The 70,281-nt window shown below is 50.9% G+C and overlaps 1 protein-coding gene and 1 pseudogene across 4 annotated transcripts; both read left to right on the top strand.

Annotated features, from left to right (window-relative positions):
- The first annotated feature begins 21,479 nt into the window (after positions 1–21,479).
- ATOH8 (atonal bHLH transcription factor 8) lies at positions 21,480–63,388 on the top strand. 4 transcript variants are annotated; one of them, XR_004424830.1, is made up of 4 exons: positions 21,488–22,752; positions 30,096–30,287; positions 52,071–52,140; positions 63,250–63,388. XR_004424830.1 is itself a non-coding variant. In XM_033124910.1 (3 exons), the coding sequence occupies exons 1-3, from the start codon at positions 21,997–21,999 to the stop codon at positions 50,499–50,501; spliced, it is 1,095 nt and encodes a 364-aa protein (XP_032980801.1). In that variant the 5' UTR covers positions 21,483–21,996; the 3' UTR covers positions 50,502–50,516. The 4 variants fall into 4 exon arrangements, 3 of the variants coding, with proteins under 3 accessions (XP_032980800.1, XP_032980801.1, XP_032980799.1); XM_033124910.1 differs by lacking the exons at positions 52,071–52,140; positions 63,250–63,388 and adding an exon at positions 50,355–50,516 and having other exon boundaries at positions 21,483–22,752; XM_033124908.1 differs by lacking the exon at positions 63,250–63,388 and having other exon boundaries at positions 21,489–22,752; positions 52,071–53,137.
- Positions 46,137–46,611, top strand: LOC117033040 (ragulator complex protein LAMTOR3-like; annotated as a pseudogene).
- Positions 63,389–70,281: the final 6,893 nt, after the last annotated feature.

The raw sequence follows: 70,281 nt of genomic DNA, 5'->3' as shown, positions 1-70,281 counted from the left end.
TGCTGCCCCATGGCCACAGAATGCCGGTGTCACATGGGACACCCCTGCTTTGCCAATCTTTAATTTTATGCCCACGTAACTTCTCTCTGTGCAGGCTAATCCCAGATGGTGGTTATGGACAGCTGTCCTCAGCCCAGTCCAAGGCAATGGAGAGGGAGGGCACCCAGGCCTGGGTGCTCAGTGTGCAGTGGCCCCACCGCAAGCAAAACATTGTTTTGTACTTGGGTGCTTTTTCTTAAAAGCTCACGTGCATTTTGCCTCCTACTTTTTAGTATGTCCTGGCAAGTTCTAACATAAAAACAATGTTTTAAATGACTTACAGTTCCATTTAAAGTGAGTTCATTGGCTGGTTTGTTTTCCCAGTTCTAAGATTTTACATATATCTATCTCTATCTCTATCTCTATCTATATATCAAGGGGGCCAAAAAATGTATACAAGTGGACACTTTGGTCAGTGTTGCTCAAACAGTAGTTCGCCATAATCAGAAATGTCTGGATGCTGATGGTAACCACTTTGAGCACCTCTTGTAATTGCAGAAGTCAAACATGACTTGTATTCATCTTTTGTTATCAGTATATATTGAGTATTGCATTTTAATACAATTTTTTCCTTTCTTAAAACCTCCAAAAATATATACACATTTTAAGAAAGGAATAACAGTATTAAAATAGCAATACAATGAATGATGCTAGCATTCGTTTGATTAACATCGTCTTTTGAGCAAATGTCATACTACACATTGCTACCATAATTCAATTCAACTTCGAAAAGTAATACATAGATAACATTTCTTAAAATGTGTATATTTTTTGGCACCCCTGGTGTGCGTGTGCGTGTGTGTGTGTGTGTGTGTCTGTATTTTTTGAAGAGCAAGGAACATGGTCACATTAAACAAATACATCACTGCGTTCAGATTTTTAGAAATGCTAATATATGAAAAAATGTACATCTTAGAATTCGGGAAATTTTTGTTGGTAATTTTCAGCCTCCAAAAAAACTTCAGAGTAAAATTGTCTCTCCCAGAAGATGTGTGAAGCCCATGGCTTCATGTCCCCATGATGCAGCCCTGGGCAGCACAGGGCTAGGTCACGCTTATTGAGAGCTGGCCTCCGGGTTCTCCCAGAAAGAATTTTTTTTTGGTCACCCAGAATGTTTAGGGGCTGGAGTTCCAGTTAATCAAACCATTCTGGTTCATTAAGGGCCGTGCTCAATACATTAAAAATTTTAGACTCTTGGAGTTCGACATCGTTCTAATACATAATCTCACCAATAAGTGTTTAATGAATACCTAATATGGGCCTATCTTTCTTCCTTTATGTTGTCATCTCTAGAACACGAATGCATTTCCCACCATAACAGTTGATGATTTCACAGTCCTCAGGGCCTTTGTAACGGACACAATTAAAGAAGTGGGAGATGGGGCTGAATGAGAATTTACGCCATGGTCGTTTTATAGTTTTTGGCCAAGCACTTTGTCACATGTCATCTCATTTGTTTCTTGCGACAACACTGGGAATATTATTACCGTAGATATTCTCATTGGACCAAGGAAGAAATTGAAGCTCTGCCTGATTTAAGCTCCTTGCCAGGCACCGTGTAGCTAGTGAGTGGACAACAGGCCTCCACCGGGCTCCCTGGCCCTCCGTCCCCAGGCTTCCCTCTTCTTCGTGTGATTTCTGTGCTGTGGGAAACACTAGGGCGGCTTTGGTTTTGTTTGTTCCAGCAAAGTAAGATTTTTGTTTTAAATATCTTTTCCCCACCCTGAGGGGCAACCCCCAAATAATTCTAAGACTTTGGAGAGAGAGAGAGAGAGAGAGAGAAACAGAAAGAGAGAGAGAGAGAGAGAGAGAGAGAGACCTCTGGGTTGTGTGTGGGTCTATGACAAAGGCCTATTTAAATGCATTCAAAGTAACTATTTGTTTTGTTTGAGTCCCAGTTGTGTGCTCTGCAAGGGGCAAACAAGTCACCAAAGTGGGCTCCTCCAGCGGGTCCTCATGCCTGTGTATCAAGCCCCCAAGGGCAAGCCCTGGTGACCACGTGTCTATAAAAGACCACGTCACCCCTGAGCTCTGCCAGACTGCTTCCGCCTGCCCCTGAGGCATCCCTTGTCAGTGGGGAGATGGGGGTTATGCAGGGACCCCATCTGCTAACAGCAGTGTGAGCTCAGTTTGGGTAAAGAGCTGCCAGAGCTGAGGTAAGGGCTCTCCTGAATCTGCTGGTGGAGGAGGGGCAGAGGGTGGGGTCATTGGGGGGTGGGGAGATGTATCACTGAGGAGGTGACATTTGAACTGCCCTCTGAAGGATGAAAGAAATTCACCAAGTGGATGGAGGGCATTCTTGGCAAAGGAACAGCATGAGCAAAGCTCAAAGGCTTGGGACTACATAGCATTTAGATGGTATGGGTAGGAAAGTACGAGAGAGAGGGAGAGAGAGAGAGAGAGAGAGAGAAGCTCCTAGTAATGTTCTATCTTTCCTCAGTCTCTGGCTTCCCCCTCCAGACCCTGAACTCTACAGGCCTCTCCCTACTCCCCTCTGGGCTCAGAGCGTCTGCACTTCAGCCCCACAAGTGCTTCCCTGTTCCCTCAGCAGCTCCCTGCCCTGACTTGGTTCTTTCTAAGCCTGCCCTAAGCTTGGCTTCCAGAAGGACACTTGATCCCATCTCATGGCTGGCAGTGGGGCACGGCCCTTGGAGCAGCTGCAAGGATGGTGTTGACTCCAGATGGAAAGTGTTTCGAGAATTCTGATGTGACATCACCTCACCACGACATTGCAGTAACTGATCTGGGAGTGGCCAGGTGAAATCATTCCCAACTTTGCTTCTTGTCAAGGGCTGGCTCAGGTCCAGGAGCTCGGCTTGGTGGGTGGGAATCTAGAACCCAGAGAGAGAGGCCTTCTGGGTGTCCAGACCATTGCTGAGAGCAGCCTGGAGGCAAACGGATGCCCTTCATTAATCCTCTGTGACTTGAGGCCAGCGGAGGCCCTGCACTCATGTCACTGGCTGTGGGCAACGCTCAGTTTGGCTGCTTAGGGCTTTCCTACCACACCACCCTCCCCCCAAAACAAGGCCATCTTCTCACAGGCCAGGCCCCCCGATCCCAAAGGTCAGCTAAATCTCTGCATGTGGCCTCTTGCAGCTCAGCCCTCCCAGCCAGTGAAGAGCTAAGCCCTACTCAGCCAGTGAAGAGCTGGGGCTGCCCTAGCAGCATACCAGAGGATGAAAGGGGAGCGCCCTGTCACAGCTGACATCCGCACCCTGGGCCCAGACCCAGGACTTGTCTTCAAGGCACCATCTGTTGCCTGCGAGGGCTGATTAGGGACAGAAGGCTGGCACCGAGGCTCAGAGGGCAGGGCTGGGAGGGGGAAGTCACAGGAGCCTGCACAGTGGTTTTGAGGTCCTCCTGGTGAGAGCTCGCCCTTATTGCTCCCCCTTCCTTTGCCACTATCACCTACTTATGCAGAGTTTGGACCTGGGGCTGAAGAAGAAAAAAGAAGTGGGTATCCTCAAACTCAGGCTGGCCTGAGCTTCCCTGAGAGCTCTGTCTTCTGGGGAAGCCAAAGGGCACAGCCAGATGGTTTCCAGCCTTGGTGAGCGACCAGTTCCAGGCATCACAGGGTCACCATAGAATCATGACATAGGAGTCGGGCACTGGGCGTCAGGCCACAGGATAGGCTGCCTGGGGGGGCGCCCTGGCTGGCTTTCTGCCCCTCCCTGGAGCAGGCTATCTTCAGAGCACAGAGCTGGACATGGCCAGAGACTCCTCTGGGTGGGAAAAATACCCCACTGGTCAGGGCTCTCTGGACAGTCACACATTCACAGGGACTCGGGAGCAGGAGGGCTGTGGATACCTCCACTGTGTACTCCTGCCACCTGCTACTTTGGTAGGGGCCAGTGAGTTGGGGAGAAGAGAGAAGGGGAAGGTGAGTGGATTCAGAGATCAGGGGGGAAAGGGAGAAGGAAGAGAGAAACATGGGAGGGGAGAGGAGAAAGAAAAGGAGGAGAGGTGAGAGGAAGTGTTGGGCTACAGGTAACAGAGACCCCATAATAAGAGTGTCTTGAAGAAGTTGGCCGTTTCTCTTACATACAGCTCTACGTGGGTGGTCCAGGGCTAGTGTGGGAACCCAGGCTCCTCTTCCCACCATTCCTAACAATCCCAAGCCGCAGCATGGAAAAAGGGGTGGGGGAAGGGCACACCCCTCACTTTAGGGATGAGAGTGGGAGTTGCACTCATCACTTTCCCTGCCATCTCACCACCCAGAATGCAGTCACAAGAACTACATCTAGCTACAAGGGAGGCTGGGAAATGTAGTTTTTGTTCCGAGCATCTATGTGTCCTGAGTAAAAAGCTCAACAAGAAAGGAGACAATGGATATTGGGAAGAGGAAAATAAAGAGGAAGAGAAGCTCTCGGAAGGAGGAGGGAGGAAACAGGAAGGGAAGGAGGGAAAGATTCTTTGGAGCAGCTTGCACCCACAGTCAGACCTGATGTCCTAGCACACCTGGTCCCACCAGGGTGACCAGGTTTAGGGGTTTGTCAGAGGCAAGTTCCTTGGGGACCAGGAGCTCTTTCCCTCCCCAGAGACTGATTAATCTGCAACTGGGCCCAGATCTGAAGTGGGCTGTGGAGAAATGCTTGCGTCCAACAAAAGGAAAGAAGACAAAGTGCAGGGTTTGACTTTCCAACTCAGCCAAGAAGAGACTTCAGAGTGTATCTGGTGGTGTGAAAAAGGATGTAATAATTCATACTGAGTCATATTCTTTCAGATGTAAGGAAGGAACTCGTCCAGTTTTCTTCAAGATCTGTGAAGGTACATAAAACATGGGACCATTTCACATATCAATTAGGTCGTTTTGGGGCACGAGTAACAGAAAACCCAACCACAACGATCAAGAAGAGTATTTATTATCTCTCCGAACAAGAAGTTAGAGGAGGGCAGTTCCAGGATCAATTAATTCAATAGCTTCAAGATGCCTGGGCTCTGGTTCCATTTCCCAGAAATTCTCATAACTATTCTTTTTGGTTGTAAGATAGTAGCTGGACCTCCAAGCATTATGTTCTAAAATTGCTTGACGAAAGGAAGTCTTCTTCTCACCAATGTCATTTATCTGGGAGGAAAATCTTTCCCAGAATCTCTCCCAGAATTCCCCTTCTCTTGGTTGGACTGGGTTATATCTCTATCCCTCAATCAAGCACTGGCAAGGCGGAATGGGATCACCCTCTCTTATGGGATGGTTGGTTTAGGCCAATGATGATTCATCATCTGGGGACCACCTTCTCTGAGCTCATTGCAGCTGGATCCTGAACAAAGACAAATTCTGTTTTCAGAGAAATAGGGAGCCATGGCCTAAGGTTAGGCCTAAGGCAGACATTAATAATCAATTATAGCTCTCCTTCTCACAAGATCTTTACCAATCAAACAACACTGGCACAGGAGATAAAGCATATATCATCTCGGCCTTAGATAATGGGAAGTAAGGAAGTCATAAATCAGGGCATCTTTAGTGACCCAGTCACCTTGTCATTGCTTCACATGGTGCCTTTAAATAAATCTACAAATTCTTTGACATTCCTTCAAAGCACGGCAGCTAATTCCTCTCCCTTTGAGTGTGGTCTGGACCTAGTAATTCATTTCTAGCAAATAGAAAATAGCAGAAAAGCGATGGTGTGTGAATCTTGAGACTAGGTTATAAAAGGCGGTGTAGATTTTGCCTTGCTGTCTCTTGGATCACTTGCTTTGGGGGAGGCCAGCTACCATGCCATGAGGATGCTCCAGCGGACTTATGAAGAGGTCCATGTGGGGAGGAACTGAGACCTCCTGCCAATAGCCATGTGAGGGAGCCATTTTGGAAGCAGATCTTTCAGCCCCAGTCAAGCCTTCAGATGACTGCAGTCTTGGCCAACATCTTGACGGCCATCTCATGAGAGACCCCAAGCCAGAACCCGCCAGCAAGCCGCTTTCAAATTCCTGACTCACAGAAACCATGAGGTAATAAATGTTTACTGTTAGTAGCCACCAGTTTTGGGGTAATTTGTTATGCACCCAGGGCTGGGACTAAGGTGAAGCAAGAGAGGAACCTAGGGCACAAAATTTGAGGCCCGAACCTGAGAGTGAGCACATCCTTGAATTTTGTGCCCTAGGTTCCTCATTTGCCTCACCCTAGTCTCGACGCTGTGGCTAGTAGCACATATGAGTAAACCTCCATCCCCTTCCCATTTCCCAACACACTCTAGCGTGTACATGGAGACCCTTGGAGATCTGAAGAAGCTGGCTCCATCTCTGGTTCCAACGGTGGAACATGTGACTAAGCTTAGGTCACAGTGATGGGGTCAGTTATGGCATATGACCCAGTCCTGTCTAATCAGAGTAGATATCAAGCCATTTCCTAGGGATGCCGGGATAGATATGATTCCACTCTGATGATTGAACAAGGTAGGTGTAGCCGTGAGGCTTTCTGGCAGCCTTTTTGGGACCTCTGTGGAGAGCAAGTCTGGAGATAAATTTGCTAGCAGGATACAAAGAAACTGGGTCCTTGGTGATATTGTTCAGCTGCTAGATTAATGCGTACCTGCAGCCAGCCTCATCTCTGGACGTTTCAGCCTAGTGAGCTAAGAATTTCCCCTTTAAAAATTTAAACCAGTTTGAGTCGGTTTTCTGTTACTGGCAAAGGAAAGCACAACTGTAATGTTAAACACACAGAGGAGACCCCACTTTGCTTATTCACACAGATGCTACCAAGGATCCAGCTGCTTCACACTGTGCAGAGTGAGTATCCAGATGTTTCCATTAAAGTGTTCTTGTTTCAGCCAGATGTTGAGTATCTTGTAGATGGAAGGTTAACATGATTTAATCCTTAAAAACAAACATCCTTCCCTCTCCCTCCCACGCCCCCTATCTAGTGCTTGCCCACTCATAGTCCCTTCCAGGTGGCCATGTCCCACCCGAATCCTCAGGCAGGTGCCATATTTCATATCATGTGATACCCGCCACCACGCCTTGTCCCCTTCCTCTACTGTTTGGACCAGGGATTGGCATCTATCCCAGAGAGCCAGTCTAAAGATTGGGCAACAACCATGTGTGGCCTGGCACGAAGAGAGGAGCTGGGGCAAGCAGAGTCTTTCTTGGTCTCTCTGAACGAAGGCGTCCTGAAGGAAGCAGTTACAGGCCACAAAGCAGAGACAGGGCCATGGGAGAATGTTAAGCAAGCAAAAGTTATGTGGGAGCAGAAATGCGGAGCAGGTGAGGCTACAGGGAAAGAACTATCCTAGAGTCCATGGAAGGAATAAGCCCTTTGGTAGTGAGACGGATGGAGTCAATGCACAGAGAGAACAGGCTCCCGAGAGACGGGGAGGTACCACTGAGGAGGAGATGGAGAGCAATGAGTCAGGATGGGCTCGATTCTGCTGTAGAAACAAACAACCCCCAGCTCTCAGTTTCTGAACCCAACAAGAGTTTATTCTTGACCATACATGACCTGTCTATCACAGGTCAGCAAGAAACGTTCTGCACAGCCTGATAGCAGGAGAATTCAGGCCAACGGAGGCTCCACCTAGACATGTGCGTCCACGGTTGCGGAGGCAGGGAAAGGAAATTCAGCTAATCGCTCATCAGCTGTTAAGGCTTCTGCCCAGAGGTAACACGTGTCCCTTCTGCTTGCGATTCATTGGTGAAAGCAAGTATAATGGCGGTACCTCATTTTAAAGGTAGAAGAGTCATGCGATGCTACTGTGTGTATGGAAAGAGGAGAAGCAGGAATATTTGTGACTGGCCTGGTTGGTGTCCACAGAGAGGGGAGCTATTAATAGTACCTCAGATTCCACAGGTCCAGATTTTACGAGGCCCTGCCATTCTGTGGTCCTGGTTTGTACTCACACAAATTCTTCATCATTCTTACTGTCCCACGTCTGCCCTGCAATGCCCACCACCCTCCAAACACATTGACTTATTTCTTGCAGCTTAAGACATCCCTCTGGGAACTTCTTATTTCCTTTGAATGCTCCTTTCTCAATCTGGGACGCCCTCCCTCAAAAGCCTAAAGCCAGCACAAATCACCTTTGTGTCTGTTTTACAGCACGGTGGGGATCTACAGGCCTTCTTGTCTTGGGAATGTCAGAGAAGACTGCTGGAAGCTCTTTTTGCACAACCAAGACTTCATAGTTCCCCTGGCAGGTAATAATACAAATCTATAAAGATTTTTAGTGCTTACTGTTAGCCAAGCACTGTGCTAAGACCTTTGTCTGACTTCCCTTATTTAAAATACTTTCAGCCTCACTTTTCAGTTGAAGAAACTATGGCATAGAGAGGTAAGCAACTCCCTTGAGGTCTGACTTTGTATCTGTGCTCTCACATTACAGTATCACCCAGAGAGATTGTGAGGGGTTTTTAGGGCTGATGGGCCAGCCCTGGCAGACGGAGGTTAATCTTGGGGAGGGGAGAGGAAAGATGGAGGCTGCCTCAGGTGGATAGAGAGCTTACTTCCAAGGAGGAAATGGCCTGGGATCCAGGAGAAACACACTTAATGGGGCAGGCTATGGTAGCCTTCAGAGGCTCTTGGGCCCAAACTTAAGTCCTTCTTGGAGAACACTGAGAAATTGAAAGAAAATAAGCTGCCTTTGATTGAGCACATATAGTGACCAAACTGTGGTCTCTAAACTTCTTTGCCCACCAAAAGGAACCAAGGCTTCTTGGAGAATTGGTTGTTTCCAGGTCCGGAGCATGAATGTACAAGATGAACCCAGAACATCTTGTACCAGAAGGCAAGAAAGTTATCAAACTGGGGTCCTGTCAAGTGGACTCAAGTGCAAACTTGAAGGAGATTCTATTGGATAGAAGGGGATCATTTGTGCATCAAAAACAAAACAAAACTAAACAAACAAACAAACCAAAACCCTGTAATGAATTGAAAACACATAGGTTCAAAATGATAGTAATAAAAAAAGATATTTGGAGGATGTTGAGAGAAAACTATTCTGAGAACTAATAAACAGAAAGAAGTTTTTTAAAAACTAACTTTGGGGTCTCCCGATGACACAGTGAATTTGAGGGCTAGTTGGAAGGCTTCCCATGTACTCCCCAAATTCCCCCTCTGGCTTTCTTCAGGCCTGAATTTCTATCAGAGACTCTTTTTCTTTGGATTAAGGAATGTCCTGAATCAAAGCAAAAGTGTCCTTGGAAAAGATTTGTTAACTACTTTCCTCACAGATTATGATAGAGGAAAAGTGGAAAGTCCTATGGTTCCTGGGGTCTGGACAGAAAGGGGTATAGCCAGAGGATGGGCTGGGAGGGACAAAGAGCTTGGCAACATCACAGAGGGCAGGAGAACTCTCTGGGATGACCACCCAAAGTTCAGGTCCTCGGGAGCCCAATCAGATGGAGTGTGATCCAGTATGTGGAAAGAATGGCAGAAATGTGCATTTTATTACACAGCCCAGGTGATTCAGAGCCATGCTGTCCTGCCGCCATTTTCTGGGAGACACTGGACCTCCCCACTGGCCTGTGTGACTTCTGTTCCAGCAGTGCTGGATTATCACAGCCTCTGTAAATTTCACTAGGCCCCTACCGTGGGATCTCTTTACCACTGCGCTTTAAGATGCCAGGGCTTTCCCTGTGTGGGAAAGCTGGCACCATGGAAAAGGGACTCAGTCACGTGGGTCCCAGTGTGAGCTCTAAGCTGCCTGCTCTCCCCCTCTCTCATGGCTTCCCACACTGTCCTGACATGCCCAGCTTCTCGTGTGACAGCCCACTCACTCCTGGCGCCTGACGCTTGACTACCCTTCTTGGGCTCTGCTGGGCCTAGGACCCTACATCTCAGCCCAGGCCCTGAGGTGCCGTTGGTCCTGGGATCTCTCTTTCCTTGCTGGTGCCCTCATGGGACCCTGGTCCCTAGGCAGGAGGTTCTTTGCAGCCCTGCTGATCAGCTCTGTGGCTCAACCAGATTTGTGGCTGGTCTGTCCTCACTCTAGAGTCTGCTAGCCCCCGTCACTGTCCTTTATTCTACCCAACCACCTCCCCCAAGTCCTTCTGTCCTTTGGGCCTCTCCTAGTCCCTCCCTCCCTGCTGCACAGCCCACCCCTATTGAGAAGAACACCCTTATTTCAGGCCTGAGCCCATCCTCTCCTAGTAATGCGTCTCAGCCTACCTCTTCCCCTGGGACTGAGCGCCCAATTTGAGGCTGACCTTCCAAGCCCCGTCCCCACACGCCCAGCCCATGACTAATGGGCCCTGGCCGAGCTCCCCTGTTCTGAAAGCTGGCCTTTGCCTGACCCCATGGGCAGGCCTGGGCGCCAGCCTCGGCCCTCCCTGGCTGGCCTGTCCCTCTTACCCTGCCGCCTGAGCCTGGGTTATGATATCTTTCCACTGAGCGACTCTTATTTTGAGAAGGCAAACACGGCGGCACCCACAGGCATGTATACACGCTAGCACACGTACACACGCACCCGTCCTCACCCTGATGCTTCACGCACTGGCGTGAAAATCTGGCTGCCTGTGTTTATTTTTCTTCCTCTCATTTCCCCTTTAGAACAAACACTAGTCCTGTAACATCGACCACCCTCTCCCGTCCTCCCCTGGCAGCTGTGAATGAGAACACAGTCAGTCTTTTAGCAGGAGGCAGCAGCCTGAATGAATTGATCATAGCCTCAAAGCCAGTGTGAGCATTTGTGTTTGCTTCTTAGAAACTCTTTGCACTTCCCGAAGCTATTTTTCCATGTGCCTTGGAGCAAAAGCCTCCCCATCTCACCCCCTCCTTTCAAATTTTATTTTAGTTCATTTTTGGTCCCATGCATTTTGTTTTCTGTTTTCTACAAGGGAGCCTGAATCAGGGCCTCAGAAAAACAAGGCCGAGCTGCCAACTGGAAATGTTTGCTCTGGGGGCGAGTTCGGAGGCTGGCGTCAGGCGGGGCAAGATCCGTGCCAGTGGAATGTGATTTGGGGGGGAAGCTGCAGGTCACTCAATTGCTGGCAGCCTGCCCAGGAGCAACTGGATGCTTTCTGGGCTGTGTGTGTGTGTAGGCTTTTTTCCCTCATGCAAACAGAGCCCTGGAGACACGGAGACAGAAGCATTAGGAAGAAACTAGACAGGGGGTTGGAAAATCGGGGGAACTGGAGCGATTAGGTGGGCGGGGTGAGGCAAGGGTGCCAGGAGCAGTGCAGCCACTTTATCCAGCATCCATTGTGTTCTCGGCCTGGAGCTGGGGACTCTTGGGAGCAAGAGGAGAGGCAAACCACCCCGGCCCCCAGTGACTCACGGGCTCTTTGGAGAAACAAGGCTCCCAGTACAGAACACAGGGAGGCCAGCCTGAAAGTTCTCCAGAGCTGCATCAATGGCTGAGGGCATTCAAGCTTCCTGGAGGAGGCGTGGTAGGGTCTGAGCCCTGAAGCATCAAGTATTGCTTTGAAAGAAAAGGAAAGGTGCTCAAGATACTGTTAGTAGCTACCATGTGCCAAGCCCCGTGCTAAGCCCTTTACATTGATGATCCCTTTTAATCCTCCCAACAACCCTATGAGGGTCACTGAGGCCCAGAGAGATTAGGGAATTTGGCCAAGCTCCCGGCTTGCAAGTGGTAAGCTGGGGTTCCACTCAGGGCTGTGCCACTTGAAAGCCCGACTTCAACCACCACACTGAGGGTCCTTTTCCACTGGGTAAGGACCTGTTTTTAGTTTTTTATTTTTCAGGTGTTTTTTTTGTCCCTGGAAAGATAGAACTGTTAAACTCAAGGTGAGAATCTAAGAAGCGAAGGTAGATTTCCCAGAGGGCAATGTGGAAAGTGCTTGGAGATCAGAGAGGAACCTACCTTGTTTTACCATTCCCAGGAGGTGGTGGTTTCACACCAAGCCTCTCCTACAGCCTGGCCCACCTCAGCAATGACCCATGTCCCCTCCTGCACTCCCCAGCATACCTCTTTCACATGCCAAGTTCTTCCCCACCCCAGATGTTCACTCTGGGATTGCCCTCTTCGGGGGTCCTCAGAAGTGGGCCATGCTACTCTGAGTAGTGCATGAAACCAAGGTGAACCAGACAGAATGGATTTATCCAGGGCAACCAGCATGGCCCTAGAGTTGGAGTCAGGAGACCTGGAGCTGCCACTACTTTCCAGTGATGTCAAGAGAGCTGTTTCTCTGCTCAGGTCTCTGTTTCCTCAGTTCTAAAACGAGGAGTGGCCAGGATGGCCTTTGAGCTATCACAGATGGAAGGAGAGAATCTCGGATGGCAGTTGACACACAGGTGTTGGGTCGGGGTGAGAGGAGCTTGTCTAAGGCGTCCAGCCCACCCCAGGAGAACTCTCTGCTGTAGGAAGCAGGATCTACCACAGGCTCAGGAGAGGAGAAGGAAATAAGCCAGGAGAAGATGGGTGTGTCGTGCGGGGCGGCCTGCGGGGCCCTGGTCCCGCTCCCCACATAAGAACGCAGGATATGGCTAGGCCAAAATGGAACACCACGAAGCCATAGGTGGGGGAGTCAGACCACTATATTCTCTCTGGCGGCCCTGCGAGACACATGCAGTAGTAGCCACACGATCTGCAGTCCGCCATTCACTTCTCTGCCTGCCAACCAACCAACCAATCAACGCAGCCCCGCAGTTACATCAGTAGCCAATTGGCTAACCGGTTACAGCCGATGGCCAACCAGTCACAGCTGATGGTCATTCACTCCCCAAGCCAGCACCTCCCCACGCGAGTCGGAGAGCCTGGAAACTGCTCTCTGGGACTCCGTCCCCACAGGGTGAGTCACGGTCAGGACGATTAGACCCAAGCTTGTTGGACGGGGATCAGATGGACAGTAATCTATCTGATTAGAACAACTCCATTGGCCACTTGGGAATTTTGTCTTGAGGTTAGATGTTGGTTAGTCTCAGTCACCATTGATTCTTTTTGACCCAACTGACCACTAGTGGTAGGTAAACACTGGCTTGGAGGTCACCTGGGCTTGCCAGATCATCTACATTGGTTGAACTGACTTGTCAATTCCATGAGATAACTGATTTTACCAATTATTTCCAGGAAACAGGCAATTAACCGAGTTAACCAAACTCAGTAACTGTTTTGGTTTTTCAGAGACAGTCTGGATCTGACATCTTTGGTCTTCAAGAGATAGGACACCTACCACTTACCAATAATAGCCACATCCCGGAGAAGGCTGGGAAAAACCCAAGAAACAATGGGCTTTGGGACTCAGTCTCCTCTATTAATAAAATGGGACGGTTGGACTAGACCAAGAGTAGCAAACATATGGGGGTGAATACGCCACTTACTCTTCCATCCATAGCAGACATTGCTAATCAATTATAGCATTCATTCCCATGGGATCCAGATGCAGCCTTAGAATCCTTTTCAATATAGGGCTTTACGCAGCCCTACCAATCAATTAGATTTGGCATGCGTGAAAAAAAGCATTTGTCCTCCAGGCACTAGACGATCTCCAAGCCTCCCTCCAGCTGTGCTGATCTAGAATTGCAACTGATTAGGTGTCTGAGGCCTCAGCCTGGAGACCACCAGATCTCCAGCTGTCCCTGGGGCTTCCCAGGTCTGTGGAGCTGCCCTTGAATGGGGCCATGGCTGAGCTGGTGCCTTATTAATTTTCCTCACTGCTAATAAATGTGCATTGCGTCAGCTCCGTCCTGCCCCCTCCGTTCTCCGGCTGCCGCCATCAGCAGGGACTTTTTCAGAGAGCTGTAAAAATAGTTTTTTTGAGGAGCCTGTACAGAAGAAGCAGCCAAGCCTTTTTTGTTTCCTTTCTTTTTTGAGGGAATGGGGGAGATGGGTAGAGAATACTTCACAATGAAGGAATGTGCTCCTTGGGGAATTTAAAGTTGTTTTCCTTAAAACAATAAATAAAAAAAAAAAAACGAAGTTATCACACTCTGGTTTCACATCGAGCCACAGAGAGCGTCTGTGAGGATTGGTAACCGCTCCCAGGAGATCACCAGCTTAAGCCGAAAGAGTCTTGTTAGGCTGTTGTTGGCTGACAGCTGGGTCCTGATGAACAAAGCTCTAATGAGCTGCTCCCTACCCGCCCGCTCCCTGGCTGACTCAGCTTCGGTGGTCCAGTAGGCTTGATGGTTCTACGAAGAGCTTGTCTTACTTGCGATGGAGGCTAGGCATGAAGGAAAGCTTTCTTTCTAACAAGTGAATGTTTCACTTTCCCCCACTGGTGTTTGGGATTTTGAAAAGGCTTAAGACAGATGCAAAGATGCTATGGATGGGAGGCTCCTGGGTATGTAGGCTCCAACGTCCCTTCACTCTTCCCATTCTACAGATGAAGAAACTGAGGCTTGCAGGTAAAAGGGGACAGGGAAGCAGGTGCTGGACGGAAGGGTACATAGCTGGTCCTGGGAAGAGGATGCATCTCTTGACTCCCAGACCAGCAAGTCAAAGCTGCAGGAAAACTCCGATAGCATCTAACCCAGAGTTTCTCAAACCTGAGTAACGTATGCCGGTCTCGAAAGGCAACACAATGTCACAGAGCCCTAGGACATAATTATACTCTTATGCCTTATGCTTTTAATTCTTAGGTAACTATAAACCAAAACAAATTAGTAAATTAACAAACAAAACCACAAAGGTAATAAAATTCACATTAACAACATTAAGTTAACATGATGAATAATATTGTTTTGTGGAAACAGAACCTGTAGGGCATAGAAGAAGAGCAAAGGAGAACAGCATCAGGCTCTGGGCCTTCCCCATCAGAGCCACTAGAATGAAGGAATCTGGGGGACAGTACGGTGTCAGGGGGAGAGGGCAGGGCCAAGTCAGGTGTTGGTCAGAGGAAACTGAGAGACGTGGCTGTTTCAGGGCAGCCCTCGTGTCCTCTTTGGGGTATATTTACCCAGCACAGCCTGGCTTGCAGTGTTTCTTCTTTGGACAGGTCTCCTCAAGGCTCAGATCATCCTGTCACTTCTTAGCGCATCCTTGACAGTGAGGGCGGTGTCACGTGACCATCCTCTCTCTCCTCTGCCACCTTACCTGCCAAGGGGAAGAATCCACACTGGGGGTTGGCAATGGGGTAGGCACTGCTCCTGCCTGCCCCCTTTCATCTTTTCCGGTGAGAACACAGACCGTCAACAGGATGCATATAGTGTGTTACGGCAGAAAATGACTGGCGTTTTGTTGTAAACGGGTGGTGAGGGAAGGTCTCATTGAGGAGGTGACCTAACAGCAAAGACTTGAAGGAGGTGAGGGATAAGCCATGGCCTTTGTCAGGGAAGTGGTCTGCCAGGCCAAACTCTACTGTCCTGCCAGCGGGCTTCAAATGCCCCTTCTTCGAGGAAGTCTCCCAGAGATGCCACACTCAGAATTCCCATCGGTTTTCCTGCAGTGTGTGGCACGTTGTATCACGTCTTACAGCTCTTGAAGACTTGTATAGTCTTTCTCCTGGACCAGAATGTCGCTCCCTGAGGGTAGGGGTTTTTGCTCTGGTCACTGCTGTATCCCGTCTCGGTAGGTGTGCTACAAACGCGTATTGAATTGTCAGAGGTGGATCGAGTAGAGAATGGGAATTGTCTGTCCTCAGTGCTTGAGCTCCTGACCGGACACTTCATCTTTCTGCCTCAGTCTCATCTTGGGCTCGGCTTAATATTTGTCAAATGAATGAACAGCGATTGATAGAACCCATTGTCTCCCACGCAACTGATCAGGCCGGGAGACCCAAAGTCAGAGGAAACAGAGTGAATTTGACGTGACCACCAGTTCTTGTGACGTGATCGACTCTGTCTCTGGCTCTACTGGTTTCTTCTGTCAAAACAGCTGGTTGAATAACTGAGCAAGCTCTGGTCCAAACTGAGCAGTGGAACTTCTTTCATTCAGTATTTACTGAGTGCCTACTGTGTACCGGGGATTATTCTAGAGGCTGGGATACAGCTGTGAACAAGGCAGGCAAAATCCCTGCCCTCGTGGGGCTGACATTCTAGTGGGGGAGACAAACAAATGAACGAACAAACAACAGAACAAAATATGTCAGATGATGGTAAGTGCTTGAAAAATTAAAACAGGAAAAGGTAGAAAATTCATCATGCTAACTTTATATGGGGTGCTCAGGGACCGCCTCACTGAAAAGGTGACAGAAACACCAGAAGGGGGTAAGGGAGTGAGCCATGAGGCTACCCAGGGGAGAGCATTCCAGGCAAATGGAACTGCTAATGCAAGGGCATTGACGGGTAGGTTCGAGGAGGAGCCCACTGTGCTGGGAGCAGAGGGGGTAGGAGGTGGGAAAGCGTGGAGGGGATGAGGTCAGAGAGGAACGGGGTCCAGATATCAACTTTGGCTCCTATTCCAATGTTCCAGTTTGCCACTGCTGTATAACAAAGGACCCCACAATGCAGTGGCTTAACACACAATTCAGTATTTGTTCTCATGGTTCAGTGGGTTGACTGGGCTCAGCTGGGTGGTTGTTGCACCAGTTCTCCCACATGGCTGCAGCCAGTAGAGGCTGGGGCTGGAGGCATCTGAAGGCTCCACAGGAGACGATGTTCTAGGTGCCTTCTTCACTCACACGTCTGGCACCACGGAGCTCTCCATGTGACCTCTTTCCAGCACAATAACCTGGATTCCTAATACAGTGACTAAGGGCTCCAATTCGCAGGAATCGGAAAGAGCCAGTCCCCTTAAAGCACAGCGTCACTTCCACGTCCACAGGGCTCCATTAGCTAAAGAAGTCACAGGCTAGCCCAGATTCACTGGGGTGGAGGAACAGACTCCACCTGTCCGTGCATGCAGGGAGAGAAGGAATTGATGGCATCCCCTAACACATCGGAGAAAAACAGGAAGTCACCGGGAGGTTTTGAGCAGAGGAATGACATGATATGTCCTATGTTTTAACAGGATACCTGGCCAACTGTATGGAAACTTGGCACTTGCCTGCTCGTCATGCCAGGCTACTGTTGCCTGTTGAGCACCTTCTCCCTTCACCCCACCCTCCTCCCCCCAACCCCCCAGCCATGCCCTCTGCAGGGAGACCTGCTCCAGCAGAGCACATACTCATTGCTGGAGAAGGTACGCTCTATCAGGTCTCAGCGACGAGTGCTGAAGGCCTGCTCTCCTTCCTACAGTGCCCTCATCTGGCTCCTGTCCCAGCCCGAAACACTCGCTCAATTTTTCATAATTGGGATGGTCACATGGATAGAGGAAGTCAGATGGAAGACTAGAGAATAAGTCTGGAAGAGCTTCCTGCCTGGATACCTCATTGCTGTCTTCTGGATCCAACATCCTGCTAGTTAATGGTGGCAGTGCGGGCACTGTCGCTTGGGGGCCACCAGGCTGATGGTATTCTATTTTCTCCTTACTCCCCTGGGTGGTCCTGTCCAGGGCTGCTACTGAGTACAACTCCAGGGGCACCAATCACATGCATTCTGTTTCCTTCTGGCAGTCTAATTTCCATCCTTCCTCCCCTTCTCTGATGGGTGGCACACCCACTTTGGAACAATCTGGACATCCAGAAATAGGGACTCCAGACTCAGGAATGTAGAGCTTCATGGAACAAGTATCCCAGGTTCCATCCCATCTGGTCAAAAAGATGACAATCACTGGATGCCACCCCACAGTGCTGTCCTGTCTTCACCTGTGGGGTGGCACGAATGCCTGGATACCAAGATCTGGGATCCATAGGACTGAGACTCTTGAATGTCCAGAGGTGTTGCCCCTGACATCTAACCCTGACCTGGGAAAAGCTGGAGGGAAACTGGGCTGACCCAAGGGAGGCCAGCAGCTTCAGCTGAGAAGTGGACAGCAGGAAGCTCACTCAGGCTGGCAGCACTGTATGGACAGCCAGGCTGCCAAACAGGCCAGCCCTACAGGTGGCCCAGTTACCCATCTCCCCAGATGCTAGTCACTGAGCTCTCAGAAGGCAGTGCAGCACATGGTTCAAAGTGTGGGTGTTGGGGGTCAGTTGTTCTGGGTTCAAAATCTCGCTTCTGTTATTTCCTTTATGTAGGCAAGGTTGGTCCTCTAGTAGCCTCCATTTCCTATCTGCAGAATGGGTTTACCTCCCTGGGTTGTAACAAGAGGTTTAGTGAAATCACTTGCTGCATGGCCGTAATTATTACTGCCTGGCGTTCTAGCATTTGTTCCTAGTGGCCTAAGCCCTAAGCTCTTGCCTTCCCTTCCCTTTTTAGTTTTTCTCCTGTTCCCTGGATCAGCCGTCCAGGGGACCATTATGCTAGACCAGGCTAACCTCAAACAGTTGATTCAGTGGGGGATGTTTTTAATGTAGGGCATAGGCTTTCTTGGGGTATGTGCACTGTCCCAGCCCAAGCAGGGGGTGAGATCGCCTGGAGCCTTGATAGCTTTTTCATCCTGGCAACTCTATGAATTCACGAAATCCATATTATTGTCATTGATGGGCCACCACCTTGGCTCCAGAATCAGAAAGAAGTTCATTGTAGGAGACAGCACTCATTTGCAGGTCAGGCAGTGTCATACCACCAGGGGGCGCTGCCTAGCTGGGCTCTCTTCCCAATTCTCAAGGAGGCTGAGGGAAGGCAGAATTGGAAGACGAAGGTTTGAGGCTTAGGCTAAGGGGGCCATGGGCAGGTAGACTGGACTTTGAAGGTATGCCACCTAGCAGGCGTGGAATGGTAACAGGGACCCTTCACATCACTTGAGCTCTTTACAGGTTTTCTCCTGTTCCTGTAAATGCTGTTTCATCTTATGATTAAGGGGATAATGCAAGGATAGAGATGGGGCTCAGAGAGGTGAAGGGGCTGCTGAAGGTCACACAGCCGATAAGTGGCAAAGCTGAGATCCCTCCTAGGCTTGCCTGATGCCAACCCTAGGACTCTAGCATTTGACCAGAAGGAGGAGCAGCATGGTGAGGGGGAAGGAGTGTTTTCTGGGAGACGGAAGCCGGGTCTGTGTTCTACTCTGCCTCCTGTCCACTTCCTTCCCCTCCTCCCACCCCTTGGGACCTCAGGGAGCTTCTCCTCTACTTGGGGCAGTCGGTAAGGGGCTCAGGATAAACAGAGTGGCGGCCTTGATACTCAACCAAGACGTGATTTTCCTGGTACACAGCCTGGCCTCTTTAGGGACGAATTTCAGTCTTGCCAGAGACTTCCACAAGCCCCAACTAGCCTGGACAACCCAGCCTGAAATGCACCCCAAATCTGGGACGGATGCTGGGCTGGATGGAGCCTGGGCGTCTGTGCTAACCCAGGGTGCTGAAGGCCACCATTTACTCCACTGTGGTGCCGCATGCTGAATGCTGTACAGGCAGCCTCATTTAACCCTCATGCCAGTCCTGTGAGGCACACTATTATGATCTCCGTTTTACAGAGGGGGAAACTGAGGCTCAGAGAGTATCTTAGCAGCTCTGGAGAGGGGTCTTGGCTTTTCCTCCATCTTTGCCACTGACTGGCTAGATGCCCGAGGAGAGGGCAAGCTGGGGTCTTAGCCTCTGCTTGGGATCTGGAGAATGTAAAGGGCACGAGGGCTCGCTGTTCTTCAGCAAAGGTTTCCTGGGCACTGACTCTTGGAGATAGGGAGGAAGGAAACAGTGATCTTCCAGGAGCCCACAAGCCCAGGAGCTCAGTCTGCAGTGGAGGGTAAGCGGAAGCAATACTTGTGAGTGAGCATGTGTGGAGGCCAGCAAGGATGACGGGGGCTTTGGTGATCAGCCAACACTTACAGGAGGAGGGACACTGGAGGGTGAGGAAGAGCAGAGGGGACGTGTGGGAGACCTGCAAGCAAAGGCCAGCAGGTTCGGGTCGCAGACTCGGTAGGGAAACAGTAGGAGAATGAGGGCCCTCTCTGGAGCACAGCTGTGGCCTTCAGGACATAGATCAAGTGCAGGATGACACTGGGTGTCCAGGGAAGGGGGGCCTCAAGGAGCATGTGCACTATGGTGCTGAAACCCATCTCGGTGGAAAAAGGAAGTTTTGCCTTTACTATAAGAAAACTGCATGCCTCCACGTGGGTCCCCATGGGAATGCGGATATGTGAGCGTTCATTTGAAGCCTGTGTCCGAAGTCCGTTTACATCCACGATCTCTTTCTACTTACTCAAGTACTCTGAGAGGCTGGCTGGACAGAGATATCCTCAAGGATACATGAGAAAACAGAACCCCAGTGGGTTGAAAAGTCTTGGCTAGGGTCATGGGGCTCGATAGTTGAAAAGCCAAGACCCATCCTGGGCTCCTGGCCCCAGCTTTATGCTCCTGCTCTTGGACTTTCTGCCCAGACCCCATCCTACCTCCCAGGACCCCACTTGCCACAGGCCACCCCACCCCCAGGGCATTCTCCCCTGCACTGTGTGTGAAGCCTGCATTTTCAAAGAAAAACCCCCACTGGGTCTGGTGGGTCTGGGGGTGGGAGTGAAGGACTGAAACCAGAAAGATTATGTGGCTGCAGAGGCCAGAGCCCAAGGCCAGGCCAAGGGTCCATCTTCTCCTCCCAAACTGCCTTTAGCATCCACCACTGTCTAAAGTAGGAGCTGTCATAGAAGGGACCTGAGAGGAGTGAAACCCTGTGCTGGTCCTTCAGGGCAACCTTGAGATGTCAGTCTCGGATGAGGGCCCACTAGTTTGACCTCATTTTTCCAGAATCTCCAGTGGAATTGCACAGAGGACAGAGGACTGGGGAGTCCACATCTGCCCCTTGCCAACAACAATGGGTTTACAAAGGTCTCACTTTGTGCCAGGCACTGCTCTGAGTGGTTTGCACATCTATGTTCAATGAATCTTCACGAGCACCTTGGGAGGAAGGTACCCTTATTACTTCTGTTTACAGATGAAGAAACAGAAGCACAGAAAGTTCAGTGACTTGCCCAAGGTCACTCAGTATGTAAGTGGCAGAGCTGGGGTTTGAACCCAGAAAACCTCTAAGAGCTATAACCTTTGTTATTAATAATAACCAAAGCTACCATTTGACTAGTATCTCCTATGTGCCCGGTACTTAATTCTTCACAGCAATGCAGTGGTTTAGGCATTGATTTTCTCCACACTTCATAGATAAATCCTGGCTTAGTGGGCAGCCTGGGGTGAGGTGATTTCAGATTCTCACAGGTGCTAGGTCTGGCTGAAGAGGGGCGGTTTGATGCTGTGTGACAACAGGAAACCACATTCCTTTTCAGAGCCTCAGTTTCCCTGTGGCTTAGGCCTTCTGCTCCTGACCTCCTTGCTCCAGCAAGTGCCAGAGGGCATGGGGTTGTGGTGCTGTGGAATGCGGGTCTCTGGGAGACTCCAGACCCCTTCCCTTCCCCCACAGACACCCCCAACCCCAGGAGAAGTTGCTGCTCCGTTGTTTTCTCAATTGGTTAGAGTGGAGGGGTGGACCGGGAGGTGCTGGTGCTGAAGGTCGATACTGCGTTCTGAGAGGTCGGTAAGGCCGGTTAGAGAAGGTCCAGCAATGATCTGGGGAAGGGCTGAAGTGCCCAGAAGCCACGTGCTCGGGCAATTTTATAGGGAGCTGACCGTCCTCTGGAAAAGAGCAGCACCCCTGACTGGAGGAGGGGGCAGGGAAGGAGAGACAGAGGAGGCCGATTCTGGGCAGAAGGGGTGGGGGTGGGGGGAGGTAGAAAGGACGCGGACAAAGGAGGCGGCCGGTAGCCCAGCTGTTTTGAAAAATGCTTCCTGTTTCTTTAAAGGCTCTCGCCGCTCGGGCGGCCGGGCTGGGAGGCGGCGGCGGCGGGAGCTGCCTGCTCTCCGGCCGGCGGCGCTGACTGATCTCGCGAACTGGGCTTCTGTGTAAACTGAGGCTAAACAAACACAGATGGAGCGCAGCGGGCGTGCTCCAAAAATGCTGGCACGGCGGCAGTGACTTCAGATGACACTCTGAGCGCTCCGGGAACGGACTGCCCGGCGGCTTCACGGAGCCGGCGGCGCAGCTGCCCCGGGCGCGGGGGAGAGAGGAGAGAGGACGGGAGGGAGGGAGGGGGGAGAGCAAAGGAGAGCTCGAGCTTCGGAGGTGGCGAGCGCAGCGGCCGCCAGGCAGACCCCGGCGCCGCGTGCAAAGTGAGCGTGGCGGGCGCGCATCCTGGGCAGCCGCACGCCCCTGCCTCGCGCGCTGCCCGCGCCATGAAGCACATACCGGTTCTCGAGGATGGGCCGTGGAAGACCGTGTGCGTGAAGGAGCTGAACGGCCTCAAGAAGCTCAAGAGGAAAGGCAAGGAGCCGGCGCGGCGCGCGAACGGTTATAAAACTTTCCGATTGGACTTGGAAGCGCCCGAGCACGGCGCCACTGCCACTAACGGGCTGCGGGACAGGACCCAGCGGCTGCAGCCGGTCCCGGCCCCGGCGCCAGCCCCGGTGGCGCCGGCCGTTCCCTCAGGTGGGGGCGCGGACACAGCCGGGGAGCGCGGGGGCGCCCGGGCGCCAGAGGTCTTGGACGCGCGGAAACGCGGCTTCGCCCTGGGCGCAGTGGGGCCGGGACTCCCCACGCCGCCGCCGCCGCCGCTGCCTCCAGCGCCCCAGAGCCATGTACCTGGTGGTCCCGAGGTACAGCCTTTTCGGGAGCCCAGCCTGCGACCCCGCATCTTGCTGTGCGCACCGCCCGCCCGCCCCACGCCGTCCGCGCCCCCGGCGCCCCCCGAGACCTCAGTGCGCTCTGCGCCCCCCACGCGCCCGGGGGAAAGTTCCTACTCGTCAATTTCACACGTAATTTACAATAACCACCCGGATTCCTCCGCGTCGCCTAGGAAACGGCCAGGCGAAGCGACCGCCGCCTCCTCTGAGATCAAAGCTCTGCAGCAGACCCGGAGGCTCCTGGCTAACGCCCGGGAGCGGACGCGGGTGCACACCATCAGCGCAGCCTTCGAGGCGCTCCGGAAGCAGGTACCGGCTTCCAGCCGCACACCCTCACTGCGCCGGGGGACGATTGCCGGAGTGGGTGGGTGAGTGGCCGAGGACGTGAGGGAGGATGAGGGTGTGTGTGAGGGGCAAGGGGCACGTTGTTTCCCGCCTGGTCGGCCCCAGGACCCAGATTGGGAGCCTCCTAAGGTATTGACCTTTGCCACAGAGTTGATAGGGATTTTCAGTTTGCAAACTGGGAATGACGGTCCGCCCAAGGCATGCCCTGGTCCTCCACGCTCCACCCCTGGGGGTGACTGCACGTCTGACTTCAGCTCTCATAGTTCACTTTTATGGCAGCGAGTATTTGTCTCCCAGAGTCCCTTGGGCGCGGTGGGGAGTGGAGAGGGGGAATGTGGGAATCTGTCGGGCGGGGCAGGGGGAGACCCTTCCCTTAGGGCATTTGGTCTGCGGGGCGGGGGGAGGGGGGCGCTGGGGTTGCCGGAATATAAGGGTCCTGCATTCCCTCTCTAGCCCCTAGCTCCCAGTAGGGATGCCCCTACACTCAGGTTGCTTTTGGGCTCTGCACCCCTTGCCCTAGCGTCCTTAGGGACCTGTGCCCCCCAGGAGATCTCCTCCACCGCTGCCCTTCACCCCGTGGTGCAGCAGGCCTGCTAAAGGGACTGGTTAGTTGGGGGTACCTTCAGAGCCTAATTCTGGGGTGAAGAGGCTTCTCACTTTGGAGCTGGTGAGGGCTGCCCTCACTGGACAGTATCCTGGCAGAGAGATGGGGAAGAATATTTACCTAAAAATTATCCGTGGTAGAGAGGGGCTGTTTTATAATTCCACTTTAGACCAGATTGGGATTGCCCTGGGGTTCTAGGCTTCTCATTTTCTTAGAAAGAAGGGAGGTCTAGGAAGAGGATGGCAAGTGCCCCCTGTCCCCACCCCACACAAGACATGGGGAAGAGTAGGGGTTGGATATGACTGGTTTGAGTAATCAGGTTTTTTCTTGCTGGGCATCTGACTTCCTGTGTGACTCCAGGAAAGTTACTCAACCTCTCTGGGCTTTAGCCAACCACAAAAAAGTTCAGAAAACATGATCTTCTTTTTGGATCACACTCTGCTCTTCCTCCTGCAGGTGGGGTGGTCAGTGGTGCCTGTGTCCATCACGGAAGGGAATTGAACTGCTGGGGAAAACAGCCCCTATGACTTTTGAGCCAAAGTGTCTTCCTTGGGTTTGGGTGAGATGTTTACCCAATGAGGTGGGGTGGAGGGGTCAAGTAGATGTCACAGCCCAGGCTGGGCCACTGACTATAGCCGTGCCAGTTGGGACCCTGGGCGGTGGGCCCCGTGGAGCATTCAGTAACCCCTTGGGCAGTGGTCTGTGTCTGAATGCCTGGGGAGGGCAGCAGCTGGTAGTGTCCTGCAACCCACTCCCCAGGACGGAAGGATGACAGAATGTCAGAGAGACGCCTGTCTACCTGCTCACCTTGCAACTAGGGACATCCTTCCCAGACTGGGGAGGCCATGTGCCCAGAGCATCACAGCTGGTGAGTAGCAGGGCAGGACTGGCACCTAGGTCCTTTGACTGCCATTTCAGGGCCTCTCTACCCGTCTGGCTGCCTCTTTCAGTGCCGAGAAAATATTTCACAAAATGGTGAGACTGAGGCCAGAGAGCTATGTCAGGTGGTCGAGGCCTTGTGGGTTTTGCACTGTACACCTCTTTGACACGCCATTCACTAGACTCCACTGTGCCGGTGCCTCCTTGGCATGGTGCAGTCGCAGGCTGCATAGCTCTGTGCCACTGTCATTGCAGAGCCTGGCTTTGCATCAGTGTCAGTGAGTTGCTCCAGTGCCCAGGCTCTTGACAGCTCTGCTCCTCAGCCTGTTGAATGCCCCAGAGCTGTCCACTCTCCGCACAGGCAGCCTTCCGTTTTGTCTGTCCCACTATCCTCTCAATCAGGAAGGGATCATGAGCAGTGGGGCTTCTTAGCCACAAAGGTGGCGGTGGGGACAGGTCTGGGAGGCTGTGTGGCAGTGGGGCCAGGGTGGTGGGTGTGTGGGGCAGATGGTCAGGCGAAGCACATGCCACCAGCCCAGCTGCACAGGGCCCTCCCCGCTGCCTCATGTGAAGGCCATGTGTGCACAGCTGGGCCTGGCCCATGTGCAGGGCTGCTCCAGGGCCAGGTGGGAGGGGATTGAAGTGGAAGCCTGTCCTTACTGGGTGGGTGAGAGGAGGGGCCGGAGCTGTGGGCCTGCGGCTCCTGGCACAACCTTCTGGCTCACAGACTGTGCTCATCCTTGGGGCATCTGGTGTGTATGTATGCAGATTTTCTCTCTCCCCTGAAAGCGCGAAGCCCCTCAGCCTTGATGGAGGAATAGCAGCCTTGCAGGCAGAAGCCCAAGGCAGCAGTGAGAAACACTCAGGACCTGCTAAGGTGCCTCTTAATGAAGGAGGTGCCAAGTGAGTGTTGCCTGGGCTCCCTCCTCTGCTGTCCCTAGAGTCTCCCAGGGGACCCTCACCAAGGGAACTCAGGATGGCCCAGGAGGGGCTGTGCGGATGGTCCCCTCCCTCCCCGCACATCCTTCAGTCTCAGACTCTTCTATACCTGACCTCCTCATGTCCACAGTTACCAGGGTGACAGCTTAGGAGCCTGGTGCATTGAGCCTGTGGTTGCATACCTGTAGTGCTACCTTCCCATGTTACAGGTGAGGACACTTTTACAGAGAGGTTACGCAAGTGACGGGGATTTATACCCAGGCCTGTTTGGCCCTTGGGCCATGGCTCTTAATTACTAGCCTCGTTGCTGTGTAGAAAATTAGGATTTTAAAGAATCTCTTTAAATAGAGCTTGACAAGGACCTTGGGCAGCTCTGCATAGAATAGCTTTGTCTCAGGAAGCCTGCACTCACTGACAGAGGAGATTAGAGAATAGTAATTTCAAATGGAATAAAGTACTGAGTTGTGTTCCATGGACAGGGTTGGAGCTCTTTGGGTCCAGGAGTCTCTGAGGGCTTTCAGGAGGGCATCTTGGGCTGGGTGGATAGGAGCTGGCACAAAGGCCAGAGGGCCGAGGGCTTCCAGGCCTGTCCCACACTGGCTGGTAAGTTCTTGGCTTTGTTTCTCTGTAGCACCTTCCTACATTTGCCCACAGCTCTTCCATCCTGAGGTGGCAGGTATTCTGATGCCCATTTTATTGATGAGGAAACTGCAGTCCCCGCAGGTTATGGACCTGCCTAAAGTAATGGGGATGGCCAGAAGTAGAGCCAGGTCCTCACGCTCCCAGGCCGGGGCCCTTTTCGCCTTTTCTTGCCTCCTGGAGCTTGGAGAGGGTCCAGCTTGGGGTGGGTGGCACGGAATGTTCTGGGGCATATGGAACCTTGTGAAAATCCCCAAATTTGCTCCTCTGAAACTTGAGAATCTTTGTGGGGTGAGCATAAGACAAGTCCTTTTACTCTCCCGGAAGTTGGACAGTCTCTCAGCAGCTGGAGCCAAGTGACCCTGCTGCGTCCTGTGGCCTGTGTCCCCTGACCAGGGTGAGCAGACATCTGCTGTGGGGTCCTCTGCATGCACTGGGATGGCTGGGCACTAGAAGTTGCTGTGGACGCTCAAAGAGGTAATGCACAAAGGCCAGGATCCTCTGGGATCAGTGCAGAGCTCTCTATCTGTGCTTAGAAGGGGGCGCTACCCACCTCCCACCTTCGGCTGTACATGCTCATCCAAAGCCCCAAGCAATCGCTTCTGGCTAATCGGAAAGAGTCCGGTTAAGGTGGGAGTTCAAAACCCAAAAAATCGCCCACCAACTGAGAGTCGTGGGAAATTCTTACACCTACTCTGTAAAGCAGAAGTGATGCTTTCTACCTCTTGGAGCTGTATAAAGATGAATGTAGGCATTGTATTCAAAATTCCCCATCCTCTGCCTGCCTTAGTAGATAGACCACGATAAACAGAAAGTGGTGGCCTGGTCCCAGTGGTCATGGAGGGGAGGCAGGGGTTGTTAGCCCCAATCTCCTGATGAGGAAACCAAGGCTCAGAGGTGAAAGGCACTTGCCCAAAGTCACACTGCTGGTCAGTGCCCAGGATTCAGACCCACTCTGTCCTCCCTACCTCGGCCTCCTAGAACTAGAACTTGCCGTGGAGTCTCACTTTGAGGCAGCTGCCCAGGCCGGGTGCCTCTGTGCTGGGCTGTCCGGCTGAGGTGCTGCTTGCTGGGCACCAGGAGGATCTGGAATTAGCCAGGTGAGCTGAGAGCACACCCCTCTCCCCCACGGGGGAGGAGGAGGAGGAGGAAGAGGAGGAGGAGGAGTGATCTGACCACAAGTGCCCTTGTTGTCCCATATGTGGCCACCTCTGATGGTGGGAGCCGGAGAGTCCTGTGGCCTTGTGCCTTCCTTGGGCACCAGACAGACAAGCTTCTGGTTCCAACCAGGTCTTAGCTGAGGGACCTGGGGCCCAATATGTCACCTCTTTGTTTCCTCATGTGCAGATGGGATAATAATCTTTTTTTTTGCAGGGGAGGGGGGCAGTTTTAAATGGGATAAAACGACTTGTAAATAGCCACCTCAGTGCCAGGTAATACGACCAGAGCTCAATAGGTCATATTCTTGTTACACCTGGACTTTGACAGAAGCAAAGTGGGACAGAGTAACAGATCTGGGACAAAACTGGCCCAGAACCTGGCATGGGACCCCTAGGTTGGCCTTGACCTCACCTGTTGCTCTGTGTTCCCCCAGTGACCCTGGATCCCCACGTGCGGACCCCACCTGAGATCCCCGTTCCCAACTGTCAGGGTGGCTAGCCGTTCAGGGACAGGGGCTCACAGAGCTGACCACTGCCAGCTTGGTCTCTGGGTGGTCTCTGGGTGAAAGCAACAAGGGGCCTATGTCACAGAGCTGTGCCCTGTGTCCAGGGTCTCCACCAGCAGGCAGGCCCTCCCCAGGGTGCCCCGTCTCAGGATTCTCAGGAACCTTTCTGTACCACAGACCTTGTTTATTTGTTCAGGCTGATAAAGCAGGATTCTCTGGCCTGTAGCTGGGAACAGGCAAAGTGCATTGTTCTGCTGGCTTTTCTTGGATGGGTTTGGAGCTGCAGCCAGGGTGGGAGTGGGAGGTGGGAAGGGGAAATGCATGGGAGCTGGCATTCTCTCTGTCACCTCCCTGCCCCTCCCTGGGTTTCCTAGCCTGGTGAGGGGCATCTTCTTGGCTGCTGGAGCATTTTAAAAGGTGACAGCCAACCTTGCTTCTGGTGTGGGTGCGTCTCAGGACCCCGGGGGAGGGGGATAAGCAGGTGCTGTGTCCTGTGTCCTGGCTCCACATTTCCGGCCTCTGACCCTCTCTGGAGCCTCTCTTTGGAGACCTGCAACACCAACTGTACTAATTTCACTGACTTGTCTCAGGCCTTCCTCTGGGCAGTGCGTATGCCATCTCATTGAATCCCTACCATTATGTGAGGTCAGTCCTGTTAGCACTATGACGAGGACACCAAAGCTCAGAAAGGTTATGTCACTCGCCCAGGGTCTCATAGCCAGGAAGAGCTACGGCTGAGACCAGGAGTTGAACCAGGTCACCGAAAGGTATGTGTGTTTAAGCTTGAGGCCAAATAGCTAAATGTTTATTCTCAGAATGAGGAAAGGTTTTTGAACCTAGTTCTAAACATTCTGTAGCCACCTGGTGAATATGGAGGGAAATCATTCATTTTTGTCATTCGTTCCCTCATTTGACAAACCCTTTTGAGGGCCTGTTATGGACAAGACCTGTGCTGGGCTCTGCAGGCAGGGCCCTTCCCCCACAGCTTGCAGGGAGACTGACCACTAAATCAGGAGTTAAGGACAGACGGGGGGGGCTACTAGAGCACTATCAAGGGCAGGTGCCCCCACCTCCCCCCAGCCCCTGGTTTAGGGTTGGGGTGGGGCAGGCAGATAAAACTCCTGGACAGAGTGAGGTTTAAAGTGAGATCAAAGTGGATGTTACACGTAGGGTCCCCATCTGAAGTGACTGTCTTGTTCAGGCTTTATCCCTAGGACCTAGAATAGGGTTTCCCATCTTCAGTACTGTCGACATTTCGGGTATTTCTTTGTTGTGGGGCATCATAGGATCCTGGCACGATAGGATGTTGCGCAGCATCCCTGGCCTCTACCAACTCCAGGCCAGTAGCATCTCCCCACTTGTTCCCTGGTGGTGACAAACCAAGAATGTCTACAGACATTGCTAACTGTCTCTGAGGAACAAAATTATCTCTGGTGGAGAACCACTGACCTAAAACTGTACCTGGCATATGGGGTGCCCACTAAATCCTTGTTGAAGGCGTGCACCGTGGTGGTCCCACTCTGTGGCATGAGGGTTAATCAATGCCAGATACTGGTGGCAGGGATGGATGCTGGGTACAGATCCTGGAGAGCCAGAGAGAGACGGAAACCTGGAGCCTTGGGTGCCGGGCGAGCTCATTTCGGCCGTTTAGATGAAGGGTGCCTCATGGCAGCAGTGGCTCTGCTGGTTGGCCCCTATCAGATGGACTTTGTGGGGACCTTTCCACGTTACAACTCATAACTCTGCTGCAGCCTTCATAGCTTTTTGCTCAGACAGCACAAACTTTGGTGGACAATGTTAAACAATTAGAGGCTCTGTCTCTTCACCCAGTATAAATCCCTGTGCAATTAGTGAGTGTCTGGTTGGTCATGAATCGTTGACAAACATGACAAGTCTGGTTTGGGCCCTAAGTATTTATTATGCACCTATTGTATGTAAGCCTAGCTGCATCCCAGGTTCAGGGGGCACAAAGAAAAAGAAAACCAACCCTGTGTGTGCCCTCCCAGCTGAGTACTGGTACTTTAGCTTTTAGTATGTTCCCAGAGTCCCTAACTCTGTTATGACATTATAACATCACTCTTGAGTGAGTTCTGTGAAGGCAGGAATCACGTTATTATTTGTTGTCAGAACCTCAAGTGCCTGGCAAAACGAGAGTCCCTGAATGAGTAAATGAACGGGATATCAGAGCTGAAAAAAATGTCTGTTCTCTCAGACAGACTCCTTCTTAGGGAGGGCTGGGGATGGAGCTCTGTCACAGTGGGAACTCAGGTGCTTCGTTCAGACTGACTCTCGGGTGCAAGTTGAGCCTCTGTTTCTTCCCCTACAAAATAGGAATGTGGATACCTCCCTGAGTTTGTGAGTGGATGAGCTGAAATGTGTGTGAGGAAACAGAGGGTGCTTAGAACAGAGAATAAAATCCAGGTCGAGGGCTTCTACAGGCCCCCTCTCGTGCTAGGCTGTCCCCTCTCAGGTGGTGCAGACGTCACTGAGGCCCTATGCCTGCCTGGCCAGGGCGCCCCGCAGGGTTGTGTTCAGCCCTGAGACCCCGGCAGCAACTGCTGATGCCTTCTCACCCCACAGGTGCCGTGTTACTCATACGGGCAGAAGCTGTCCAAACTGGCTATCCTGAGGATCGCCTGTAACTACATCCTGTCCCTGGCGCGGCTGGCTGACCTGGACTACAGCGCCGACCGCAGCAACCTCAGCTTCTCCGAGTGTGTGCAGCGCTGCACGCGCACCCTGCAGGCCGAGGGACGTGCCAAGAAGCGCAAGGTATGCAGCAGCCACTCAGGCAGCAGCCTGTGGGGGGAGGACAGGGAAGGTGGGGACAGGAACGTGGGGTGCCACACACTCACCCAGGCTTCCAAAGGCCCAGCAAGGTCGGCCTCTTGGAGCTCTGCTGGGGCTGGCCCAGCTTCAGAGCTCCTCAGACCTTTGGGATTACGGACACGACCCTGTCCTGGTAAAGGGGCTGCTGGGACCTTGGACAGTCTCCCAGGACCTGTGGGCCTTGGTTTGCTTGTCAATGAAACGAGGACAGTTTATCTCTGAAGTTCTTTCTGGCCTTCTGTGCTTTGGTGCTGAGTTCCCCATGCAGCCTCTAATAGCTGTTGTGTCAGGATGAGATCCCCTGAGCAGGTGACAGCCCAGGAGAGCTCCAGGGCATGTTTTGGGGAGGTGACTTGGCCTGTGGATTACCTGAGGCTGTGCATTAAGGCAGGTGATACTCATTCATTCATTCATTCATTCATTCATTCTGGAGGGATTTGCTGAACCCCAACCCGAGCATGCTGGGCAAGACCATAAAGATGATAGACATGTGGTCCCAGTCCCCACACACTTCACAGCATGGTCACAGACCCTTGCCAGTAGATAAGGGCAGGACAGTGTGGTGAGGAGGTCCTAGAGGCCTGTGCCAGGGGCTGTGGAAAGCCAGGCAGAGGGGCACAGGTTACCTCTCCTGCCCAAGGGAATTTGAAAGGGCACCGTAGTGTAAGTGGGGTTTCAGCTGGAACCAGCAGGACAACCAAGAGGTCACCAGGCAGATGAACCAGGGAACAGCATCCAAGGCAGAGGGAACAGCCTGTACAAAGCTGATGTATTTGGAGAAATGTGCAGGAAGAAAAGTGTTGCGTACAACTACGGTTCCCAGATAGCCTGTGCTTCCAGCATTTCCAGTTGGGGGCCCGTGCCAGGCAGTGCTTATGGCAACCCTCCACATCTCTGTTCCCACAAAGCTAGAGGGAGAGCAACAGAGGGTGGGATCCAGTCTGTGTCTGTGAGGAGGGTGGTCGGCTCCCTGGGGCATCCAGGGATGGGGAGGGTGGGGAGCCGGGTAACTGGCACCTTCCCCTGGTTCCTTTCTTCTTGGCCCACCCCTCCCTCTATCCCTGACATTCACCACCCCCATCTGCTCCTCTTCCCAGGCCCTCTTGGGGTTCTCCAGGTTTCTGAGGGGCCCCTCGGCCCTGAATCAGGGAGGCCCTTCGTGGGCTCTCCTGCCTACACCAGGGAGGGCCACAGCACGTCCTCATAGCCAGCTGCTGCCGCTGCTACGGTAATTGCACACTACATTCCTGGGAGTGATTAACGTGGACCAATTAGATGAAATCTTCATCAAGTGGGTGAGAGAGGAAGTGCCACTGGCTGCTTGCAGGGCGGCTTTCCACTGGAAAGTGACACGGGTAAATTAAGGGCGTGATTGATGGCTCCATGCAGTGCTTTGTGACAAAGGGGGTTTGTAAACTCTCTGTGAACTTCCCCTGGCATTTGGGCGGTCTGGAGGCATGGATGGGCAGAGTGGGCAGGCGCCATTTTCTCCCTCTGTGCCCCTCGTTGACCCCTCTCCCCAAGCTCCCCCCTCATCTGCCAAAGACAGGAGCACTGAGGCCCCCTCCCTCCCTTGTTCCTTCATTGTAGTAGATGGTGTTCTGGGTGGGGGAGGAGGCTGACGCCTGGGAGGTGAGAAAAGAAGGGAGACTGGGGTGAAGATGCCCAGTGGAGACGAGCTCTTGGCTTCCCCTGAAATCATCTCAAGACACCTTGGAGACCATTTGGTGCAACCTCCCCACTGTCCAGATTAGGAGACTGAGGTGGACGATTGTGGTTAAGAGCATCAAACAACTCTGACTTCAAAGTCCTGGCTCACCACCTCCCAGCTGTGTCATCTTGGACCCATTTCCTAACCTCTTTGAGTCTCAGTTTTTTCGTTGATAAATGGGACGGTGGAAACATCATCAGTGATTTCTCAGGTCCTTTCCAGTTTGGCTTTCCAAGAGGAGGTCTTGCCTCACCTCAGAAGGGCACTGGGTGGCTTGCGTCCTACATTGTACTGTCTCACCAGTCACACTGTCCCAGGGCTGCCATCTCCCAAGTGCTGGGCCTGGGCAGTCACCACTGCCGCTGACTTAGGTGGAGGGACAGGACAGGGTCCTGGAGCTGCTGGGACCTCTGAGGGCTTCTCTGGGCCCAGCATTCTTCCCTGACAGGTTAGGGGCTCACAGGACCAACTTACTCCTGCTGCTGTGCCTTCCTGCATCTCTGTCATCATGCAGGTGTGAGTTCTAGGGTGTCCTCAGGGATGGTCTCCAGTGACCTGCCCAGTGGGTTTGAATGGGTGGCTGGGGCAGGCCTCTGTTTTATGAACCAGAGCCAAGGAGGATGGTGTTTCTAGAGATTCATTCATTCATTCATTCAATGCTTATTGAGCATTTATAGTGAGTTACACACTGAAGAAATTCTATGCTGAGCACATACTTGGGCGCGGTGACGGGATGTCGGTGGTAGGGCTCTCCATAGTCCCTGGAGACTGAGGGTGTGGATTTGGGGCTCAGATCAAGCCCTTATTCCCCTTCCCCTGCAGCCACTGAGGACAGCCTGAGGGTTTGGGGATAGTAGAGAGCCAGGCTTACATCTTAATGAGGGAGACAGAAAGCAAAGAAAGTAAGAAACTAGAAAATGGGCCAATGTAAGTGATTGGCTCAAAGGAAGTCCTTGCTAAATGGCAGCTGGAACGGTGATGATCACCGATGCGGATGATGACGGTTTGGACTGTCCTGCTTGAGGATGGCTCCCTCACAGTTAATGTGCCCTGAAAGGCTGGGCGATCCTTTTTCAGGTTGCCTCCTTGACAGATCGTGCTCAAGTCCTCTGAGGTCCTCGGTAGTTCTGATGAGTTGTCCTGTCCCTCCAGACCTGGGTTAAGAATGGGATTTCAAGAGAACCTGGCTCACCCCCTGAGATTCCAGGCGCATCCTTTTGCCCACCTCAGCCCTTTCCTGCCGGGGTGGGGGACTGCATCCCTTGACTGGTGAGTCCTCCATCTCTGGGCCTCACAGGATGTGACTTTGAGGGTTCAGAGCCCCGTTTGGGGGCTCCAGTTGTGCAGAGGGCAGTGTTGGTGGCCGAGCAGCAGAGAGATGGGAGGGAGGAGTGGAAGGGCTCTGGAGAGCTCAGTTCTAACTCCGGCTGCAGCCGGAGATAATGCACGTTAAGCAGCTGGCTCCAGGCCATGTTTCCGCAGCTCCTGTTTTTAAAGCAGCAACTCCTTGGAGCTGGGGAGGAGGGGGAAGGGAGAAGAAGGGGGAGAAGGAAGAGGAGCGGGAGGAAGAAGAGTAGCAGAACTGTTCCACACCTGGGCGGGGCGGGCCTTGCCAGACCTTTGTAATAGGAAAGGACCAATTTCCCACAATCTATGGTATCCCCTTCCAGAGATTTAAAGCCACTGAATATTAACACAATAACAACAACGACAACAACAGCAGCAACAACTACTGACATTAATGGCATAATTTAAATCCTTGTGATAAATGGCCAGTAAGTCCCCACCTCAAGTTGCTCTCAGGCCCAGGGTTGGGGCTGGGGAGAGAGAAGAGGAACCATGATGCATTGAGTTAAGGGCTTGGGTAGAGGCCTGGGCAGCAACTGGGGACCCCGGGGCTATGTGACTGTCGCCTGCTGGCACAGTCCAGGAAGGCTGGCTCTGCAAGACCAGGAGTTTGCTCCTCACGCTGTGGGTGACCTGGAGTCAAAGGAGGCATGACGCTGGTGCAACTCCCTCTGACCTGTATCTTTTCCCTTTTCCTGCTGATTTCTTGGGAGGGGAGACTTTTCTTGGTGATGGCAAATCCAAGGGTGGCCTGACTCCTCTTTGGAAGAATGTCATGGGTGTCACCTTCTATAGCTTTGGTGCTGGGGACAAGCTGAGGTGGCACGTTGGTTTGGGGTTGGGGCGTCAGTGGGAACGGAGAGTGTTCCGAAGGGGCCCCTTACTCTGAGCAGCTGAGCCCAGGCCTTGGGTAGCACCTGGTGGTGGTACCTGCTTGTTCCAGAGCCCCTGAGTGTGTGAGGCAGAGTCTCGAGAGCTCCTGCTCTGGCTGGATGCACCCCCCTGTGTGCAGGGCCTCCTGCCCCTCCAGAGTGCCCACTGGCCTGGCTCTGCCCCACCTACCACGTACATAGTCACCCTCCTTGGGGCCTCCCCAGTCTCTAGTTCTGTAAGGTGAGTTGTTGCCGGAAGTAATTTCTAAGGCCCTTTATAGTTAATACTTTCTGTGCTTAGGTCTCCTTCACTCCTTTTTCTGTCTAAAAAAGGCGTTACTCTCAAAAGTCACTCACAGAGATTGTGGAGACCCTGGTGCAGTGCCCTGAGAACACTGATAACACCTGATGTTCTCAGAGCTGGGATTATGTGCCAGGCATGATGCTTAGTGCTTCTGGCATATCACCTCATTGACTCATCCCAACCAGCCCTGCAAGGTAGGTGCTGGTGTTGTCCCAACACACGGATCGTGAAAGTGAGACTGAGGGCCTGAGGAACTGCCCAGGGTCCCCCAGCCAGCCAGAGAGGTGGGCTGGAGGCGGGCTCCACTTCCTCACCCCCTTCCCCCACCCTCCCTCATTGGAAGTGCCGCTGGGTGAGAGGAGGTTCTGTTTCCAAATCCTCTGGCCAAGTTATTGAGTTAAATACCATTTGCTTTCAAAGCCCACAGAGTCCATCTATGCTGGGAAAAAAGGGGAGGTGGGTGGGAAACCACCATCAAATTTCCTTTTAGTCATAAAAATGGATGCAATTTATTTTTTTCTGGCATTCCAATTACATAGACGTTTGTCGCCAGCTGTTTGTTCTAACATGGAGTGTTCTCTCAGCTGCCGTTTCTCCTCTCATATTTGACACCATTAGGTTACAAGTCTGGCAGGGACTGGGCTGGAGGGATCATTAGCTGGGGAACCTCACAGGTGAGCTCCGAGCAGCTCGCTAAATTCAGCCCTCTGATATTCCCCGGGTGGTCCCGAGGTGGGTAGAGGCTGGGGATGCTGCTTTCCTCTTTCCTTTCACATTCTTTTTACCCCACCCTTTCTCTCTCCTTTTCCTGATTGCCCCTCTCCTGACATGCACTGACAGATCTCACCTTTTTCCTCCAACATCCTGTTTATGAATGAAAACTTGGGGTCTTGGGCATAGTGAACAAGTACTAACCAACAACTTATGTTCAGAAAGTCACAGAGACATGGGAAGCCCCCTCTACTGCTCTGATAACCCTTGAGAATGCAGAGACTCTTCAGAGAACCCCCTTGGAGCACCTCTTCGAGCCAGTGTGCCTCTCTAGAAACCCACACAGAGGCTCTGTGACCCCTGGCCCTGGACCCTGGAGAAAGAGTGTCTGTGTAGGTGAGGGTTAAGTCGAGAGAACATTACGGTTCCCTGTGGTGTGGTCATTTAACTTTAAGGCACACAAAAATATAATAGGAAGACCCTTGGCAAGACCACGAAGTAAGTGAAGTATAGAGCATTGGAGCTGGAGACCTGTGTTTGAGTCCTGGCACTGGCACCTCCTAGCTGTGTGACTTTGAGTGTGTTACCTAACCTCTCTGATCCCCAGTTCTCTCACCTCTCCGATCCTCATTTCTTTCATCCCTAAAATGAGAGCCTATATACCTTCATTGCTGTCTTGCTTGCTGGAAGATTTAAATAAGATCCAGTATGAGAAAGGGCTGGCATTTTCTCAGTGAGTGCCAGAAAGGAAATCTCATGAATTTACGGCTACAAGGTAACAACTTCATATGGAACACCAGGAAGGAACATCTCAGAAAAGGGCAGTCCCCAGGGGTGGATGAATGACTGACCAGCCAAAATGTAAATGAGGGTGAATAGTTCTAAGTGGGGGTCTCCTTCGTCTCCAGCACTTCAGGGCAAAGCTCTACTCCTGCACCCTTAAAGGGGGGCCAGTGTGCAGCCAACCCAGCAATCCCCGGGCTTCTAAAGTTCATGGACTCATACCAAAATACTTGCATGGCATTGGTTGCATACAGTAATAATGCCAATAAACAGACTACCACCAACAATCACATTGACGATGTGGTGAGTGCTCATTGTGTGCCAGGCACCTCACATACATTATCTCTGCCCCCTATTACACAAACCCCTTCCCCCCATAGCACAGAGGGGAAACTGAGGCCCTCTTGCCCAAGTCCGCGTGACTAGAAGTGGTGGAGCTATTTCGAGCCTGTGTCTCTTTGGTTCCAAACTCCCAGCTCTTCATTCCTGAGGCCTGCCTGTCCCTGAAGTTCACACACTGCCCAGCAGGGTGGCCTGCTCCCAAGAGGCCCCCAGCAAATGCTGGGTGCAGGGCCTTGCCCAGAGCAACCGCTCTTATGTAAGCAGCCAGGCTGCAGCACGTGGAGGCTTCATTAAGCTGCGGGAAGCCAATAGCCTGGTGGTGGCGCTGGGGGTGGTTCAGGGTGGGGTGGGCTAGGGGGTGTCATCAGTCCTGAGCACCCCCAGCGCTCTGCCGCCAGCGAGGCCTGACACCGGGTTAAGTCGCCTGGCGGCCTCTGGCTGCAGCTGGGAGCACGCCTGGTTCCCATTCGGGCGCTGTGGTTTTGATTAGCTGTTCTCCGAGGCGGGCCTGGTGGTGAGTCCATGGGAGCTCCGCTGGAACAGAGGGTCCCCCGCCCGCCGCCGCCACGGCCCCCCCTCCTGGCAGCCCCAGACTCCAGATGTTCCGAGCTCTCGCTGGGAAGGCCTGCTGGCGCCACGGAGGGCAGAGGGCAGGGAAAGCACGCGAGCTGGAAGCCCAAGCACTCAGTCACCGCAGGCCTTGGCAGCCCGCCCAGCCCTCTGCTGGCACATTCCCCAGCTCTCCCCTAGCCATCTGTTCCCAAAAAACCCTTTCAGAGCCTCATCATCACTCAGGATACAACAGCGTGAGCAGCTGGTTTGGAGGCAGCAGGGAAAACCGTGCAAAAGGTCCTTTGTGAGAGAGGAAACTCGCTTATGAATAACAGGGCTGGACACCGTAAAAGTTGGCGGCTGGAATTCTTGTTTCTCAGGCGCCGCTGTTTTCTCTTGACTTTTTATCTCTGGTTTTTATTTTGTTCCTCCTTGTTTTCTTTTAATGTTGTTTTTTCCTCTTCTTACACCAGTTGTGACTTTTCTTCCTCCTCTAAGGTGCCTGAAGGCCACCTAATTAGTTCCCCTGGATACTGCTGAACTTTTTTTTTTCCTCAAAGCTGTTAAAATTGAGAATGGTTGGAAGTGATTGTTTTCATAAAACCTCAGCTGGAGTAGACAGGCGAGAAAGAGGTGCCTGGGAGGGCACGGCGTGGGCAGGGCCAAGACCCATCAATGTGTTCAGCAGAGAGTCGTATGCTGAGCATAAAGATGTGGACAGTGTCCACACAGAGAGAGGGTGGGGGGCCAGAGGTAGCATGGAGACCCTCATCAGCTCATCAGAGAGCAACACGGGACATTTGGGAGAAGAGTGTCATTAATTCACCTCCCAGGGCCTGGAGCCCTCAGCTGATTGCAGTATGACATGAAGCCTTTTAAAAGAACTGGCTGCCGTCACTGCCAGAAACTTCTGGAAGATGTGTATCTGGGCACCTCCAGGGAGTAGGCACCAGGTGGCCTTTTGGGGGCTTGTGGGATGCTGGGGCAGAGCTGGCAGCTGGGAGGCCAACACTGGGGATGAAAGGAGAGGGCAAGGCCTGGCCACCTTCCTCACACCCCTCTGGACCCCTGAGTAGGAGCTGAGAGTCAGGCCTGGGGCTGCCAGGTGGAAGTGAGGAGAGAGAGGCCTTCCCAGTGTCAGGGTGCTGAGGTGATGATGGGGCAGGAGCCTGGGGGTTTCCCCTTTACTTCCTCAATTCCCTGCACCCCTTTCCATTGCTGCCTCCCCCCCAAATGTCCCCCGGCAGCCCCTCACCCCAGTAGTGGAAAAAGCCTGTCATCCATGGTGCTGTGGGTGGTCAGCTCTTCTCAGTGAGATCTGAGCTTTGCAGGATGCTTGTGCTTTCACCTGCACCCCACTCTGGCCTCCATGCTTTGTTCCTCTCGCCCTCCTCGCCCTTCTCCTCCCAGTTTCTTTCTTTCTTTCTTTTTCTCCTCCCAGTTTCAGTTGGAGAGATGGCAGCTCTAGCAGGTCCACATATTTATGTTTATCACAACTTCAGGACCATTAATCTTACCGTCAAAAGGGCTCCGTGCAGGCCGACAAGATCCAGCCTCCCGACCCGGGCCTCTCTGGACAGGTGTATGGGTCTGGACTCGGAGGCGAGTCTTAGCTCTGTCCCCAGGGGCTGTTTGACTGGATAGTCTTGCTCGAGTCTGTTATCTGGGGGATGCCCAGCCTGCCTTCTAGATCTAGTAGGGATCAGTGGCACAAAACGATGTGAAATTGTTTTGTGACCTTCACCCTCCCTCCCATGTCTCCTGCCTGAGACGTTGGTCTTCATGGGGCTGAAAGTGAGAAAGACCTGGGGAAGGAGGGGTGGCCACTGGCCCAGGCCCCTGGGGATAATGTGGAGGTGGCCAGTGACTAGAAATTGCTTCCAGAGGAAAAGGGGGGAGGCAGAAGGACAGAGGTGAGCGGGCCTACTCTGCCCACTGCCCAGCACCCAGCACAGTGGGAGGCCTGGGACAGAGAGTGCACCAGCAGGCTCTCGTTCCCCTCCTGTCCTTGAGCAGATCGAGCCCTTACTACCTGCCCCAGCAGACCAGAAAGCGTGTTCTAGGGGAAATACAAATCCTTGCCTTCCTTGAGCTCCTAGAACAAATATTTCTAGAAGGCGAAGTAGGAGCCATTCCTTCTTTGAGGCCTTCCGCTCTCTGCCCAGAATTCATGGCCATCTGGGGCCTGGCCCAGTGCCCAGCTGCTCCCCTATTCAGTCTGTCCCTTCCTGAGCTCCGCCCAGCAACTCTGCCAGAAACCAGGTCGGACCACCTCACTTCCCTGCTCGGGACCTTCAGGGGCTCCCCACAGGCCAAGGATAGAAGCCAGACTCCCTTGCAGGACACCTAACCCTCCCCCTCAAGTGACCTAGCTCCAGCCGGTCACTCCCTGTGTCCCAATTTACACTCCAGCAACACGGAACTCCTCACCCAAAGGGGCTATTTATGGCCTCTGTGCTCATGCTGTCCCTTCTGTCTGGCTAACGCCTGCTCATTCTGGAAGGCTCAGCTCCTCTTGGAAGCACTCCTTGACCCCTACCCCAGCCTCCTCCTCAGGGACCCATGGCATGGCCCCCTCTTACCTCACTTCTCTTACCATAGGGGTGTGTGCTGTCTAATTCAGGCGAGTATCATATGATATACTATGAAGTAATGATATAAAAAGTGCTATTATGTGATAGTCTATTCTGTGATAGAGCGTGGTTTATGTCATTACATTATATTTGTAGGTGATATATTACATGATATATTATGCGATATGGCCAATACACTACATTATTTACACAATGTTTATTTGGTGCCTGCCTCTTGAGCTAGACTGTGAGCCTTTTCATCTTTATGTCCGAGCTCCTGTCACATAGTAGGCCCCCAAATAATTACACACTGTTCCTTCAACTAAAATTCACACTGCGGGGGCCGAATATTCCTGTGCTGAAGGCAAAGACTTCAGGGAATGATGAACTAGGGGCTTCAGGACACAGCCAGGGAAAGGCCGGGGCTCCCCCATACCTCCATGTGGGCATCTTGTGCCCTTGTTCCCTTGAATCAGTGAGAACAGCTTTGCATTTCAGACCACAGAAAACCCTCAAGCAGCAGCTTAAATTAACAGAGGCCCCCGTTTCTCACAGTTGAGGAGGGAAGCGGCTGCTTCCTGGTCTCCAAGACCCTGGTGATGTCGGGGCTCCCAGCTCCTTTTGGTCTTCACCTCATGGCTGCACAGTGGCTGCCACAGAACTGAGCACTTCATCCTCACACTGCATCCGAAGGCAGGGCAGAGGCCTCACCTCAAAGAACATTTCTCTTTATCAGTTCAGTCAGTCCTACGCAGACATTCCCTACCCGCCCGGAGAGAAGGGGTGCTCCTGCAACGGAGAAAGACCTGAGGTCTCTCAGCTGGGAGGGCAGCACGGTGAACAGTCCGTCACATGGCTCATTCCCGGAGGGTTGCTTTGTGATGAGGTGGTTTTCTTCCCAGTGGTGCGAACCAGTGTCATAACCTTAACCACAGTGAGAGAACCCCTTTCACGAGCTGGTCCACTCCTCACTGCAGCCTGCAAGGTGAGAGCCATTAGCCCCATTTTCTGTTGATTGAAGTTCAGAGAGCCTCGGTGGCCAGGCCAGGCCCCTGGCGGTCTGGTACCTCTGCACAGCGCTTTACAGTTTGCAGAGCCCTCTCGTGCCTGTTACTGTCTTGACTCTTGCAGCTGCCTCCTGAGGCTACATTACTAACCATGGAGGCGAAATGAGGAGGCTGGGACCCAGAGAGATGAGCTCCCCCAGGATCACACAGCTGGGCGGGGCCGGGCAGGACCAAGGCAGGCTCTTCCAGCCCCGTGAAATAAGCGCTCCTGAATGCCCACTATCACTCTCCTCTGCTCCCTGCAAGAAGCTGTGAGCTGCACAGGTGTTGGCAGCACCGGGCCCGGGGCTGGGAGACGTGGGTCTCCAGCCCAGCCACTCATGAGCTTTGTAACCTCAGACACTTGCCTTCTCCAAGCTCCACTTTCCTCATAAAAAATGGATAAAAATGTCTGTGGGTGAGGTGAGTTCAGGAAACAATGGCCATGAAAGGGCTTGTCAGTTCAGTTGGAAATGTAGTGCAGTCAGAGGGGGTTCCTGCAGGACACTGCTGATCCATCAGGAAGGTGGCCAGAGGGACCTCGAGCGTCCCTTCCCCACCCACTTACTTAGAGAATGGATACCAGACTGGGCTGCCCACCAAGGACTTGATTTTGCTGCCAGGCCCAGGACACCAGGTCTGTCCCTCTGCTGTCTGCCGTGTGTGTGTGTGTGTGTGTGTACACACCTGCTCAGGTGTGCTGGCACATCTACAGGCACCGTCTGTCAGGATCAGATGGAGGGCCTCCCACGTGGTGGGCTGAGTTCCTGTCCAGGTAGAAATGGGGTACACACTGGCAGATGACTGAAGGTCTCTGCTTCTCCCTCAGGGGTCCGGAGCCCCTAGAGATGGTCCCTTGATAGCAGGTATGGCAGAGCCAGGCAGCTGGGTTCATGCAGGGGCAGCCCCACGAGCCCCCTCAGAACGTGTAGGACAGCTATACAGTGTTGCTGAGAATCACCCCACCTGCTCCATAACAGTGGTGTGCTCCTGCCACCGTGTCCCCACCACTGCGTGCACGCACAGGACATGGGTAGGCAGCCTGCATGGTTATTCGCAAACCCACCTCTCCACACATACAGTGATTCTTCACTTGTTCGTTCTCTTTAGTTACATGAGCAGAAAAAGATGAAGAAAGCGTAACAGTCCTGCACATTTATTTAACAATAAATAGTTTTGAGTGTTTATTATGTGCCAGGCATTGTTCTAGGTGCTGGGTCCTTTAGAAAACAACACAGACAAAGGCCCCGCCCTTTGGAACACAGAGCAAATGACACAGAGGCCATGCACAAAAGCTCACAGGAGAGCCAGTCCAGACCTTCTTTGGAGCCCACGCCTCGCAGTCTGTGCAGTTCTTACAAGCTTCACTCCCTGGTGTCTCAGATCAGAGCAGCTGAACAGAAACAACCAATCGAAGTGGGAGGCCAGCTCCTGGAGCAGGTGCAGTGACAGCACCCAGAATCACAGCCAGTGGCCTAATTGTGTGGGAAGAAACAAAAACAAAAGGCGCAACGCCAGAGGCTGAGAAGAGCCAAGAGGCTTGGGGCCATTTAGTGTCGGGGCAAAGGGCCCCAGAAGCCTCAAGGACCTGGGGAGTCTTATGTAGACTGACGTTTCTGGGCTTGACCTTGAGTTGTTAAGAGGAAGCTAAAGTACATCCAGTAACATCTGGTTGAGAATGCAGGGAAGTGCATCAGTTATTGGGAGAGGACCTGCCCAAGCTGTTTGGCACAGAAAGCAAGAGGCTTCCTTTCTCTAGGGAAAGTTGCATCTGCATCGGGGCTGCTCCTCCTAGGATGTCAGTGTAGGGAGGGCAGGGATCCTTCTCTGTTTCGTGCACGGCAGTAACCCCAGGACTTCAAGTGGTGCCTGGCTTAGTCTAAACACTCAGAAATATTTGCCAAATGAATGGAAGAATGGAAGCGCAAGGAAATAAGGTGTTTCCAATTGTCTTCCACAGCTAATGGGCAGCTCCTCTGTGCCTAGTACTGAGTGGGCCCCGGCAATCTAAAGTGGAGACCCAGTTCTTGCCTCGAGGAGCTGACGGGAAGACACACACGCTGGGTGTGCTCTGACATACGGTGCCTAATGCTGACGGCTTGGCTTTGCAGCCATTGTGTTCTTTAATCCTGCCTACAGTACTACCGCATGTAGTAGATTACTATTTCTACCATTTTATAGGTGAAGAGGCGGAGGCACAAAGAGGTGAAGCTCAAAGTCACACAGCTGGTCGAATGGGGAAGTCAGGATTCAAACAGAGGCTGTCTGATGCCAGAGCTGGCACGCTTAACACAAGTGCCACTCAGTGGGTGTGCGTGGGGGACTGTGTGTGTGTGTGTGTGTGTGTGTGTGTGTGTGTGTATACGCATGAGTGTGGGTGAAAGAATTGTTTCTCTTCCCAGTCTCGGCCTCTCCTTTGTGCATCCGGAGGTGTCCCTAATGGTCAGGGTGGTAGTAAGTAAAGAGCCCTGATCAGACCTCTCCCACCCCTGCCTGAATTCCACGGTGGATCTATAATCTAGCTCTGAAGGGCTGAGGGATGATGGGAAGGGCTAGGGGAGGTGTTTTTCTCACCTTAAAACTGCATTTTCACACTGTTTTTGCAGAAATCATTTGATTATTTGGTCTGTCCAGGGGCCTCATGGCCTCTCTCAGCTACCCCATTGTTACCTGCACTGGTCCTGAAGTATCCAGAGCTAGACTCCTTCCTGGGGGTTTCCTGGAGACACACTGTGGTCTGTACAAAGGCTGGCCGGCCAGTACTTTGGCATGAATTGGCTTGTCTGGTTAGTGCCCCATCACTCCTGCTGTCACTTTGTGGTAAGGACCAGGGAGGGGAGGACTGAGAGATGCAAAAGAGTGATGGCAGTAGTTCCCCGCCCTGAGGAGGCAGGTCCCTCCACACTGTGAGTGGGTGTGTGTATGTGTGTAGTGGGGGACAGTTGTGAGTCAGGGAGCAGCGGGAAGCTGCAAGAGGGAGGGCCTTCCTTCCCTGGCTGGGGCACCTATCTGCTCAGCTGTCAGCTCCTCTCCAGCCTGGGTACCTCCTCTGGCTTTGGGGCAAGGTCACGGGCTCCGTGAGCTTCTGGGTCTGGCAGAGCAGCATGGAGCCGAGTGGACTTGGCTGGACAGCATCACAGGATGGGAAACAGATGGGAAGCTGCAGCAGCTGGGCCTCAGGCCTCACCCAGGCCAACTCGACCCTCACAGTGCCCTGTACTGTGGGTGGGGTGGGGGCCAAGAAAGACAGATAGGCTGACGGACATGGAGAGATAAACACAGGAGAGGCCAAGAGAGAGTTGGCACAGAGACATGCAGGCAGAGCGCAGAGAGAGAAACAGAGAGATTGGCAGCCAGAGAGAGTGGCCTGCAGCCCAAGAAGGCGTCAGCACGGCGGTGGCCTTGGGTCTCCCTGGCCGTCCCTTGCGGGCCTAGTGGGCTCCTTACGAGGTCTGGCCCTGGCTCCGGAAGTGCCAAGACTCCCATGGCCAGCCACCTTCCCTCAGGTTTCAAGGGACGAAGGCTGAGGTTTTCTTAGAGCCGAGGGATGAAAGCCGGGTGAGTAGTTTGGGGACTTGCCAGTCCCATTTGCCAGGGAAGAAGCGGAACTCTCTAGGAGTCAAGGGTCTGCCTTGCTCTGCTTCATCCTAGCAGTGTGATGGACTGCTGTGAAGAAACTGTTCAGGCCCCCATTTCCTGCAAAATGGAAGCAGCAATGGCCCCATCTGAGGGACTGTGTGAGAAAACACATCCACAGGCGTGCTGCGTGGTGCCTGGCCTGAGGCTGCTTGCAATAATGGTTGCTCTGAGCACTGAGTCCTTTTCCCAGGCCTGGGAGGACAGATGTGGGGATCCTTCTCTCAGGAGCTCTGGTGGAGGTATGTGGGATGAGCTAGGAGATGATGGCAGTCGCACCAACAATAATTTGGGGCACAGAGGGATGTAGGAGGAGTTAGTATGAAATGCTTCGGGAGTTCAGAGCAAAAACACGTTTTCCCAGCCTGCAGTGGATGCGGGGCTGAGGGTTACAAGAGGCTGGACTAGAGCTGGTCCTCCATTGTCCTACATCAGGGACACAGCCAGCAAAACCCCACCCCCCTAGCACAGTGTGGGGTGTGTGCACAGTGCGTGAACAGGAGACCTGAGACCCAGCTCTGCCCTAGCATCTTAGCACAGGAGGGGTCTGCTGGGTTACTTGCTCTCATCCTCAACATTGTCTGATGTGGCTGTTTCTTACTGGTAGGAAAGTTCTTCTGTATGTCATTGACTGACTCTGAGGTTTGAGCGTACCCACGGGCCTTAGTAAATGAGGGGTTTGGCCTGCTGCACCCAACCTGGGGTGTTGGGGCCTGTGGGGCGGGGTGGCCTCTGAGCAGCACAGGCAGCTGTCCACACACCGCAGCCGGGATCCCCAGCCAGCTCAGTCACTGCTGGTCAGCAGCCCGCAGAACACCCGGGGGGGATGGGTAGAACCGACGGCACTTAGCAGCAGCAGTGGTTTTCAATTTTACCCTGGAGTTGGACTGTAAGCTGCCCCAGGACAGGGATTGTAACCCCGGTGCCTGTCACAGAGCTGGCACCCAGTAGGAATTTAATATATCTTTGTTGAGTAAATGAATTTTTCTCCCAATTCATGGTTCCCAGGCAGATTCTCCTGGCTCACAAGGGGCTCTGGCCATAACTTTGCAACTCTCAGACGCCTGGGACTTCTGAGGGCCCTCCCAGCCTGGACACAGTGTGATCCTTGATTCACGCCATGTTCCTGCCCTCGGCAAATAGCAGCCAACTCCAGCTGCTCATAAATTTCCTGCCTGTCACCCATGGCGCCCAGGCCAGGCGGGGCGGGAGGCTCTGGGGGTGGGTTGGTCATACCTGCTTCCAGTTCCCTGGGAAGTTTGGAGGCTGGAAGCCCAAGCTTGTGCCTGTGCCCAGAATAACCTCAGCAAAGCCTGGCCCTTGGAGAAGATGTGAACGCAGATCTGCCAAATGCAAAGATATATGGGCTGGAGTCTTAGAGACAATACAAACACCAGCTACGGTGCAGTTTGCACAACATAATTCCACTTTCATAAAATACTATATAGGTGTGTCTAAGCATAGGGAAGCAGTCCCCCAATACTGTCAGTGGTTTGCTCTCGGTGGGGAGATTGGCGTGATTAAAGAAATTGATTTTCTGTTCACTCTTCAGTATTTTCTAATTTTTCTATAGTTAATGTGCTACCTATGCAAATTTTTAAAAAATTTAGGAGAAGAGGCCACAAATCCTGCGACGGCAGCTTTCAGCTTTCAGAGGAACCTGTCTTTGAAGTTGTCCCTGAAGTGATAGCAGGCAGCCCAGAACCCTGCTGCCTGGAGATCCAGGCAGGCGAAAACTGGATAACTGGTGCCGCTTTGCCCTGTGTTCAGGCCTGGGCCCACAGGTGGCACGGGCAGTGAGCTGGAGTAGGACAGGATGTCCTTTCCGCTTTCCTTTGGGCTTAGATCTTGGGGGGTTGGGAGGAGGAGTGGGCTAACGCGTGGATTTTGAACCTATGGGAGAAAAGGGTTCATCATGGCAAATGACCTACAGTGATTCCTGTGTAAAAAATTTGCAGGTGTCGAAGGGTTCCGCGCTAGTGTTGTATCAGATAGAGATGGAAGGCCTGTTAGGAAAGTGGCCAATGGCAATGCTCCAGAGCATGCGCTGAGACCTTATTTCTCATCTACCTTTGCCCTTGCAGCAGACCAAGGGAGAAAACTTGGACTTTCAAAAAATAAAAGTATCATCTGTTACTATAATGCCTACCAGGTGGTTCAATTCAACTGTTTACTTTTGGTGGTGAGCTTCATAGCCAGCAGCAATGCCAATACAGGACTCATTGTCAGCCTAGAAGTGGAACTTGCTCCATTATTTGAAGAATTGAGACAAGTTGTGGAAGTTTCCTAATCTGACCACGGTGTTGATGTCTACCTTGTCTTCATTGTAACAGACATATCAATTCAGCAGTCTTTAGACCACAACAGTACTTGTATCCATGTACTCAAGAAAGGGCCCCTTTTCCCAACTTACACTAAAGAAAGAGCCTACAGACGTAATGTATGGACAGAGTGTTATTTTTTCTTGTATAGGATCTTTTCTTATTTACTGAGATCTGGGGATTCCACAGAAATAGGTTCAGTCTATTACAGACCCAATGGAGCTAGTCCAGTTACCAAAGCTGCATGAGATTCTATTTGGTGGGTCAGAATGAAAATGGTACTTTGATCTACTTGCGCCACGAAGTACTCCCTATGGTACAATACGCCCAGGCCCACAGAATGAAGCAGACTCTTTATTGTGAATAATAATGAGGACTTACCCTTTTTCATATTGTTTTATTTCTTTGCATTGAGTGTGAGGAAGATAAAATGGCTTAGTAAAAGTAATAAAATCAGTACAATCAGTAATTTTCCTATGTATATATTATTTTGCAGAATAGATGAATGTTACTAATTGATTTGATTCTTCTCAGAGGGTGCTGCTTTTTGATGAAAATGAAAATGATAGCTAATGGTTTTCTCCCCTACTCTGTTTTCTATAACCAGTGTCCTAATGTTTGTGTGTTCTTTATAAAATTTAGATGTGATTCACTATTGAACTCGGTTTCCAATATTGGTAATGTATGTAAATATGGTAGTACAGCCATTTCTTTCATACATGAGTAGGAATAAAATAGCATTTTTAAAAGTAAAAAAATAAAAAGCTTAACAGCTTTATTGAGATTATAGTTCACCCATTTAAAGTATGCAATGCAGTGATTTTTAGTATTTTCACAGATATGTGCAACCACCTCCACAGTCAATTTTAGAACATTTTCATCAGCCTGAAAAGAAACCCTGTATGCTTTAGTTACCACTTCCTACTCCTCAGTCCCCCCCACCCCCACCCCCCAGCCCTAGGCAACCACTAATCTATAGATTTCCCTGTTCTGGACATTTCATGTGAATGAAATCATACAATATGTGGTTTCTGGTGTCAGGCTCGTTTCATTTAGCATACTTTTTTCAAGGTTCAGCTATATTCTATCATGTATATTGGTACTTCATTCCTTTTTATGGCTAAATAATATTCCATTGTATGGATATACCACACTTTGGTTATCCATTCATCAGGTAATAGACACGACTTATGTAATTTTAAAAATTGTGCTTATTTTTTTCAAAAAAGATTATGTTGAAAGCAAATTGGTCAAGATGCAGTTGGTTCAAAGTGACTATTTCTGGTTACTTGTTTTGAGGCTTTTCAACCTGTTTATTCTATATTTTCCAACACCATTTAGTCAAACTTAGGACTCAGCTCTTTGTGGGAATGTGAGCCAGCATGTTCCAGCGATTCTGCTAGGCGCCAGGTCGTGACAAGGGCACGGCCCCACTGTCTCATTGATTCTTTGTAACTTACCTACTGTGCTCATTTTAAAGATGAGGAAACCGAGGCTTGGATACATGAACCAGCCTAGCAAGGGCCCCACAGCTCGCTGACTTTGGTGCCATCATGAACCCCAGAGTTCAGCATTCAGAATGGAACATGAAACCCCCTTTCTAGCCCACACATTGGTGTACTTAAAAGTGAAAGATAAAATAATGCTTAATGGTGTAGGTCTTGAGAAATACATCCTCCCTGCTTGTCTTTCGTGTTTTAATTTTAAAATAATATTTGAAATTTGACTTCTCGTTTTGGAACAAACCAATTTTAAAAAACTGTCAGGATTTCAATCCTACTGGACAACTTTTTCTGTAGGTAGAAGGCTATATACAAATTGCTTAAATATAGGAAAATGTATAATTTGAAAATAGTGAAAAATGGTTAAGTAGGTAAAGTGGACATCAGAGACTGAAAATGAATTTAAAAGGTAAAATAACTTAGAAGGCAGATGTAATTGTTTTTTGTTTTAATGCCCCCAACGTGGTAAAAATTACCCTGCATCACATAGGAGTGGTCAAGAGAGGAAACCAATCTGCTTAAAGCCAGAGGCAAACTCAGTAAGCAGAGGAGGTATAATTAGGAATTAAAAAAAACTGGAAGTGGACAAAAGCAAAAAACATGCAAAATTGTTCTAGGGTTCACAATGACCAAAAGTTCACCCAAAGCACAAGCACATTTACAAAAATTCTCAATGTAACATTTGACATAGGAGACATATCCTGTGGTATATAAAAGCTCCAGTCAATAAAATACCTGCAACTAGAAATATTTATTCACTCACTCAACAAATTTTTATTGAGATGCTGCTCTGCGTCCAGCACTGTTCTAGGCACAGGGGCCACAGCAGGGAATAAAGCAGACCATGTCCCTGTCTTAGCGGAGCTGATGTTCTGGCTACAAACAAGTGAACAGCTAAAAGGATGGTTTCTAAATGTGATAAACTCAACCACTTTGCCACACTGACCAAATCACCTCGATCAGACTCAGCATGTCAGACCAGCCGAAAGGGACTGGAGAGGATATCTTGTCTAGTGGTTTTCAGAGTTTGTGTTAGCAGCAGAACCTGTGTTGAAAGGGCATCTTCTGTGATGAGCGGCTGAGATGCAGGGGCTCCTTAGGACAGTGAGCCAAGAGCCTTACCCAGATGTACCTAGAGCCTTGGCCCACAGTGGAAACAGCACCCACGAGAAGCCAGAGCACGAGGGATGCGAGAGGTCCTCTCAAGCTGTGCTTCTCACACTCGGTGATGTCGCCGGGCAGGGGTCTCTGGTGTGGTTGTCACAGGAGGGAGTACTTGTCAGCCTCCTCCTCTGTATGTGCAATTACTCACGCATACTCACACCCCTTATCCCCCCACACAGCCCCTTCTGAAAGGATAGCATTGATTTGTCTCTCATTCCTCAGCCACAACTGATTGGTCCAGGGGAAAAAATCTGACTGAGGCTGGACCAATCAGGGTCTCTGCTGGGCATTTGGGGTTGGGGTGCTGAGAGACTGCGCCAGTTAGTAGTCTGGCAGGAAAGACGCCGATCACTGCAAGTGGCCCTGTGCTGTTTTTCACAGGTGCCTACAGGGAAAGGGTCACACATTGCCCCCATTGAGGTTTGCAAGCCCTCTGCTGCCTTTCCTGAGTCTTCCCCCTGGCCTCTCTGAAATGTCCTTTTGCAGCCTTCAATAAGCTTCACTTTACCAGAAGGTTGGCGTGAGTTTCTACTTATGATGCAGTTGTAATCACACCATCAATTGAGTGAGTTCACAAAACACTGGGTAAAGTCACATGAATTTCTTTACTGCAGGACTTTACAGAGCCTTTAATATGCTAATAGTCATGGTGATTTTCCAGGATGGAGCCAAGGTTTGTGGTGTTTCCAAACTCGTGGGATATACCTCAGCTGGCTAGTGTTCTGCAGAGTACCTCTTGTTGGGGAGTGCTAACCCCCTGCTGTACAAGTGAAGGAATTAAAACAGAGAGTGAGGTACGCTCCCCTAGGTCACACAGCTGGTTAACTGTAGAGAAGGTTCTGGCACCTAAGGCCTCTCAGTGTTCTTCCCCCCACGCCCTGTTTGATAAGAGGCTTCCTTGGGTGGAAGATACATGTGCTGGGACTTCTGGGCCCAGGTAGGTGGTGGGAACATAGGTCCATGTAGACACAAGGGAAAAGGTGCGGTCAAGAATTGAATGTCAGGTTTTGGCCAGAGAAACTGTCTCCCTTGCTTCTGGGTGGTAGCTGTGGCTTCAGCAGAGTGTGAGAGCCGACAGAGGTCTTCGGGCTGGGGTCCGGCTGCCCGGACACTCCAGCTGATGCAGCCTTCCACGCCTTCCCCCAGGCCACAGGCAGGCTGAACAAGAAAGGAACTTGGCTGTCCTTGGCAGGGCCCGCCCAGGCAGTCAGCGCCGGGATGACGAGGGCTGTAAATCACCCCGTGGACCACAGACCCAGTGCCATCCCCACGGGTTTCCTTTCCGCTTCTTAATCCTTCTCCTCAGACTCGGTAACAAAAAGCAGATTCCTGCTGGGGCCAGCCATGCACCGTGGGCTCCGAGAATGAGAGCCTGGCCTCACCACATCAAGATGCTTCCTCCTCTCACTTTCCCTTTTCCCCTTCTTCGCCTCTGTTAGCTGATGACACACCCTCCTCCTGGCCCAGCTCCCTTGCCCTCCTTGGACCCCCCTTCCCGCCTTGCCCCAGCTTGCACCTTGGCTGCCTGCCGAGCCGGCCACCCCAGGACTGTGGTTCGCAGCCCTCCAGTCTCGTGGTTTGGCTCCATCCCGGCTCCCCGAGCCTCCGTTTCAGCAGGAGCAGCCCCTGTGTGGCAGAATAAACACTGCTGATCTGGATTCAAATCCTGATGCTGCCAACTTCTAGCACTTCTTTCTCTGAGCTGGGGATTGCTCACCTCTGAGATGCAGACGCGAGGAAGCTCCCTGGCCTGTCGGAGGTGCCTGACAAATGTTTTGCTTCAAAAGTGCTTGGCTGTTTGTGCAGGGCTGTTGCGAGAATCAGGAGAGAAGGAGTATTTGGACCTGCTTTATTAAGGCTGTGCTGGTACTTGTTTGCATGTTCTGGGCGGACTTGGAGCCCTCCTAGAGCTTCTCCACCAGCTCTCACTTCCCCTAGAGGCTAAAACCCCAGCAGCTCCCATGACCCTCCCCATCTCCTGTGCCTTCCTGGTAGCAGGTCACACCCTCCAGTCAGTTTTCTCATGATCAAACACCAAGTTCAGCTGCCAGTGTAAAGTTTCCACAGGTCCGGACTGCGAGGAACTTTTGGTCGAACCTACGGATTTTCAAATTATGCTCCTTAGTGCCCTGAGTTCTCAAGATGTCCCGGGGAAGACAATACTGGAGGAAATGCAGTAGGACTCTGGGTCCCCTCTTGATGTGTCTCCCCCACTTCGCTGCTCCAAATAGACCAGAACCAGGTTTATCTGTGTTCGGTGTTAGGATCAACAGCTCAGACTTCATTTCTACGGCTCAAAAGAAGGCTTGAACTTGACTGACCTGCTTCAGTTGTGTCATTTTAAAGACGAGGACACTGAGGCTCAGAAAGTTAAGTGACTTGTCTCAGATCATCCACTTGGCAGGTTGCAACTAGTCTGCCTCTTGACACCTGGTGTAGTGCTCTTGTCTTCAGTGTAGGGAAGGGCGCGGCGGATGGCCGTCTCTGCGGGGCAGGCCTGACTCTGCATCCCTCTGAGGTGTGACTGCTGTCTAAGGACTAGGTGGCCCTGAGCGCCCTCTAACCCCTGTGTCCCTGCCCATTCCCCCGAACCAACATAAGCAGCAGTGGCTCTGAAATGCCGAGAGGGGAGTAAGGGGGACAAGTGGTCTCTGGAGGCAGCCAGCCCTAGGTCCAAATGCTGGCTCCACCACTTTCTGAAGCCCCCAAGATGCAGTCCCCTGCCTGAGCTGTACCACTTCCTCCCAGGGCAGCTGCAATAATTAAGTGAGAGGAGGTCTGGCACCTGGTACAGGTCAACCTTCTGGAAACAAGAGTCAGGACAAGTAGGGGTGGCTTCTGATGGTTGGTTGTTTCTTTCAGGAGTGACCGGCCATGGGCTAGACCAAGAACGCTGCTGTGGGCCCTCTTTCCAGTCGAGCCTGAGGAGAAGGTGAGCTCGCCAAGTCCAGCCTCGTCTTCTCCAAGAAGCTGCCAGATGCTCAGACCACTGCCTCTCAGGGTCACACAGGAGCACACCTGCCTCCCTCACCCTTCCGCCCTACCCCAGCCACTCCACAGTGACTTCGCACTTTGCCCTCTGCCTGGTGGGGAGGGGAGAGCTCAGCCTTCCCCTTGCCTGGGGCCCGAGGCCCACCATCCGGCTGCAGAAATTCATTGCCAAAGAGTCCACAGAGACACTGAACAAAACGTGGTGAGAAAACCCCACAGAGCAAAGCCACACCGTTGCCCTATGACTTTTGCTCCTCCTGTTGCCTGACTTCTATCTCAAGCCAAAGACGAGTCAGCAATTCCACTAGGAAGTCACGGAAGGGATGGACATTTGGTGACTATTGGAAGCACCTGGCCCTCCACCCTGGACCTATGTTTCTACACTGGGCCCTGAGCTAGCTGGGCGCAAGATAAGCCTCCTGAGGCTGTGAGAGGCAGCCTAGGGGTGCCAGTTGGCAGTGGGAGCCGAGATCCCGGCCCCTTTTCTCCCTCCCACTGGCTGCTCAGGTCTCTGACCCTGATTCTTAATGTTCCCTTCTTGGGTCCTGAGCATCACGGGAAGGGGGGTCATTGGGGGAAAGAAGGAATATTGACCACCCCACACCCCACCCCAGGGACCTGTCCCAAGGCGACCTGCCTACGGGTCTTTTCTCCTGAGTCAGCCCAGGCAGCCCAGCCAGCCACTCCGTGCCTGTGGCCCGCCTGCCTGGCCGGGCAAGCAAGATGGCACCCTGCTTGGAGGCCAGTGGTCTGTCACTGGTTATGCAGGGGACAGCAGGGAGGAAGGGACCAGGGGGATAGGTCAGTATGTCGGGGAGTGGGGCATGTTCAAAGCCAAGGCCTGCTCCTTTCTTCACTCAGGAGGCCAAAGCTGTTCACACCTGTGCTCAACCATCTGCTTCAAATTGAAGTAAAAGCCCCAACATGTAAAGAAAACACTTGCGTGTGTTTAGTGGACTCTGTGGGTGGGGTGACCAAGATTTTGGCTGGTCAGTCGAGGGGGTGTGCATTGGGGGAGGAGATAGGTTGGTCTCCCCCTAGAGGTTGAGAGCCCTCCAGGAAGTGGGCAGTGTGTGAATGTGTGAGTGTGTGTGTGAGTGTGTGTGTGTGTGTGTGTGTGTGTGTGTGTAAAGGGGTAGAGGGGGCCCTCACCATGACCTCAACCTAGACTAGTGACCAGGAGGCCCGGTCGGGGACATGTGGGGAGCTCCTTCCACTTTGTACCTCACTTAATCCATACCATCAGTTTATGAGGTGTGGGCTCTATTTTTAATCCCGTTTTATAGATGAGGAAACCAAGGCCCCAAGGAGAAAGGGCCGGTTAGTGACAGCTGGTTCTCAAATCAGGGTGGCCTCCCTCCAAGTTCTGTGCTCTTAACCCCTTTCCAGCCCCATAGTCCGGTCCCAGCCCAAAGTCTTTGAGTAGCCTTGTCATGGCATCTCACCTCAGTGGGCCTGTCTAAAATAGGGACAATAAAGGCCCATGGGGATGGCGGAGGGGGTAATAAGATTAGAACTAGGAAAGGGCTGTCAGGGTGGAAGTGCTGTGCCGGTGGGGCAGGGCTGCCCAAAAGGAGGGCGGGTGCTGAGGAAAGAAGGCTGTGCTCCTGCGGATACAGGTCTGTCCCTTGGTTCCACCCAGGGTCACCCTCCCTTACCTGTTCCTAAGGCTCCTGGGCTGGGGCTGGAGTGTCTGCAGGTGGAGCTGGCTGTAGGGAGCCTCCTCTTCTCGCACTCATGTTTTCCCCCCTGCATGGCTCTTTGCCAAGGACCAAAATCTGGGCCAGAAGGAGGGGACCCAGATCGCCCAGAGCACTCCTCCTAGCACAGGTGCCACAGAAGCAGGCTAGACAAAGCAGGCCAGAGCTTGGAATGGGGGCTGATAGGAACAGTTAGGAAGGGTCACTCTCCCTGGTACTCCAGGCACAGGTCACAGCCCCTCAGTGGTACCTCTGAACTTCTGAGTGACGCTGGTGGCGGGAAATGTGGACCAATCAGCATCAAACTTCTTGACACCAGTGGACCCTTTCTGTTACCAAAGGGCAGGGTGGGGATTACCCCATCCCACTGCCAGGGGACCTGACCCATGGCCTTACCACCCAGAAACAACCCATGGCCTCCCCTCCCCACCCCTTTTCTACTCATGGCCTTCGTTACTCACTTCCCTTTCACTCCCTGGCATCTATTGATGGTCAGCTGCATATCGACACTAAGCTAGGTATTGGCAATAGAGAAATGGATCCCATGTAGTGCCTGTCTTCACAGAACTCATGGTTTTGTACAGACAGACAAGCAAATAATTATGATATAGTCAGATGACTAAGATGATGTTGAGAGCTTCAGGAAAGAAAAAAACTAACTCTCCCTGGGGAAGTATCAGGAAGGCCTTTCCTAGAAAGGGGCCATGGGAGTTGGGTCTTGAGGGATGAATAGAAGTTTTCTGTGCAAAGGAATACTTAGCCCTGACAGGACATTGGAATCACCTAAGGAGAATATTAAGTATTTATATAAAGTATTAATGCCGCCAAAGTCTCATCACCATAAATTCTGATGTATTGGTCTGGGATGTAACTGGGGCATGGAGAGTTAGAAAAGCTCCCCAAGTGATTCTAATAAGCAGGCAAGGTTGAGCCACTGGTTTAAGTGGGCTTAGGTCTCTGACAAAAAAGTGATTTAGAATCACTGATTGTGGGATACAGGCTGTGCCAAAAATGGGGAGGTGTGTGTGTGTGCATACACATACACGTGCTCGTACGTATATGACTGATTAAGAAGTCCATGCTGTTCTTTTCTTTTCCAGCTTCTTCCCCAGTGCAGCAGCTTGTGTTCTTGTGCATCACACACACACACACACACACACACACACACACACACACACACACACACACACACTCATCCTTCTTGTGTGCACATGCACCTCCAGACACATGCTTGTGTACATTCCCAGGTAGGGGAAATCCATTTCAGACAGATTCAAATTCCATCAGCAGTCTCTAAACAGTTTTCTGTAAGCAACCATGCAAGAAGACACTCACCAAAATAAAAATTTTGAAGAGCCACCCTCCTGGGGCCTTGTGAGGGCATTCCCAGGCCAGCCGAGGCTTCATGGTCACAATCATTGGCCGATTGGTTTTTGGCACACCGTCCTTACTTTGTCACTCACTCTGGGTCCTGGCCCCGCATGCCAGTGATGACTCATCAGCCACCAGCCACAGAGGCACAAGGGGACCCCCTTCAGGGACCATGGGGACCTATGTGAGAGGCCCACGTGTGCACCTCTGTGTGCATTCCTGGTTCCTGCAGTACCATGCTTCCTCCTCTTGGCAGGACGAAACCACAAAGAACGGCTCCAGAGTTGGAGATCTCCCCAGCTCACAGGCTGAGCCTTACAAGGCTCTTCAAAAACTCCACGCATATATGAAGTTCAGACAATTAAGTTCGTGAACTCATCCTAGAAAAAGCTACATACCTCATTGCTGAATATCACTACGGTCACCTTAAAAGTACTCCCCTTGGGAAGCTATGCACTGATGCTAGTGCCTAGTCCACCCTTCAAAGCAATTTTGGAACTCTTTTTTTGGAATGGCCATCAGAGCTGTCGTCGTATTACGGTTGATGTCCTGAATGTCATCAAAATGTCTTTCTTCCAATATTTCCTTTATCTTCGGGTAAAGAAAGAAGTCATTGGGGGCCAGATCAGGTGAGCAGGGAGGGTGTTCCAATACAGTTATTTGTTTCCTGGCTAAAAACTCCCTCACAGACAGTGCCATGGGAGCTGGTGCATTGTCGTGATGCAAGAGCCATGAATTGCTGGCAAAAAGTTCAGGTCGTGTAACTTTTTCACACAAACTTTTCAGCACTTCCAAAGAATGAACTTGGTTTGTCCATTTGGTACAAATTCATAATGAATAATCCCTCCAATATCAAAAAAGGTTAGCAACATCGTTGCAACAAGTTCGCGAACTTAATTGTCCGACCTTGTAGGCGGCACTGCTTCCTGGTTGTGGCGTCAGACTGCCCCAGGAGAGAGGCTTAAGTTCTGGGGAAGGGGATTCCGTGAGTCCCTTTCTGAGCCCACAGATTGGCCAAGGTCTGAAGTGGGTTCCATCTCCCCACACTGTACTCCTTTCTGTCCCCATAGCCCACCACTCTGTCCTGGGACCTCCTCCTTCCAACTCACCATGTCCTCCAAGGCCCTGTGCTGTCCTATTTCTTTTCCTGATCACCCCCCACCCATCTCCCCTTTCTCACCAGCCTGTGAGACATGAGTGGGCAGGTTCCAGGGGCCGAGAACTGGAGAGCATAGTCGTGTGCAGGGACTGTGCTGAGAGCTAGAGAAGCAGAGCTCCCTGTGCCTGTAATACAGGGCAGAGATGTGGGGACAGCTGATTAGGCTGAGACAGGCGCTGGGCTGTGGTCAGCCATGGTAAGCCTGCTAGGCAGCTGGAGCAGGGACTGCATTTACCTTCCTCCTTCCATGCTGTTTCCTGAGCTACAAAGGGGTCGTTGCCAGTAGCCGGAGTGACAAATAAGCTGGCCTTTTCAGAGCAAGTCTTGGACATCTCCAAGTGTTTCCTTCAAGGGGATCTATATTGCCATTCTCACTCTGACCTCCTGCTGCCACCCCACCTGCATAGCTGCATTCTGTTTCCAGGCTCCAGGGGGATAGCGAGGCATGGAGGGGCCCTGCCTGGGCTGGGTGGGGCAGGGAATGGGGCAAAGGGCAGTTGGCCTCTCCCTTTTCTCCATGGGTTTTCACCTTCCCATGCATCTCCCCTCTGCTCCCCTGCACCCCAGACAAGCTATATTTGCCTTCCTGAAGCCAGGCTCCCCAAGGAACTTGGATTTATAACTGATGACTTTGTTTTACAGATATTTGGGCACATGTCTAATCTCTGGATAGTGCTAAGAATTCCTAGAGGGCAAAGGTTGGGTCTGATTCATCTCCAAATCTTTGAAAAGGTCTTGCAAAATGTATATATTGGTTTTTTTGTTAAATGAATGAATAAAAATTGGAAAATATGACTGATAATTCACGCATTTATTTTCTTCCTTCCACAAATAACTACCAAACAACTAATTTGCCCAAGACTCTGAGAAAATGGGACACAGGTCTTTCCCAAGGCCTGAAAGAGGCTCAACAGGAGAAGGTCCAGACAGAGTGGAGTCTGGGCTTGGGGCTTTTTGCTCTTTCTTGGCTGAGCCCTTGAGAACTGAGCTCCTGCAAAGAGGCTAGCTTCAGAGCACCCTCATAGCCTGGCATGTAGTAGGTGCTAAATAAACATTTAATGAATGTATGTGGATGAATTAATGAACCCTGCCACACTCCCTTACCACCCCACCTCAGACGTCACTAATCAGGGACCCTGAAGCTGCTTGAGTTCATGACAGTGTTCCAGGCAATCACTTTGAATCAACTGAAGAGATGTGCTTTCTTTGCCATTCTGGTCTCAGGGCTGCCCTGGAGTAAGTTACAATGGGAACACCCTCAGGCAGCCTTCTGGGGCACCACCAGGGTGATGTGACTGAGGCCATGTTAGGACGTCCCCTCGTTATTGCTCATGGGGCTGTATGGCCACCTCCTGGCTGGCCTCCCTCCCTGTCTCGGATTTGTTTGTGGCTGACCCTTCCTCTGCTATGGCTGATAGAGGTTTATTTCTGAAGCCCCTCCCCTGTGCCCATCGCCTCATATCAAAGTCCAGGCTCCTTAGCTGCCCATCGGACCTTTCACGGATGGTCCCATCCTCTCCTCTAGTGTCCCCAACAGCTCTCCAGTCGTTGTGACTCCCAGTTTGGCCGTCCAGGGGCACTGTCCGAATCCCAACCTGAGACCCTAATAGCCTCTCTTTCTCAGTCATGTCCCAGTTTCCTTTTCTCTGGCTGCCCATGAAACAAGATTCTTTCTGAACTCTACTGTTTGCTGCAATGGAAACAGTTCTTTTTCATCTAACTTCCCTCTGCTTGTATCTACCCAGGCCCCCTGGTGCCCCCAGAACTCGAGTCCTCTCAATCGCAGAATGTGGCCAGGCAGACAGACCCTGCTTTCCCCGGCGGCAGTGGCCTATGTGCCTGCCCCGCCATCTTAAGTGCCTTGTTCATATAAATAAAAGCATCTCCCCCGCCACCCATTTCACTGGGAAACCCAGCGTTGCCCCAGATCTCTGAGGCTTCTTGGGGGCTCATATCCCAGTGGTTATCCTTAGCTTAGATCTCTTGGGTCCTCTGAATTCATAATCTCTTTCTCAACTGCCTCCTATTGCCGATGGCTTCTCTCTACTCTGGGAGCATAGCCACCTTTCCTTGATTTCCCCAAAACGTCAGTCACATAGGGCAGTTGTGTGTACAGGAATTATTTTTCTCTTTCTTAATGATTTTAAAAAATGTTTACACTCATACAAAAATAAACAAGACCTTGCTATTTTCTTTCCAATTTATTTAGCTGATTTCATGTATTTTTGACAGGTTCATCATGTTTCCAGCAGTTAAAACTATTTTCCCCTCTGGCTTCACTCCCTGACACTACATTTCTGGGCTGTAACTCACACAAAGTTGTCCCATAGCTGGGGCTTGAATCCAATCTTTTTTCTTCAATCTAACATCCTGCTATCCAACCCCAGGTCACCATCAAACCTGGTGCTCACCCACCGTCAGCTGAGCAGTTATCCAGGGTCTCCCCTCTGGGAGGAGCGACGCATGCCCTGGACCAGCCATCATCCCACCCCGCGGTGCTGTGAACTTAGCCCTGTGCCAAGCGCATCCCCCAAACCACCATCAAAGCCATCTGGCCCACAGACACCAAGCATTCATCCTCTGGGTTTTCATTTCCAACTCCACAACCAGAAGTTGCTAGAGAATGTCCCTTTGCACGCACACACATGCGTGGAACACACACATTTTTTTTTTCTTAACCCAAAATACTCCCAACTCCCACAAAAGAAATCTCCATTTTTGAAGAAGAAAATAGAACAAAAAAACCCCAAGTTTTGGGGTACACACACTTTGGGATAGCTATGCTGACCTTTATTTTCTAAATGAAAATCAGGGCAAGGGGTTTGACAAAGATTTTTATGCCTCTTCCATATATGAGAGGCAGCCTAGGAAGCCAGATGTGGCAATTTAATGAAGAGCTCTAAGATGAATGGGACGAGGCCTTTTAAGGACAAAGTGTTCAATGATCCTCTCCACTGGGATCACGGCATAATATATCCCTTTCGTAAAGGCCCTGAAAAGTCCTGCAGTAAGAAAACCCATTTAAATTTGAGAACTGATTGTCTCCCAAACTTATATGACACACTTACTCTTTAAATTGTTTTTATTGTGGTAAAATATACCTAGTATAGTATTTGCAATTTTACTCATTTTAAAGTATAGAATTCAGTGGCATTAAATACAATGTGGTGTAACCATCACCACTATATCCCAAACTTTTTCATCACCCCCAACAAAAACTCTGTACCCATTGAACAATACCTCCTCCCTTCCTACCTCCACCCAACCCCTCGTAGCCTCTATTCCACTTTCTATCTCTGTGACTATGCCTATTCTATGTACCTCATGTAAATGGAATCATGCAATATCTGTCCTTCTCTGTTGGGTTTATCTCAGTAAGCACAATGTTTTTAAGGTCTATCCACATTGTAGCACGTATCAGAACGTTGTTCCTTTTTATGGCTGACTAATGTTCCATTATATGGATATGCTACATTTGGTTTATCCACTCATCTGTTGGAAGGCACTTATTCTTTATTTCATGCCCTGACCTCTCGTGGGACACCAAGGAGGGTCCTTGAAACACAGTTTGAGAACTGTGGGTGTATGGAGCCACTGGATGTTTGGATTATGGTAGGCCAGGGTTTTCTTACCCACACAGTTGCCCCAGGCACTACAAGGGCTCTGGGCTGCTTGGTGTCCATACTCAAGGCAGAGGCGGAAGCCCCCAAGATGAAGCCCTGTGGAAAGTAGCCGTGAGGGGTGATCAGCGGTCTGCCCTGGGAGAAGGCAAGGGAGAGCCTTTTCCTGTAACCCTCACGGGACATGTGGCCCTGCTGTGCTGTGGGGACCCGCTGAGATGACGGACAGCTCAGTGTTGGTGACATCTGTCAGGGCTGCCTTGCCTGTCTTTGATGACGGGACTGGACAGCAGCCAAGCTTGAGGGGAGCAGTTGCCCGAGAGGCCCTGGCCCCCTTTTGGCGGCCTCACAGGTGCTCCCTGTCCTGTTCCTCCAGGGAGCTGGACAGGCTGTTCCGAGCTACTGCCCTCTCCCTGCCCTTCCTTGTCAGCCCTTCCCATAGAGACCCCTTTGTGGCAGGAGACCTGCTGGGGACAAGTCGGGTATGTGCTCTCTTGACTCAACCGCCTTTTCAAAGGACTGTGCTGCAGCCCTCTTCTCCCACAGGAAGGGATTTGGGACTGGCCAGTGAGGAAATGCCCAGGGTCCAGGCTCCTGTGACTGGGGGAGAACGTGGGTCCCCTGGGAAACTGGGAGGCCCGGAGTCTAGCTTGGCCTGAACTTCAACTCTGTGTGTGCCCCTCTTGAGTACAAGTAGACAGTGGCTCTGTGACTCAAGACCCCTCCCAGCGATTTCCCACCTGGGCCCCAAACTTCCTTGTCCAGACTGCTTGCCGGGTTCAGGGCTCAGATTACAACTCCCCACAGGAGCTGGAGCCTTGTTCTTGCTAAAATGGCTGTATTTCTCCTCCTGAGGGATTATCTTTTGAGCCAGATAATTATTTAAAGGTGCAAAGATCTTTTGGCGTTGTCAAACAAAGCAAAAACAACAGAGTATCCTTAGAGAAATTACAAATAAATGAGTGTTCATCCTTCTAATCTGGGTACGGGTCACCTCACCAGACCCCAGACCTGCCTTTCAACTAAAGGTCCTTTGACCTTTGTCCAAATAGCGTGCACCTTGGGCCTCTCAGCACACCCCCTTTTCTTCACATGCACTATTACCTGCCTCTCCATCCATCTTCCTGGCTCGGTTGTACACTCCCCGAGGGTGCCGTGCACATCTATCTGGCTGTCACCCCAGTGCAGGAACAGCCCTCAGGACTCGAGGCATCGATGCACAGTGCTGCTGGCCTGGGCCAGAAGAGCACCTGGCTTCTCTGCCCTGGGAGGGGTTGCAGGGCGAGGGTCCCACCCATCCCACTCTGCCTGCAGGTGATCTTGCAGAGCACAGCAGAGATTCAGGTGAGAGAGAAAAGTATTAAGTAGATGAGCATTTGCAGTGGGAAGTGAATAAGGAGCAGGAGCCAGGTGGAACACAGAGAGGGACCCAGCGAGTACTGAGCTTCTCCGGTCCACAGCTGTGCACAGGACTGAAGTGGCATTGCCTCCCCCGCACGACAGGGTGGAGGGTGTTCATGCCTACCAGCCTGTCTGTGCCTGCTTCCCAGGGGTTGAGGCCCCCTTGAGATCTGCCTTCTCCCAGAGCTCGCTCTTCTTCTTCCACTTGGGCCAGGACTGTTCTCAGGATGTCTGTTGCCTGCTCCTAGAGCCCAACCCTGCTTGCAGCCAGGCTTCTCCCTGTTCTCCCTCCTCTGCCAGAGCCCATATTGCCTCTCTTGGGTTCTGCTTCCTCTCAACAGTGTGGTGTCCTCAGTGTATGGATTCAAGTGGCAGCAACAGTTCCCAGGCAGCCCCTGGCATGCAGATTATCAAAGGGGTCAGGGGCCCAGACGCTGGTTCTCAACCCTGCCACTCACTGGCTGTGTGACCCAGGGCAAATCACTGCCCTCTCTGAGCCTCAGTTTCTCCATTTATAAAATATGTGGTTGGAGGACACGATGACTGAAGCCTCTTCCAGCTACATAATTCCATCTCTCTAGAAAATATCATTCCAAGACAGGCTGAGTTAAAAATCTGCTTAATTTCTACTCTAAATTTACCAGTGTAAGACTGCCCTGGCCCACCAGGCATTACCCAGAATGGGCAGGAAGAGGCATTTCATTCCATCTGCTTTTCTCACTCAGAGCTGGCCTCAGCTCGCCTGTCTCTCCCCAGACCCTCTGGCCCCTCCCAGGGCTGTGACCTTCCTCTTGGTCAGGGACTCATTTCCTCCTCCAGGCCTGTGTACTTTCCCAAGGAGGCAGCGCCTGTCCCTGCTGCCTGGATGCTTCCTCAGAGGCAGGGTCTGGGCCAGCTTGGCAAGCAGCTACTTGCTGTTGATGGGACTTAATTAACGTAGGGATCTGCTTTCCTCCTGGCCCTGGTGAGAGGCGCCTCCTCTGGAGCTCAAGGACACAGGGTACTCCATTGTTCTCTGGAGAAACCCAGCTGCCCGCTGTCACTGCTCGTCAGGGTCTGTCAGCTGCTGCCCCCTTGCTCCTTGTTCTCCGCAGTTCTTTCCACTTGTCCAAGTGCCCACCCTCAATGTTGTCAAAGTGCTTTCCAGGGCTGGCATCTTCCAGTCATTCTTCTTTGGGATGTCCATGCTAGGTTCACGGTCATCCCTAGTCCTCATCAGACTTGACCTGTCAGCACATTTGGCGTCGCCCATCCCCCTCCCCGAACTAGAGTTCAGTCTCTCTGGGTCGTCTCCTACCTCAGGCAGCTCCTCCTCAACCTCCTTTGCTTGTTGGCACGCCCTGGGTCTCCGTCCTGGGGTCTCTGTTCTTCTCTTTTCTTCCTTACTTACTCAGGGTGCCCTGCCCTTTGTAGGCTGTTGATTTCCAAACGCCTATCTGCATCCCAGAGATGGCTAGATTCCACTCAGAGTAAAGCCCAATCCTTACAGTGACCTCCAAGGCCTGCTCCCCCTGCTGTCACCTCTCTGACCTCACTGCCTGCTACGGTCCTTTGTGTGGTTCTCTAGGCCTCTAGGCCTTTGCATTGGCTGTTCCCCCCACCTAGAATACTCTACCCTCAAATATGACTTGTTCCCTCATCTTCAGTTCTTTGATCAAATGCCACCTTCTCAGTGAGGCCTTCCCTGATTACTCTTTTTATTTATTTATTTATTTGTTGGTTTTTGTGAGCCATTTTATTTATTTTTATTTAAAAATTATTTTTATTAAAGATATAGCTAACATACTATATTATATTAGTTTCAGGGTCCATCAGAGTTACTCAACATTCATATACCCAAAGAAGTGATCACCATGAGAAGTCCAGCAACCATCTGACACCGTACCTTGCTGTCACAATATTATTGACTATGAGAAAGGCTCCGTGTCACACATCACTTCTGGTACGGCAATTTTTGTCACATAAAAACATTACGGTGTGTCTCCATCCACCTTATTCACCAGATCTGGCACCGTGAAACTTCTGGCTCTTCCCCAAAGTCAAAATGACCATGAAAGTTTAACGTTTTGAATCAATTCTGGACATCGAGGCAGCCATGACAGCACAACTAAAAACAATCATGGAATTGGACTTCCAGAACTGCTTCAGAAAGTGGCAAGAATGATGGGATAAGTGTGTTCAAAATGAAGGGGAGTATTTTGAGGGGGATTAATGGCAATGTGTCTTTTATTGTAATACATTTTTTTTTAATTTAAACATTCACCATATTTTCTGTTCACACCTTGGATATTCCCTATGCTAGGGGTTACATCCCCATGACTTACTTGTTCTATACCTGGAAATTTGGACCTGTTATTCCCCTTAACCTTTCCCTCCCTTTAAAATTTTTCATTTTTTAATTTTTTCTTTATTGGGGAACAGTGTGTATTTCTGGGACTTTTTCCAAGTCAAGTTGTTGTCCTTTCGATCTTAGTTGTGGAGGGCGCAGCTCAGCTCCAGGTCCAGTTGCTGTTATTAGTTGCAGGGGGCAGAGCCCACCGTCCCTTGTGGGAGTTGAACCGGGAACCCTGTGGTTGAGAGGCCGCGCTCCAACTAACTGAGCCAACTGGCCAGCCGGGAGCTGAGTGGCAGCTCATTGACTTCATTCTAGTTGTGGAGGGCACAGCTCGCTGGCCCATGTGGGAATCGAACCAGTACCCCGTTGCTCAGAGCACGCGCTCTAATCGACTGAGCCACCCGTCCACCCCTAATTTTTCAATTACAGTTGACATTCAATATTATTTTATATTAATTTCAAGTGTACAGCATAGTGGTTAGACAGTAATATAATTTAAGAAATGATCCCCCTGACTAGTCTAGTACTCACCTGGCACTGTGCAGAGTTATAACCGTATTATTGACTATATTCTCTGTGCTTTATTCTACAACCCCATGTCTATTTTGTAACTACCAGTTTGTACTTCTAAATCCCTTCATCTTTTTCACCCTGCCCCCCAAACTCCTTCCCTCTATCACCCCAACAAATCTAGTATCCATATGACACCATACATAGTGATTACAATATTATTGACTATATTCTTTATGCTATAACCTCATGACTACTTTGTAACAACCAATTTGTACTTCATAATCCCTTCCCCTTTTTCACTCATTCCCAAACCCCCTCTCATCTGGCAGTCATTAAATTGTTCGCTGTATCTATTGGTTTGTTTCTGTTTAGTTTGTTTGTTTATTTTGTTCTTTAGATTCACATATAAGCGATATCACATTGCATCTGTCTTTCTCTGTCTGACATACTTCACTCAGCACAATACCCTCCAAGTCCATCCATGACGCCGCAGATGGCAAGAACCCATTCCCTTCGATGGCTGAGCAATATTCCATTGTATATATGTACCACCTCCTTTTTATCCATTCATCCATCGACAGACACCCAGAAGGAGTCCACATCTTGGCCATTGTAAACAATGCTGCAATGAACATATGGATGCACACATCCCCACAAAGTACTAGTGTTTTGGGTTTCTTCAGATAAATACCCTGAAGTGGGATTACTGGGTCCTTCTTTGTCTCTTGTTGTAGCTTTTGTTTTAAAGCCTATTTTGTCTGGTATAAGTATTGTTTCCCCAGCTTTTTGTTAGTGTTTTTTTCATTTCCATTTTCATGAAATATCTTTTTCCATCCTTTATACTTTCCATCTGTGTGTGTCTTTCAATCTGAAGTGAGTCTCTTGTAGGCAACATATATAAGGGTCTTGTTTTCTTATCCATTCAACTCTCTTTTCAGTAGAGCATTTAATCCATTTACATGGAAAGTAATTGTTGATAGACATATAGCTATTTCCATTTTATTATTATAATTTTTATTTTTATTTTTTTTTCCATCTTAAAGAAGTCCCTCTAACTTTCCTTGCAATACTGGTTTGGTGAGGATGAACTCCTTTAGCTTTTTCTTGTCTGGGAAGAGCTCTTTATTTGTCCTTCGATTCTAAATGATAGTTTGGGTAGAGTAATCTTGGTTGTAGGTCCTTGCTTTTCATCACGTCAAATATTTTCTGCCAATCCTTTCTGGCCTGCAAAGTTTCTGTTGAAAAATCAGCTGACAATCTTATAGGAGCTCCCTTATAAATTACTAGTTCCCTTTCTCTTGCTGCTTTTAGGATTCTCTCTTTGTCTTTAACCTTTGCCATTCTAATTATAATGTGTCTTGGTGTGGGCCTGTTTGGGTTCATCATGTTTGGGACTGTCTGTGCTTTCTGGACTTGTATGTCTAGTTCCTTTGTTAGGTTAGGAAAGTTTTCAGTCATTATTTCTTCAAATAGATTCTCAATACATTGCTTTCTCTCTTCTCCGTCTGGTACTCCTATCATGTGAATGTTGTTATGCTTGATGTTGTCCCAGAGGTCTCTTAAACTATCCTTATTTTTCTGGATTCTTTTTTTTCTTTTTTTTTTCTTTTTTGCTGTTCTGATTGGGTGTTTTCTGCTACCTTGTCTTCCAAATTACTGGTTTGATCCTATGCTTCATCTAGTCTGCTGGTGATTCCTTCTAGTGCATTCTTCATTTCAGTTATTATATTCTTCACATATGACTGGTTTTTTTAAAAAAATGGTTTCTATGTCCTTTTGTATGCTTGCTATCTCTTTGTTGAAGTTCTCATTAAGTTCCTTGAACAACCTTATAACCATTGTTTTGAACTCTGTCTCTGGTAGGTTGCTTTCCTCCGTTTTGTTTAGTTCTTTTCCTGGAGATTTCTCCTGTTCTTTCATTTGGGAGTATTTCTTTATTTCCTAATTTTGGCTGCATTTCTGTTTGTTTCTATGTATTAGGTAGATCTGCTACATCCTCCATTATTGGCCGGGTGGCCTTATGTAGTAGGTGTCCTATAAGGTCCAGTGGCACAGTCTCCCTGGTCATTGTGTGGGTTGTGTGTACCCTCCTGTTATAGTTGATCCTTGGTTGCTAGGGCATATCAGTGGGTGGGATTGACCCTCAGGCTGAGTGGCTGTGGGGTTTGGCCACATCCACAGCTTATAGGCTGCTGTGGGTCGGGGGCTACCCCACTGAATGGGATTTGCCCCAGTGGGCTCTGGTCCCTGTTGAGACCACTCTTTGAGTGTGCCGCTTGTGGGGCTAATTAGGTGCTGTTCTGCTGTGGTCTGAAGCCAGCCTCCAAGTTTGTTGGTTCTGGGGTCTCTTGGGAGGGGCTCTGGTGCAGCCCCATGTCACTCACTGCTTGTGACCAGGAACTACCTGGTAAGAGCTACAGAATCATCCATGGTTTGCTGTCCGTGCTAACCCTGGAGGCATGTGGGAGAGGCCACACTGAGAACCGAGGATGGCTGCCACGAGTACTGGACCTGGGGTAGCTTCACAAAATGCCAGGACACCCCGAGGCCTGCTGCCACCTGCCAGTTCCCTGAAGGTTCAGCCACTGGTAAAGCGTCATATGGTATGCAATTTGGGTGAGGCACGGTCTCAGAGAGTTACTAGAGTGGGAAGAGCTATGGTCAACAGGTTAATGTAGACTATGGTTTGGTGCCAGTGCTGAGCCTGAAGCTACTCAGCAAAAGTGTCAGAGCACACTGAGGCCAGTTACTGCCACCATAAGGCCCACGGATGGCAAGAGAGTGCAATGTGGGTGGGCTGACTGCTCGGGAGAAATTACCTCGGGTGTTGGAGAGTTGGGTGGGGCGGAGTCCCAGTGAGTCAGCAGCACGGAGCGGAGCTCATCAGACCAATTAGATTCAGATTTGACTGGAAGCGTAGGGGGAGGACTCAACACAGGAAAGATGGTGCTTGCCTGCTGGCTACTCAGGAAAAGGACCCCACACAGGGAAAATGCTGCCTGTCCTCCAGCTTTTGTCCTGAAGCCACACAACTCAATCGGCCCCCCATATGTCTCTGATGCCCCCTGAGTCACTGTCCCTCTGCCGGAGTCCAAGGTAAGTGCCTGAGTGTGATAGAGTCTGTGTGCAGGCCCTTTAAGAAGATGTCTGGGTTTCCCACAGCCTTCTGTCCCACCTGGATGGTCAGAATCCCCATTGTTTTTCAAAGCCAGATATTGTGGGGGCTCCTCCTTCTGGGGAGTCTAGTGTGCGGCTGGGGTCCCTCACTCCCTCAGGAGAAACCTCTGTAGCCGAGATATCCCTCCTGATTCTGAAGCACCATATGGAGGTTTGGGATCTGTTTCATGTCTCTGCCCCTCCTACCAGTCTTGTCATGGCTTCTTCTTTATATCCTTAGTTATAAAATTTTTGTTCTGCCAGAATTCAGATGGTTCTCCTTGTTGATTGTCCTATAATTTAGTTGTAATTTTAATATGGTCATGGAAGGAAGCAGGCCCAGTGTTTATCTACTCCGCCATCTTGGGTGAATTCTTCTGATTATTCTATTTTAAATTGCAACGCGACAGCCCTATCCCATTTCCTTCGGCATTCTCTCTCTGCCTTGCTTTATTTTTCTCCATAGTACTCATTACCAATTGAGTTGCTGAATATATCTATTTTTTTATTGATTATCTCCTTCCTCTGGAAGGTAAGCTCCATGGCATCAGGGGTTTTTGTTTGTTTAGTTCACTGTCTCCCTAGTGTCTAGAACAGTGCCTGGCACATAGTAGTTGATCAACAAATATTTATTGAACAAATAATTGTGTGCTTCAATACATGTCCTTGTACATATATTTTCATTTTCTGGTGTTTTTACTTTTGTAAAGTAAATCATGGAAGTGAGGGTGTTCTGTCAAATATATATAGGAAGTATTTTTAATGTTAATAAACAACTCTCGATTATTTTCCAAGATTATTTTTCCAAGCGGTTGTAGCAATTTATGCCCATTTCCCCACTTGTGCTGGATGTCATCACATTTGAATTCTTGCCAGTGTGCTAGGGGAGGCATCTCATTGTTTCAATTTTCATTTTCCTGACTAATTAGAGAAGAACAGGTTAATTGTTTATTGACCATTTGAATTTTTATTCTGTGAATTTGTTTTTTTGTTTTTGGGTTTTTTTTGTTTGTTTGTTTTTGTGGTTTTTTTTTTTTTTGTGGGGGAGACTGACCTTTTCTGATGAGTTTGTAGAGGGAATCTTCATTTCTTAAAAAAATTCCCAGATAATTCTGATATTTAGGGAAGTTCTGGAACTATTGCTCTTGAGTGAGCCTCTTCTTGGTTTGTCACTGCCTGACACGCCCTAGGGCTCCCCATGTGTTTTGGAACTAAAAATGTTTTAATGTTTTTTCCCCCTGTTGGTTCTCTGTATTTTCTACAATAAATTGGTGTTACTTTAAAAAAAAGATATTAAAAAACAATCACGGGAAAATCTTTGTGCTGTAATGCCAAATGGAAAAACCATTTGCAATTAGGATGTACTTTTTGATGACAGCTACATGAAAAGGCTCTCTGTATATAGAACCTCTAGCAGTGAATCAACCAAAAATGAAAAGGGGAACTGTGGGTAATTATTTCTTATTATGGGAGGCAGGTAAAGAAGGTAAAGGTGAAGCCTTAGTGGAAAAGAATGAGCTGTTGAACTGATGATACTCAGGCTACAACCCTCACCTCTGTGCCTTAGCAGACATCACTAATCAATCACTTCAGTGGTTCCTCCTTGGCCCAGACTTAGCCTTAGTATCTTTCTTAATCCAGTAGTCCAGGGAGCTACTAGTTACAGATCAGAGCTGGCAGGCAAGATCAAACCTCTTCACCCATCCTTCCTGCGGAAGGCAGTGCAGTCACACCAGCTCCACAGAGGCCACTCTTGCTGGGGCAGTGACATGCCGTCCAGCAGCCTCACGGTTGCATTGGAGCTGTAGTCCAGTTGGTTGCTCTTGCTCAGCAATGCCCTGGCTCGGACACCTGGGGTCTTTTCAACCTGCCCTGGCTCCCATCACTGATACTAAGCATCACTTTCTGGAGTCTCTTTTCCTCCTGGACCTTGGGGCTTGTTGGAAGCAGAAATGTTGTCCTCGGCCCAGATGTGACTTTGCCCAGACCCTGGCACATCCACGCAGGCCACTCTGGCCACTCTGGCTTTTGGCCTGGCTTTCTAGCCTCTGACTTCTGTTCTTATGCTTCCTGGCATGCCCCCTGCCCCATGGTCCCAGCTATGATTTTGTGCCATGATATTGTGTCCACTGGCAGCTCCTGGCTGTCTAACGAGGCCCCAGGCCCTGTCCCTCCTGCCTGCGCAATGCTTGGCTTGACTCAGAGGACAGCTTCACTAGCAAGATTCCTGGAGGATGCTCAGGAATTCCTCACCAACCCTCCTTCCTCTAGACCAGCTTGGAAAGATAGGTTGATTAGAACAGATAGGAAGAAAAAATTTTTATCACTTTTTCTGTTTTTGGAAAAACAGTAGGTAATACAGAAAAATGACGTAGAAATGTATGAAAAAATGGTCAGTAATTCAACTACCTGGAGATAAGCACAGTTATTGTGTTGGTGAACTTCCTTCCAGTCACCTCTGCCTCCACGCCCATTGAGATAAGTGTATATAATTGTCTGAAATGGGATCACGCTGTTATTCAGCCTGTGATTTTCACTCACCCATATGTCATGAGCATCTTAAAGGATGCCAGTGATGAAAAGCATGATTTCCCTCCCCTAGAATGTAAATTATATTCCACAGGATTTTTTTTCCTCCTAGCGTATCTTCATTTTTGCTTCTTCTCAGACAGAAATTGTGTTCATTCCCCCTTTCTTTCCCATAGTAATAGACCACGAATTCTTAGGTGGGTGACTAGCCACTACAATAAAGACAATATATCCCAGCTTCCCTGGACTATGTGTGGTCAATGGACTGAGTTCTAGCCAAGGGGGTGTGAGCAGAAGA

The sequence above is a fragment of the Rhinolophus ferrumequinum genome, chromosome 13, assembly GCF_004115265.2.
Source record: "Rhinolophus ferrumequinum isolate MPI-CBG mRhiFer1 chromosome 13, mRhiFer1_v1.p, whole genome shotgun sequence".
In the NCBI taxonomy this organism is placed as follows: Eukaryota; Metazoa; Chordata; class Mammalia; order Chiroptera; family Rhinolophidae; genus Rhinolophus; species Rhinolophus ferrumequinum.
The sequence above is the reverse complement of the archived record's forward strand: the minus strand, read 5'-3'. Positions and strand labels throughout refer to the sequence as shown.

What these genes read in the sequence shown, in the direction of transcription:
- ATOH8 (XM_033124910.1), top strand. Translation starts at nt 21,997, where the DNA reads ATGAAGCACATACCGGTTCTCGAGGATGGGCCGTGGAAGACCGTGTGC. An exon ending in TCGAGGCGCTCCGGAAGCAG is followed by an intron (nt 22,753 to 30,095) that starts GTACCGGCTTCC and finishes CTCACCCCACAG; the next exon opens with GTGCCGTGTTACTCATACGG. An exon ending in GACGTGCCAAGAAGCGCAAG is followed by an intron (nt 30,288 to 50,354) that starts GTATGCAGCAGC and finishes GCCTTCCCCCAG; the next exon opens with GCCACAGGCAGGCTGAACAA.